The sequence below is a fragment of the Anolis sagrei genome, chromosome 12, assembly GCF_037176765.1.
Source record: "Anolis sagrei isolate rAnoSag1 chromosome 12, rAnoSag1.mat, whole genome shotgun sequence".
NCBI classification, from domain to species: domain Eukaryota; kingdom Metazoa; phylum Chordata; class Lepidosauria; order Squamata; family Dactyloidae; genus Anolis; species Anolis sagrei.
Window position 1 is genome coordinate 2586427 of NC_090032.1, and position 72089 is coordinate 2658515.

Consider the following 72089-nt stretch of genomic DNA (forward strand, 5'->3'; position numbering starts at 1 on the left):
TTGAAGCCATTGTTCCATGTCCTAGTCTCCAAGGAAGCAGAAAACAAGCTTGCTCCCTCCTCCCCCCTGTGGCTTCCTCTCACCTATTTATACATGGCTATCATATCTCCTCTCAGCCTTCTCTTCTTCAGGCTAAACATGCCCAGCTCCTTAAGCCACTCCTCATAGGGCTTGTTCTCCAGACCCTTGATCATTTTAGTCACCTTCCTCTGGACACATTCCAGCTTGTCAATATCTCTCTTGAATTGTGGTGCCCAGAACTGGACACAATATTCCAGGTGTGGTCTAACCAGAGCAGAATAGAGGGGTAGCATTACTTCCCTAGATCTAGACACTATGCTCCTATTGATGCAGGCCAAAATCCCATTGGCTTTTTTTGCCGCCACATCACATTGTTGGCTGATGTTTAACTTGTTGTCCATGAGAACTCCAAGATCTTTTTCATACGTACTGCTCTCGAGCCAGGCCTCATTGTTCCCCATTCTGTATCTTTGCATTTCGTTTTTCCTGCCTAAGTGGAGTATCTTGCATTTGTCGCCATTGAACTTCATTTTGTTAGTTTTGGCCAATCACCTCTCTAATCTGTCAAGATCATTTTGAATCCTGCTCCTGTCCTTTGGAGTATTGTCTATCCCTCCCAATTTGGTGTCGTCTGCAAACTTGACGATCCTGCCTTCTAACCCTTCATCCAAGTCATTAATAAAGATGTGGAACAGGACCGGGCCTAGGACGGAACCCTGTGGCACTCCACTTGTCACTTCTTTCCAAGATGAAGAGGAAGCATTAGTGAGCACCCTCTGGGTTCGTCCATATCTAGTATATATAAAACAATTGTAAGTCCCCTAAGTTGCAAGATACTCCACTTTGCAAGATACTCCACTTTGGCAGAAAAAATGAAATGCAAAGATACAGAATGGGGGACAACGCCTGGCTCGAGAGCAGTATGTGTGAAAAAGATCTTGGAGTCCTCGTGGACAAGAAGTTAAACATGAGCCAACAATGTGATGTGGCGGCAAAAAAAGCCAATGGGATTTTGGCCTGCATCAATAGGAGCCTAGTGTCTAGGTCCAGGGAAGTAATGCTCCCCATGCTCTATTCTGCTTTGGTTAGACCACACCTGGAATATTGTGTCCAATTCTGGGCACCACAATTCAAGAGAGATATTGACAAGCTGGAATGTGTCCAGAGGAGGGCGACTAAATTGATCAAGGGTCTGGAGAACAAGCCCTATGAGGAGCGGCTTAAGGAGCTGGGCATGTTTAGCCTGAAGAAGAGAAGGCTGAGAGGGGATATGATAGCCATGTATAAATATGTGAGAGGAAGCCACAGGGAGGAGGAGGGAGCAAGCTTGTTTTCTGCTTCCTTAGAGACTAGGACGCGGAACAATGGCTTCAAACTACAAGAGAGGAGATTCCATCTGAACATTAGGAAGAACTTCCTGACTGTGAGAGCCGTTCAGCTGTGGAACTCTCTGCCCCAGAGTGTGGTGGAGGCTCCTTCTTTGGAAGCTTTTAAGCAGAGGCTGGATGGCCATCTGTCAGGGGTGATTTGAATGCAATATTCCTGCTTCTTGGCAGAATGGGGTTGGACTGGATGGCCCATGAGGTCTCTTCCAACTCTTTGATTCTATGATTCTAAGTTGACTCTTATGACATGACTTCAAAGGAGTCATGACTGTAGATTTTGGACCAGTTTCAGTTGACTTCTATTGCGTTAACTGATGAGGTTGGACATTTAAACTGGGATGTATAAAATACAAACCATGTTCTCCACCATCAAAATGTAATCAATTTCTTGATCTATAACTGCCTGATGCCTCAAGGTGGAGCCAAATGAATGAGAACAGAGGTAGTCCTAGTAGCTTCACGAGGAGACCACTTGTAAGAGACAGAGAAGATAATGACAGTGAGGAAGATAAGTATACATAAATTCTCTTTCAAGGGAAAATCTATTTCTTCTCTCCTCGGACTTTGAAACCAGCTCATTGTGTGTTTTCCGGGTTGAACATATTAAGCTATTTCAATCTTGCATAAAAGTACTTGTTTTCCAGACTTTCTCATCGAATAAGCATTCCAAAATATCTATTAGGCTTGGTTGATCCTGCTCATTAATTTCTTATCTCGTTAAGAAATCGTAAACGAAATAACTTTAGAAGCGATATCGACACGTTTTGGCAACCCGGAAGTGTTTTTACCATATCGAAGCCGCGTCCGCCATCTTCCTTACGACTTCCGCCAGTGAATCGTAAATGCTGGGGGCGTGACCTGCAGGAACAGCTGTTCTTAGCCACGCCCACCTCCTTCCTCTTTGCATCGTCAGCTTTGCGAGGTGGGCTTTGCGAGGTGGGCAACAAGCGGCGATGCGGAAGAGCTGGCCGTAGCCACACCCACCTCGCAAAGCCCACCTCGCAAAGCTGACGATGCAAAGAGGAAGGAGGTGGGCGTGGCTAAGAACAGCTGTTCCTGAAGGCCACGCCCCAGCGACCTCCAAGGAGAGCTGTGCTTGGCCACGGCCACCTCTCTCATCTTTTCTTCCCTTCCCTGGCAAGCTGTAAGTCATGCAGAAGGGAGAGGTGGGCATGGCCAAGCACAGCGATCCTTGGAGGTCGCTGGGGGCGAGGCCTCCAAGGAGGGCTGTGCTTGGCTACACCCACCTCTCCCTTCTGCATAGAAGCTCGCGGCAAGGGAAGGAAGGGAAACTGTGAGATTTTAATGGTTCCGGAGGGAGCGAGGGGCACCTTCCATTAACGAAACAAAGGAAGTGATTCGTATTTCTTGGTACTTCCAATTAGGCTTGGGTAACCATGGAAAAATTTGGTTCTAAACTCGTTTTGTTTTTAGGGGGCCCTTGCGTTTCGTTTTTTTAAATAATTCCGAAATTTTCTTTTAAAAATTTCGAAATATAAAAAATTTCATAAAATTACAAATCGATTCGTTAATGGCGGACGCGATTGCACAATATGCTAATAAAACCTCCAAATAGGACAGGAGGAACTTCTGAAGCTTCCCTCTCCCTCTGTTGTTGACTGTTGGTGTGGTAAAACAAACAACAACTATAAAACTTGCACCAGACATGCGAAAATAATTACGCAATAATTACGAAATAATTACAAAATAATTACAAAATAATTACGAAATAAATTGAAAAAATTGTTTCGAATCTAATTGAGTCGCCTGTTAAGGGCTGAAAAATGCGGTATAGAAATAAAGCAAATAATAATAATAATAATAATAATAATAATAATAATAATAATAATTTACTCCTCACACTATTCCTGCATGGCTCAATATTGGATTGTAAGCTAATTTAAATACGAATTAATAACAAATTACGAAATTAACGAACGAAACCGCCCAAGCCTACTTCCGATCTGTTTTTAAAGAAAATTTTGGAAATAATTTCAAAATCGAACCACCAGCGAAACGAGTTTAGAACCATTTTTTTTCTTGATCAACCAAGCCTAATATCTATGTATTCATTCTAAACAAGTTTTATTTCTGGATAAACTTGCAATTTTAAAAGAGCATTTTTTTAATTAAAAAAAATCACACACATGCACATTGTTTATTTTAAATTTTATTTAAATTGTGATAAACATTGTTCTTAAATATCTAAAATGTTAATACTGTACAGTTGTCGGGTGTCACTTTCCCAATTTCCCCTTCCGTCCCCTTCGAAGAATGACGAAATCATTGAAATTCTTTTGTAGGAAAGATGCACAGAAAGAAACGCTGTTTTCTGTGCAGAAAACATGTCTATATTTGTTTTTCTGCACAGTGTTTTTTGTGCAGAAAACTCTTTTTTTTCATGCGGAATCATTTTGTCGCAAACCCTTAAGATGTTTGAACACGCAGAGAAAGTCTTCCAAAATGCTCACAGGTCCGTTGTGTTTCCCAACCATTGAGGAACCTGCTGTTCAACCTTGAAATAAACCAATACGAATATTTTTCCCAGCATTAATTATAAATGCTCCTTTTCATTTCACAGTAGACTATGCGAGCATTTAGCATAACAGAAGATTAAACTAGGACCAGGCCATAACTGGAGTTGTTTGGCCTAATTTCTGATCCTTTTCCAATTATATTTACCTGTATGTTTACTTCCCATTTAACCATTTATTGAATGGATCTACTCTAGTTGGATCTAGTCACCAGAATTCCATAAATTCTATTTATTAAGAAATCTTTCTTTCAGTTCAAGAGTAGTTATCCACCACCATCAGAGACCTTCTATGGCATTCCCTCAATATATTTCTACCCCATTCCCTCTCTTGTTTACACATTTAAACACACACACAGACACACAAACATCACAAACTCTTCCTACCAAATTGATTTAACTTGGTCCAAATTTTCAGGGTTGATCAGAATAAATATCTCACTCACAGACCTGTAGAACAAGGTCATCTGGTCAACCCTCTGCCAGATGGTTGGCTTAGACTCAACCAAGTCTTGGTGATCTTGTAGTTGATACAACAAATATGAAAATAGTTGTCTTAACACACTCACGCTATGGGCTTAGAAAGATCCAAGTAAACCTTCTTTAGGTTCACAACCTAGGCTGTTGAAAATGGAATTATATTTTTGGTCAGCTCCTAATACAGTTTGAGAGAAGCAATGGTGGACAAAGTACAGTCATCCCTCCACATTTTCAGCTTTGACTTTTGCTGATTTAATTAAGTGGATTAGAAATTTCTAAGTCCTTCTCTGTGAATCTAAGATCAGCTTTTGCTGATTCTGGAGGACCTGGAAATTTCTAGAGATATCACTTCTCTAGGAATCTTTAAGTCCTCCAATACTAAACTATGGTTGACTTGTGGTGGAAGTTGAACACAAAATCATGATGTAGATATCATTTCTCTAGGAATTTTTAGGTCCTCCAATACTAAACTATGGTGGACTTCTGGTGGACATTGAACACAGAATCATAATGGAGATATCACTTCTCTAGGAATCTCTAGGTCTTCCAGTACTAAACTATGGTTGACTTGTGGTGGACATTGAACACAGAATCCTGATGGAGACATCACTTCTCTAGGAATCTCTAGGTTCTCCAATACTAAACTATGGTTGACTTCTGGTGGACATTGAACACAGAACCATGATGGAGATATCACTTCTCTAGGAATCTCTAGGTCCTCCAGTACTAAACTATGGTTGACTTGTGGTGGACATTGAACACAGAGTCATGATGGAGATATCACTTCTCTAAGAAACTATAAGTCCTCCAGTACTAAACTGTGGTTGACTTGTGGTGGACATTGAACACAGAATCATGATGGAGATATCGCTTCTCTAGGAATCTTTAGGTCCTCCAATACTAAACTATGGTGGACTTCTGGTGGACATTGAACACAAAATCATGATGGAGAAATCACTTCTCTAGGAATCTTTAGGCCCTCCAATACTAAACCATGGTGGACTTCTGGTGGACATTGAACAGAACCATGATGGAGATATCACTTCTTTAGGAAACTTTAAGTCCTCCAGTACTAAACTGTGGTTGACTTGTGGTGGATATTGAACACAGAATCATGATGGAGATATCACTCCTCTAGGAATCTTTAGATCCTCCAATACTAAACTATGGTGGACTTCTGGTGGACATTGAACAGAATCATGATGGAGATATCACTTCTCTAGGAATCCTTAGGTTCTCCAACACTAAACTATGGTTGACTTGTGATGGGAATTGAACACAGAATCATGGTGGAGATATCACTTCTCTAGGAATCTTTAGGTCCTCCAATACTAAACTATGGTTGACTTATGATGGAAATTGAAAACAAAATCATGATGGAGATATCACTTCTCTAGGAATCTTTAGGTCCCCCGATAGTAAACTATGGTTGACTTGTGGTAGACATTGAACACAGAATCATAATGGAGAGATTCCTTGAGAAGTATTCTCCTAGATTTTTCATTTTCACAGAGACCCAGTGCCCAAAGACTAGGAAATATGGAGAGCGAATTGCCCTTTCAAGCTAGTGTTAGTGACCAAAGGTGACTTTCTACCAGTTGCCTCCTGGATTTGTGTATCTTCAATATGCCTTACTAAGTAAAGCAAAAGACAATAGATGCGGTTAAAGATAATGTAAATGTGTATATAAATTGTTGATATATCTAAAATAGGAGTGGGAATTGTCCAGATCTCCAGATGATATTGGACTTCCCTAAGTAGCATAGACAACAATGGGGGATACTGGGAATTGCACTTCAAATCATCTGGAACAATGGGAGATACTGGGAATTGCACTTCAAAACATCTGGAGGGCCAAAAGGTCTATAGTTGGTCCCAACCAGGGATGTCTAGTATTCGACAATGTAGAGGTGCTGCATCTATTTTTGATTTCATTGATGTTCCTCCCATAGCTATTCTGAGTTGTACCGGAGTTCTGTAAGTGCGTACCTGTCTTGTAAATCTATTTTCAACCTCATTTAAATTAATAAGGCAACCTTGTGCTCTATAAACTCTTTGGACTATTAGTTTAAATATAATCTTACAATGTGTCACGTTGATTGGTCTTCAGAGCTCAAAAAGGAAACAAGCTTGTAAACGTTAATTCGCGTGGCTTCTCTCTGAGCTGTGTTAGGAAGGATTTACTACATTCCTGAATTAGACTGATGGGACACGACGTCTGGGTTTCCACCAGGCTGTTCCTGGGACCAACAACAATAAACCTACTGAAGCAATGATATTTACATGGACGTTGAATCACCATTCCGCGATTAATTAAATAGGTCTATGCTAGTTAGTACTAGTGATTGGATTGGGACTAGGTTCTTAACCAGTTGAGCTTTTATCACAATTCAACCCAAGTATTACAGAAAACACACATTTTGGCATTGAGTCCCACCACACTGACAAATAGTTCTGGTTTCTTTAATGTCCAAGTCTTTAGAAGGATTTAAATTAAGGTTCGTGCATATCAATTCACCCATCCTTGCCATGTTCTTCTTCTGACCATCCCTGGTGACACCATCTCCTCGAGCAGTTTAGTATGATGGCCGGTAACTCATAGAGCTCGTATTGCTCGTTGAGCTGAAGCCATTGTGATATTTTGAGTAACGCGATAACTGATTTATGGTGCTCCTGGACAAGACGGACCTACCATAAATCTCACCCCAGGGGCGAGAAGGCCTTCTGAGGTCTGGCAGAGGCTGTTTCGTGGCACACAGAGAGCTCCTTCTGGTGGCCAGGGCTCTTGATGGTGTCATCTCATTGTTGCACAGCGCATAAGGCTTACTGCTGTCCAAGGCCGGGGTCTCAGATCCGCCTGGATTCAGGACTTCCACTTTGCATGTTTCAGGGAAAACTTGAAGGATTGGCCCAGGCATGTCGACTTCTAATGGAGGTGGCTTGACGACAATCCTCAGCTCTGGTCCCTCCGAGATGCATGAAGAAGCACCCAATAGTGCACAGATTGTAGCAGAGTCCTTTACACGTGTGGCCAGGGCTTTGGTTTCACCCGTGTCTTCATCCCCATTGGTGATGGCGCATTGTTCCTCGCCTGTGATCGCTGCATTTCCATCACACGGGTTGTAGACTTCCACTGCACACTCCGCGGCCATAATTTCGACGATAGGACCAGGTAAGCAGATTTCAATCTCCGGAGGGTGTATTATCACTTTGGAGCCTGGACCTTGTGTTACGCATGGGTTGTCACTCGGAAGCCCACATGGGACCGAGGTGGAGCGAGTTGTGCGTTGTGGGAGAACAGAGCAGTCAGAATTGGAAGCCGATCGGGTTAAGGCGAGTGGGTGGGTCTCACTGGGAACGCAGGGGATTGAGCTTTCGATGAGGCATTCATTGGGATTGCTGCTGAGCATTGCCCCAGGTAACATAATGCAGACCGGTGGGGGATAGATCACCAGCTGCGAGTCTGAACATGCGGTGGTGCAACATGGAGTGTCTCCCCCGGAAATGGCACGGAGACCAGAGGATTTCGTGACGACAGCCTTGCAGGATCCTTCCTCTCCATTGATGGGACATGACGTCTGGGTTTCCACCAGGCACTTACCAGGATTTGTGGTGAGACGGAGACCCGGTAAAGTGATGGCCAGCGGTGGCGGGTGGATCACCATTTTTGCATCCGGGCATTTGGTAACGCATGGCTCCGTCAAACACTTTACAGGCGTGCCAGACATTCTGCTGGGAGGGTGGTCAGCCTGGGAGGAAAAAGAAGGTACATCAAAGAAAAGCTGAATTACATTGATGTTCAGTCAGTGAAGATAAAGTCTCATCCCTCTGATGGTTGCCTACAAGATAAAATCTCAGTAGTTGAGTAACATTTGTGAAAATTCCCTCTTCTATGCCATCATTAATGCAGTGGTTATCAACGTGTGTCTCTCCAGATATTTTGACCTTCAACTTCTAGGTCTATCACTCTATCATCTAGCTATCTATCAGGACCTGAAGGTAGGCCTCTCTTAGGTCATCCATCCATCTATCTATTGCAGTGGTTCTCAACCTGTGGGTCTCCAGATGTTTTGGCCTTCAACTCCTAGGTCTATCACTCTATCACTCTATCATCTACCTATATCTATCAGGACCTGAAGGTAGGCCTCTCTTAGGTCATCCATCCATCTATCTATTGCAGTGGTTCTCAACCTGTGGGTCTCCAGATGTTTTGGCCTTCAACTCCTAGGTCTATCACTCTATCGTCTATCTATCAGGACCTGAAGGTAGGCCTCTCTTAGGTCTATCACTCTATTATCCATCTATCTATCTATTGGTTTTCAACCTGTAGGTCTCCAAATGTTTTGGCCTTCAACTCCTAGGTCTATCACTCTATCATCTATCTATCAGGACCTGAAGGTAGGCTTCTCTTAGGTCTATTTATCATCCATCTATCTATCTATTGCAGTGGTTCTCTCCAGATGTTTTGGCCTTCAACTCCTAAGTCTATCACTATCTATCTATCTATCTATCTATCTATCTATCTATCTATCTGGACCTGAAGGTAGGCCTCTCTTAGGTCTATCACTCTATCATCCATCCATCTATTTATTGCAGTGGTTCTCAACCTATGGGTCCCCAGATGTTTTGGTCTTCAACTCCTAGGTCTATCACTCTACCATCTATCTATATCTATCTATTGCAGTGGTTCTCAACCTGTGGGTCCCCAGATGTTTTAGCCTTCAATTCCCAGAAATCCTAACAGCTGGTAAACTGGCTGGGATTTCTGGAAGTCGTAGGCCAAAACACGTGGAGGCCCAGAAGTTGAGAACCACTGCATTAAAGCATCAGGAGTCTTGTATCTTGTTTCACGTAGAAACTGTGTGACCCACTACTAAAATATTTGCAAATATTTAAATCTGTGATGAACAAGGAGTTTCTCAAGAACCAGGAAACCCAACTGATTGGGAGACACCTGGACCAAACCAGAATTGTTGCAGTTGAAGTCTTCTTCTGGGCCAACTGCAAAACTAAACCAAAAACACAGTGTGGGGTCTTTTTGTTTCCTTGTTTGGGGGTGACAGGCATAACACGTGATAATCTGCACATGTGATAATCTGCTAATCTGCACAAGGAGGATGATTCACACAACGCAAACGTTCATGAGATGATTCCTTCTGGACAATGAAATGAATAAACATGTGCATTTTTAATTACTCCTATAAAGTAGACGTTCACCTTCTGATAGATTTCACTTATTCTATAATGATGTTTCAGGTTTCCTCTCATCCCATTGGAATTTTTGTGCTCAAGTAACCAACATACTAAAAAAAAACCCACACACTAGATACCCCCCCTCAAATGTGGTAAATGAGATTGAGATTGTAACCTGATCAAAACTCATCCTTTTCACCTCTTTATCTTTTCGTTAGACCAGTGTTTCTCAACCTTCCTAATGCCGCGACCCCTTAATATAGTTCCTCATATTGTCGGGACCTCCAACCATAACATTATTTTCATTGCTACTTCATAACTGTAATGTTGCTACTGTTATGAATCTGATATCCATGATGTATTTTCATTCTATGGACCAAATTTGGCACAAATACCCGATACACCCAAATTTGAATACTGGTGGGGGTCTGTAGGGATTGATTTTGTCATTTGGGAGTTGTAGTTGCTGGGATTGATAGTTCATCTACAATCAAAGAGTTGGTTCCATTCCACCAATGATGGAATGGAACCAAACGTGATATATAGAACTCTGATGAACAACAGAACATACTGGGAGGATTTGGTGGGCATTGACCTTGAGTTTTTGGAGTTTGTAGTTCACCTACACCAGAGAGCACTGTGGATCAAACTTAGCACAAATACTCAATATGCCCAAATGTGAGCACTGGTGGAGTTTGGGGAAGATAGACCTTGACATTTGGGAGTTGGAGTTGCTGGGATTTATCGTCCATCTACAATCAAAGAGTGTTCTGAACTCCACCAACGATGGAATTGAACCACACATGACATGCAGAACTCCCATGACCAACAGAAAATACTGGAAGAGTTTGGTGGACATTGACCTTGAGTTTTGGAGTTGTAGTTCACCCAGAAGCGGCCCTAGATAATTTTCAACGGTAAGCAAACAGTATTTTGGCACCCCTCCCCCAATCAATCACTGATATATATATTCTGTTCGTCGTGGGAGTTCTGTGTGCCATATTTGGTTCAATTCCATCATTGGTGGAGTTCAGAACACTCTTTGATTGTAGGTGAACTATACATCCCAGTAACTACAACTCACATATGTCAAGATCTATTTTCCCCCAAAAGTGCCTCAAGAGCACTCCTGGGCAAAACCAACTATACTGTGAATGCTTACTTTGCGTAATGGCTTGAGCCGCCTCTGAGTTCACCTATATCCAGAGAGCACTGTGGACTCAAATAATGATGGATCCGGACCAAACTTGACACAAATACTCAATATGCCCAAATGTGAACACTGGTGGAGTTTGGGGAAAATAGGCCTTTACATTTGGGGGTTGTAGTTACTGGGAGTTATAGTTCACCTACAATTAAAGAGCATTCTGAACCACACCAATGATAGAATTGGGCTGAACTTCCCACACAGAACCCCCATGAAAAACAGAAAATACTGTGTTGTATGATGGTCTTTGGTGACCCTTCTCACACCCACTCATGATCCCCTCAGGGGTCCTGCCCCCAGGTTGAGAAACACTGCTTTAGAATGTATCCAGGGGCGGCTCATCCATTACGCAAAGTAAGCGGTCGCAGTACCCTTTCTTTTGCCAGGGGTGCGGAGGCGCCTGTGTAAATGCTAGGCCTGGGTAACAACGGAAAAATTTGTTTCTAAAATCAATTTGTATTTGGGGGGTTTTTTTGTTTCGATATTTAAAATAATTACAAAATTTTCCTTTTAAAAAGTTCGATATTTATGAAATTTCGTAAATGGTAAAAAATTAACAAATCGATTTCCGAAACAATAACGAATCGATTCGTTAATGGCGGACGCGACCGCGAAATACGCTAAAAAACCTCCAAAAACTTCTGAAGCTTCCCTCTCCCTCTGTTGTTGACTGTTGGTGTGATATTATAATTTTTTTTCACTAATTAAACCATAAAACTTGCCCCAGACATGCGGAAATAATAACGAAACGACCTCAGAACAATAACGAAACGAATACAATAACGAAATATGAAGCATTTACAAAACGTTTTTGAAAAATCGTTTTTTTAATAATTGCTCCAGAATGATTCGTTATCGTTTTGTAATTGAAAAAATTAACAAATTATTAACAAATTACGAATTAACAAAACGAAACCGCCCAGCCCTAGTATCCAGGGGCGGCTCATCCATTACGCAAAGTAAGTGGTCGCAGTACCCTTTCTTTTGCCAGGGGAGCGGAGGCGCCTGTGTAAATGCCCCTCGACCACCACTTGAGGAGCGCCCCTCGGCTCACAACAGCCTTAGCAGTCCGAGGGAAGCCTCTGCAACCTATTACGCAAAGTAAGCATTTGCAGTATAGTTGATTGTGCCCAGGGGCACTCTTGAGGCGCCCATTTCTTGGGGGGAAATATGCAAGTTGTAGTTACTCGGATGTATAGTTCACCTACAATCAAAGAGCATTCTGAACTCCACCAATGATGGAATTGAACCAAATATGGCACACAGTACTCCCACGACAAACAGAAAACATATATCAATTAGGGCTGGGCGGTTTCGTTTCGTTAATTCGTAATTCGTTAATAATTCGTTATTTTTTAAATTACAAAACGATAACGAACCATTCTGGAGCAATTTTTTTTAAAAACGAATTTTTAAACACGTTTTGTAAATGCTTCGTATTTCATTATTGTATTCGTTTCGTTATTGGTCTGAGGTCGTTTCGTTATTATTTCCGCATGTCTGGGGCAAGTTTTTTGTTTAATTAGTGAAAAAAAATTATAATATCACACCAACAGTCAACAACAGAGGGAGAGGGAAGCTTCAGAAGTTTTTGGAGGTTTTTTAGCGTATTTCGCGGTCGCGTCCGCCATTAACGAATCGATTCGTTATTGTTTCGGAAATCGATTCGTTAATGTTTTGTAATTTTTTTCACATTTACGAAATTTCGTAAATATCGAACTTTTTAAAAGGAAAATTTTGTAATTATTTTAAATAACGAAACGCAAAAACCCCCCAAAAATGAATCGATTTTAGAAACAAATTTTTCCGTTGTTACCCAGGCCTAATATCAATAATTGGTTGGGGGGGGGGGCACCAAAATACTGTTTGCTTACAATTGAAAATTACCTAGGGCTGCCTCTGAATGTATCCCATATATGGATGCAGACTTTCCAAATTCACTGGTATGGATTTGCATTTATTCAAACTACCAACCTAACCCCATAATTTGTGCTCATGGAAGAAACCAGAAAAGGCGTAACAAACGCTCTTTGACTCACTTCATCCAAACATATATTTACTCCAAGTGCCAATGGGATTGAGTCACAAATGCCCTGCTTGCCGTGGATGTTCCAAACTGGCCCTTCGTTACATTCTTTGTGCCCTTCCTAATGATTTAATGGCCGCTCTGTGTGGCCTACTTCTTGCATAGCACAGCCTACAGACGTTCTGCAACTTCCGAGCCCTTCCGAGTTCCATTCCTGTCCATCCCTTCTTTCAGAAAAGAGCACCACCCATCCCATGGCTCTCTTCCCGGTCATATATTCCCCTCCCTTCTCCAAGTCGGTTCCACTTCCCTTCTTTTTCCCAATCTAGCTTAGCCAGAATCTTTATGTTTTCGGAAACACAAACTCAGTTACATACCTGCTTTGCTCTGCCTTGTCACTCAGAAATCTCACACCACCCATGTGGAGTATACGGCTATTTCCACAGCTTTATAGCTTGCAAGACTCTGGCACTCCCTTTTTTTTTTCAATTCCTTCCTCTCGGCATTGCTAATTGGGAACTCTAGCAACTCCAGAAAGCTTGGGATTTGCTCTGAGACATCCGCTTCGGGAAGGAAGGCCATACTCATCCCATAAATTGATGTTTTTTTACAAGGAGAAATTAAGGAAAGCAATGAAAATAAGCATTTGCAGTTTCCAGATTAGCATCTGAGTAGGGAACACGGGGGACCCCGGTGGCGCTGCGGGTTAAACCGCTGAGCTGCAAAACTTGCTGACTAAAAGGTCAACAGTTTGAGTTTGGGGAGCAAGCTAAGCTCTTGCTGTTAACCCCAGCTTCTGGTAAGCTAGGAGGTCGAAAACATGCAAGTGTGAGTAGATCATTTCCAGATTAGCATCTGAGTAGGGAAAATGGGGACCCCAGTGGCGCTGTAAGTTAAACCGCTGAGCTGCGAAACTTGCTGACCAAAAGGTCAACAGTTTGAGTCCGGGGAGCAAGCTAAGCTCTTGCTATTAACCCCAGCTTCTGGTAAGCTAGCAGGTTGAAAACATGCAAGTGTGAGTAGATCATTTCCAGATTAGCATCTGAGTAGGGAAGATGGGGGCACCGGGGGCGCAGTAAGTTAAACCGCTGAGCTGCGAAACTTGCTGACCAAAAGGTCAACAGTTTGAGTCCGGGGAGCAAGCTAAGCTCTTGCTGTTAACCCCAGCTTCTGGTAAGCTAGCAGGTTGAAAACATGCAAGTGTGAGTAGATCATTTCCAGATTAGCATCTGAGTAGGGAAGATGGGGGGCCCAGTGGCGCTGCGGGTTAAACCGCTGAGCTGCGAAACTTGCTGACCAAAAGGTCAACAGTTTGAGTCCAGGGAGCAAGCTAAGCTCTTGCTGTTAACCCCAGCTTCTGGTAAGCTAGGAGGTCGAAAACATGCAAGTGTGAGTAGATCATTTCCAGATTAGCATCTGAGTAGGGAAGATGGGGGCCCCGGTGGCGCAGTGAGTTAAACCGCTGAACTGTGAACCTTGCTGACCAAAAGGTCAACAGATTGAGTCCAGGGAGCAAGCTACGCTCTTGCTGTTAACCCCAGCTTCTGGTAAGCTAACAGGTCGAAAACATGCAAGTGTGAGTAGATCATTTCCAGATTAGCATCTGAGTAGGGAAGACGGGGGCCCCAGTGGCGCTGCGGGTTAAACCGCTGAGCTGCGAAACTTGCCGACCAAAAGGTCAACAGTTTGAGTCCAGGGATCAAGCTAAGCTCTTGCTCTTAACCCCAGCTTCTGGTAAACTAGCAGGCTGAAAACATGCAAGTGTGAGTAGATCAATAGGTACTGCTCCCGCGGAAATGTAACAGCACTCATTTTGGCCACATGACCTTGGAGGTGTCTACTAGGCTTGGGTAACAACGGAAAAATTTGGTTCTAAACTCGTTTTGTTTTTAGGGGGCCCTTGCGTTTCGTTTTTTTAAAAAATTCCAAAATTTTCCTTTTAAAAATTTTGAAATTTACGAAATTTCATATAATTACGAATCGATTTGTTAATGGCGGACACGATTGCGCAATATGCTAAAAAAACCTCCAAATGGGACAGGGGGAACTTCTGAAGTTTCCCTCTCCCTCTGTTGTTGACTGTTGGTGTGATAAAACTAACAACAACTATAAAACTTGCAACAGACATGCGAAAATAATTACGAAATAATTACAAAATAATTACGAAATAATTACAAAATAATTACGAAATAAATTGAAAAAATTGTTTCGAATCTAATTTACTCCTCACACTATTCCTGCATGGCTCAATATTGGATCGTAAGCTAATTTAAATACGAATTAATAACGAATTACAAATTTAACAAACGAAACCGCCCAAGCCTAGTGTCTACAGACAATGCTGGCTTAGAAATGGAGATGGGCACCACCCCCTAGAGTTGACTTAATGTCGAAGGGAGACCTTTAGCTTTCATAGAATCATAGAATCAAAGAGTTGGAAGAGACCTCATGGACCATCCAGTCCAACCCCATTCTGCCAAGAAGCAGGAATATTGCATTCAAATCACCCCTGACAGATGGCCATCCAGCCTCTTTACTAGGAAAGATGGGCAAAGAGCAAGGCAGTAGGTTTGTTTGATAAAAAATGGTTCAAAACTCATTTTGGATGTTTGATTCTAAATTCAATTCGCATTTTCACAGAAAAAAAAAGTTCGAAACTTTTCGAAACTTGCGAGACTTCCGAATCTTTCCTTAATGGTTTGAAAGTATTATTTCCTGTTTCATTGGGTGGTCTTTACTTTGAAAGTAGTTGTTTTTCTCCAGAAGGAGCGGGGAAGCAAAGGGAGGAAAGTCATTCCTTGGTTTTAAAACACTTCCCAGGCTCACGAGGGGAGAGGAGAGGAGAGGAGAGGAGAGGAGAGGAGAGGAGAGGAGAGGAGAGGAGAGGAGGAAAGTCAGCCACTCGGAAGGGCTTGCTTCCCAGGCTTGCGCCAAGGCCAGGAATAGGGCTGGGCGGTTTCGTTCGTTAATTTCGTAATTCGTTATTTTTTTTATAACGAAGCGATATTGAACCATTCAGGAGCAACTAAAAATCGAAACGAATTTTTCAATTCGTTTCGTAATCGTTTCGTAATCGTTTCGAAATCGTTTCGTTATTATTTCCGCATGTTTTATAGTTGTTGTTTGTTTTATCAGTGAAAAAAAAATAATTATCACACCAACAGTCAACAACAGAGGGAGAGGGAAGCTTCAGAAGTTCCCCCTGTCCCATTTGGAGGGTTTTTTAGCGTATTGCGCGGTCGCGTCCGCCATTAACGAATCGATTCGTAATTGTTTCGTAATTGTTTCCTAATTTCCGAAATTTTGTATATTTCGAACTTTTTTAAAGAAAAATTTCGGAATTCTTTTAAAAAACGAAACGCAAAAACCCCCTAAAAACGAATCGAGTTTAGAAACAAATTTTTCCGTGGTTGCCCAGCCCTAGCCAGGAATAATTTCCGACTCACTTACTACTTCGTAACAGAAATGGCGGAAAAAACGTTGAAATCACTTCAAAAAGCAAATCTTTCCGAATTTATTCCGAATTACGAAGATTCCAACCGAACCTAACCATGCCTACAAGGCAGGAGTGGGGAACCTGTGGTCTCCAAGTACTTTGGGGCTCCAACTTGGGGCTCCCAAGTCCCAATCCAACTATTCTAAGGCATTCTCCACATCCTCTTGGAAGCAGTTGAAAAATTATGGGAGAGTTAAAAGGGGGTCCCAAAGGGTCCAAGAGAAAAACAGGAAGAGACTCCATCAATGGTGGCCATGGAGATGTGGTGGTCCGGCCAAAAGGTAATTGTGGCTCTTTCTGGGGTTCCATTAATCTCATGTAAGGGTCCAAGTCTTCTAGAGAAAAACAGGAAGAGACTCCATCACTGGTGGCCATGGAGATGTGGTGGTCCGGCCAAATGGTAATTGTGGCTCTTCCTGGGGTTCCATTAATCTCATGTAAACATAGGATTGTTGTTTGAGCTTCTCCCAAACCATTTGTCATGCTCTCCCACTTCTCAGTTTGCCAATGTCACACTCTCAATCACAAACAATTTACATTAAACCCCTGGTCGGTATCACACTAGGACCTAAAGAGTAGGTGAAGAGGGTGCATCCCATCTGAAATCATGTGGTTGCCTCCTACAGAATTCTGGACCTTGTAGTTTAGTGAGATCCAGGACCTCTCTGGTTGAGCTTTGTAAAGGCTCCTCCCCTAAACTACAAGTCCCAGAATTCTGCAGGAGGTAGCCATGGGATTTTAGATGGGATGCATCCTCTTTGCCTCATCTTTGAGCACTACTGTGATAATATACAACACTCATGTATCAGAAAGAATAGAACAGAATAGGGACCTCAGACTCCAAAGTCAAAACCTAACATTCTAATTAATGGATAATACAGCCTTCCAGGTTGTGCCTTCATGCAAACTCTGGTTTAAGGTGCTCCTAACACACAAACTCAATTGAGGTTTTGCCATTGCCTTTCTTTTAGAGCGAGAGCATGACTTGCCCAAGGTTAACCAGTGGGTTTCCATGGCTAAGTAGAGTCCTAGTCAAATGGTCAAACCAACAAACCACACTGGGTCTCATCCTCCCAGGTTGCTGTTTGATGTTTTCAAGCCATGTTTGGGTTATGGCAGCTCTGAGAAGGCTCTCCCATGAGATTTTCTTGACAAGATGAGCTTAGAGATAGTTTGCCATTGACTTCCTCTGAAGCTGAGGGGGACCACCCATTGGGTCTCCATGCCCAAGTGAGGAATCAAACTCTGGTCCCTCCAAGATCTAATCCAACAAGCAAACACTGCAAGAATACTGGCATAAAATCACAATCACAAGAAAATCAGGATGGATTATGCTGAGAGCTTCTCCACAAGTCAAGAGAAAGCTCAAGATGAGGAATAACCAACTTCTGAAGATCTCCCATTCTTTCTTTTCTGAAGTTCTCCATACTTCAAGAGAAATCTCATGAGAAGAAAGATCCAGAGTCTGAACAATGTCTATTTTCTCTCTTTTGAGCAGTGATTCTCAACATGTGTAGAATTGTGAAGGACCTCAAGAGAGAGAAATTCTCCAGAGTCTGGATCTTTCTCCTCTTGAATTGTGGAGAACCTCAAAAGCAGTGGTTCTCAACCTGTGGGTCCCCAGGTGTTTTGACCTACAACTCCCAGAACTCCCAGCCAGTTTACCAGCTGTTAGGATTTCTGAGAGTTGAAGGCCAAAACATCTGGGGACCCACAGGTTTTGAGATTCTCCACAATTCAAGAGGAGAAAGATCCAGACTCTGGAGAATTTCTCTCTTGAGGTCCTTCACAATACTAGTGAAATCACATGAGGAGAAAGAACCAAATTCTGGAGAATTTCCATTCTCTCTTTCTTGACCGAGAACACCACTGACAACCAGAACCTACCGTCTGAAACTTACCAGATCCTAACTGTCTTCCACTAAAAGAAAACGAGAAAGAACAAACATTACCAAGGAATATTCATTAAAAAAAGAGAGAGAGGTGGCTTGAGAACCTGCTTCCTGGGTGCAGCTCATGCACCTTAGTCATCTTACGCTTCAGGGGAAGGTGGAAATCCAAACTGAAGATGCCCACACAGGCTCTGAAGAAGCCAAAAAATAAATCTCCATATTCTGCCAGCATGAACATTGGAATATGACCTTGGAGTCTAAGGTTCAAAACCCTAACAGACCATGGAAACCCACTGGATGACCTCCAGCAGGTCACAATCTCTCATCCTTGGAGGAAGGCTAAGGCAAAACCACATTGAACAAATCCTACCAAGCAAAGCCCATAATAGGTTCACCTTATGGTCATTGTTAAGTCAGAAATGACTTGTAGGTCCACAATACTATCAACAACAACACTCTTTTGATAGAATCAAGAATGCAAAACTGGGGACATATTTTAGAGAAGTGGCATGGACCACCAGTGGTCCACAAGAACTAAGATATGGTCTGTGGCCTCAACATTACTACACCATTGGATTGAGAGTGACTGGTCTCACAAAACCCTCTTATAGTGCCAAAGCTGATTAAATATGATTTTCTGTGGATGAGCAGATGGCAACTACTGGATGGGATATGTTCTAGATCAGAAACTAAAGCTGATGGGGCCTATCCAATGCAATTTTCTGAATCAACACCCCAAATAACCAAACTGAATCTAAAGTTGACCAAAACCTGATTCATAACCCTTTTGGTAATAATGTTGGAGAGTGGTCCCTGGTCAAAGTGGTCCCTGGTCAAAGTGGTCCCTAGTCAAAGTGGTCCCTGGTCAAGGTGTTCCCTGGTCAAAGTGGTCCCTGGTCAAAGTGGACCCTGGTCAAAGTAGTTCCTGGTCAAAGTGGTGCCTGGTCAAAGTGGTCCCTGGTCATAGCGGTCCTTGGTCAAAGTGGTCCTGGTCAAGGTGTTCCCTGGTCAAAGTGGTCACTGGTCAAGGTGTTCCCTGGTCAAGGTGTTCCCTGGTCAAAGTGGTCTCTGGTCAAAGTAGTCCCTGGTCAAAGTGGTCCCTGGTCAAAGTGGTCCCTGGTCAAAGTGGTCCCTGGTCAAAGTAGTCCCTGGTCAAAGTTGTCCCTGGTCAAAGTGGTCCCTGATCAAAGTGGTCCCTGGTCAAAGTGGTCCCTGATCAAAGTGGTCCCTGGTCAAGGTGTTCGCTAGTCAAAGTGGTCCCTGGTCAAAGTGGTCCCTGGTCAAGGTGTTCGCTAGTCAAAGTAGTCCCTAGACAAAGTGGTCCCTGGTCAAAGTAGTCCCTGGTCAAGGTGTTCCCTGGTCAAAGTGGTCCCTGGTCAAAGTGGTCCCTGGTCAAAGTGGTCCCTGGTCAAAGTGGTCCCTGGTCAAGGTGTTCCCTGGTCAAAGTGGTCCCTGGTCAAAGTGGTCCCTGGTCAAGGTGTTCCCTGGTCAAAGTGGTCCCTGGTCAAGGTGTTCCCTGGTCAAAGTGGTCCCTGGTCAAAGTGGTCCCTGGTCAAGGTGTTCCCTGGTCAAAGTGGTCCCTGGTCAAGGTGTTCCCTGGTCAAAGTGGTCCCTGGTCAAAGTGGTCCCTGGTCAAAGTGGTCCCTGGTCAAAGTGGTCCCTGGTCAAAGTGGTCCCTGGTCAAAGTAGTCCCTGGTCAAAGTTGTCCCTGGTCAAAGTGGTCCCTGATCAAAGTGGTCCCTGGTCAAAGTGGTCCCTGATCAAAGTGGTCCCTGGTCAAGGTGTTCGCTAGTCAAAGTGGTCCCTGGTCAAAGTGGTCCCTGGTCAAGGTGTTCGCTAGTCAAAGTAGTCCCTAGACAAAGTGGTCCCTGGTCAAAGTAGTCCCTGGTCAAGGTGTTCCCTGGTCAAAGTGGTCCCTGGTCAAAGTGGTCCCTGGTCAAAGTGGTTCCTGGTCAAAGTAGTCCCTGGTCAAAGTGGTCCCTGGTCAAAGTGGTCCCTGGTCAAGGTGTTCCCTGGTCAAAGTGGTACCTGGTCAAGGTAGTCCCTGGTCATAGTGGTCCTTGGTCAAAGTGGTCCCTGGTCAAAAACAGATTGGGAACCACTATTTAAGAATAAGTTGAAATATTTATTCAACTCACCCTTGGTTTATTTATCTAACAAACCAAGATCCACACTGCTGGATAATCCCAAGATCTGTGGATTATCTGTGGATTTATATTATCCAGTTTAAATAAAATAATCTGGGATCTGATCCTGGAATATACTTCAGCGTAGATCCAACCTAAGAGTGCATCTACACTGTGAAATTAATGCATTCTGACTACACTAGAACTGCCTTGGTTAAATGCTATGGAATTTTGACGAAGCACCGAACCTTTTTGGCAAAGAATGCAAAACACTTTGTCAAAAGTGGAAACAAAACAAGTGTGCAAGAAAGAGGAAAAGGGGAAAAACATCTCTGACTCACGCCAGAATGATTGCGCTGTTGAAAAGCATGCTACTTTGTCAGAGATGCAGGGCATTTTGCAAAGCATTTTGTGAAATTATAGCACATAAAACAGGGCGGGGTGGCATTCCAAGCTTGTTCTCATTTTTTGATGCCAACATTTAAACAAAACCGGTTGGGGGAGCTTGTGGGGAAACGGTGCTTTGGTTTCTACTGCCCATATGGCGACATTAGTGGGGAAACTGGTTAGTCTGGAAGAGTCATGGATGGAATGAATCCTGAATTCAGGATGCAGCTGTTGTATGTGTTGGCCTTGATGGGCATAATGCAACCCCAAGACCACATGTGTCACCCCATAAGTTTGTTCTTGTGATTCTTGACTGCTCCAGATCCGACCTTTGGTTGGCCTTCTGGAGTTTGGATCTGATTTGTAAATAGATTGTAGGTTGAACCAGCTGTTGGGGCATTGATGTCCATCTATATCAGTGGTTCTCCACCTGGGATCCCCAGATGTTTTTGGCCTTCAACTCCCAGAAATCCCAACAGCTGGGATTTTTGGGAATCGTAGGCCAAAAACATCTGGGGACTCCAGGTTGAGAACCACTGATCTATATACTAGAATGTCTGGTTGGAGGAATATTGATGTCCATCTATATCAGTAGTTCTCAACCTGGGGTCCCCAGATGTTTTGGCCTTCAACTCCCAGAAATCCCAACAGCTGGGATTTTTGGGAATCGTAGGCCAAAAACATCTGGAGACCCCAGGTTGAGAACCACTGATCTATATACTAGAATGTCTGGTTGGAGGAATATTGACCCCCTAGACCAGGGGGTCCTAAACTTTTTTTTTTAACCAGGGACCACTTTGACCAAGGACCACTCTCCAACATTAGTACCAAAAGGTTACGAATCTGTTTTTGGTCAACTTTCGATTCAGTTTGGTTATTTGGGGTTCTGATTCAGAAAATTGCATTGGCTAGACCACATCAGCTCAGTTGTTCACCGGAGATGGGTACAACAAAGAGCTCTGGTGTGGGCTGGTTCATGAGGTCACAATGAGTTGGAACGAATAAACAACAGACCACATCAGCTCCAGGTTATGGTTTTCTGTGGGCAAGCAGATGGTGACTACTGGATGGCATATGTTCTGTAGTCACCATCTGCTTGCCCACAGAAAACCATAACCTGGAGCTGATGTGGTCTGTTGTTTATTCGTTCGGACTCATCGTGACCTCATGAAGCAGCCCACACCAGAGCTCTTTGTTGGCCATCACCACCCCCAGCTCCTTCAAGGTCAAGCCAGTCACTTCAAGGATACCATCCATCCACCTTGCCCTTGGTAGGCCCCTCTTCCTTTTTCCTTCCATTTTCCCCAGCATCATTGTCTTCTCCAAGCTTCTTCTTCTTCTTCTTCTTCTTCTTCTTCTTATTATTATTATTATTATTATTTGGTCTATCCAATGCAATTTTCTGAATCAGCACCCCAAATAACCAAACCGAATCTAAAGTTGACCAAAAATGGATTCGTAACCTTTTGGTATGAATGTGAGAGGGTGGGCCCGGGTCAAGGTGGTTCCTGGTTAAGAAAAAGGTTGGGAACCACTGGTCTAGGGGGTCAATATTCCTCCAACCAGCCATTCTAGTATATTGATGGTCATCAATGCCCCAACAGCTGGTTTAACCTACAATCTATTTACAAATCGGATCCATACTCCAGAAGGCCAACCAAAGGCCAGATCTGGAGCAGTCAAGAATCAGAAGAACAAACTTATGGGGTGACACATGAGGTTGGACTATGTTATTATCTGCAATAGTAACGGTGAGGCCGTAGACCATGTTTTAGTTCTTGTGGACCACTGGTGGTCCATGAACCACTGCCTTAGACTTATTGCAGATGCCCACCCCAGATACATAGCATCTTCCCCGAATCTTGTCTCATGTAGATACGTTGGATGGCAGCACCCGTTGTCCACAACCAACACACTCCTGTCCGTGGAGTGTCAACCAACACACAACTGTGTTGGCAGTGGTTGATGGGAGCTGCTTTCCAAGACAATGTTCATCTACAACAATGAACACCTCTATCTTGATAAATATTATTCCTTAGGACTCCTTCAAAACGCCCTACGTGCTTAATTACAACCTTCTTGTGAGTTCTAGACTAATAAAAGCAAAGTACACATTTTGTGTAATTAAAAAAAGCCACCACACAACAGGATCAAAGAAACGTGGTCATATTTAAGTGTTGATCTTGGGATTCCTTATATCACGAGATTGGCTCCAAAAATACATTAAGCTATTTTTCCAAATACGGAGACATTTCAAGACAAGGCAGAATTATTGTTGACCCATTTCGGTATTCTAAGGTTTTCAAGACAGACATAATTTGTACTATAATTGCATTTTATGAACAGAAAACAGCACTTTCCACACCCAAACACATCCAAAAATAATAATTTCATGCAGAAAATGCAGTTTTTCAACACAAAACAACCCCACGCAAATTTTGCGCAGAATAAAGCCCAAATTGCGGAAAAATTCATCAGCTCAGAAATCCTCTCATTGGAGAAGCTCGAACTCAAATAACGCATTTTTCTTATTTTATTCCCAACTACTCCCCGACATTGAAACATCAAAATCTCCACCCCAAAATATCTCCCTTATTTCCTATGCTCTCCACTCCTTTAAGAAGAATGGGGCCAGAAGAATGGCAAAATGATGATGTCCCATCCAGTAGAATAGATTCATGAGTTTGAGCAACACAGGTTCTCCAGATCTTGGAAATTTCAAGCACTGCTCCTCAGATCTTGGAAACTTCAAGCACTGCTCCTCAGATCTTGGAGACTTCAAAAACTCCATATCTTGGAGATTTCAAATCCCAGAATTGCTCTGTTAGTTGAGGCTCCTGGGAGTTGAGAAGGCAAACATCTGGAGAACCTCAACTTTGAGATGATTTTCTTATTTTATTCCCAACTACTCCCCAACATTGAAACATAAAAATCTCCACCCCAAAATATCTCCCTTATTTCCTATGTTCTCCACTCCTTTAAAAAGAATGGGGCCAGAAGAATGGCAAAATGATGATGTCCCATCCAGTAGAAAAGACTCATGAGGTTCTCCAGATCTTTGAAACTTCATGCACTGCTCCTCAGTTCTTGGAGACTTCAAAAACTGCTTTTCCATATCTTGGAGATTTCAAATCCCAGAATTGCTCTGTTAGTTGAGGCTCCTGGGAGTTGAGAAGGCAAACATCTGGAGAACCTCAACTTTGAGATGATTTTCTTATATTATTCCCAACTACTCCCCAACATTGAAACATCAAAATCTCCACCCCAAAGTATCTCCCTTATTTACTATATTCTCTACTCCTTTAAGAAGAATGGGGCCAGAAGAATGGCAAAATGATGATGTTCCATCCAGTAGAAAGGACTCATGAGTTTGAGCAACAGAGGTTCTCCAGATCTTGGAAACTTCAAGCACTGCTTCTCAGATCTTGGAGACTTCAAAAACCGCTTCTCCATATCTTTGAGATTCCAAATCCCAGAATTGCTCTGTTAGTTGAGTCTCCTGGGAGTTGAGAAGGCAAACATCTGGAGAACCCCAACTTTGAGATCATTTTAATCCAGGTTGGTCCCAATAAAAGTTAATGGAACATCTCACAAATTTGTTTTGCTGTGGATTTTCTTATTTTTGTTGGGATGGGTGTGTGGCTAAAGAGAACGCACTGGAAGAAACAAATCCCAAAGTTTCCTACCCCGTCGTTGGTGACTTACCTGCCTCTCTCAGCAGCTGAATTCAAAGAAGTTGGTTCAGAGAGTCTCATGAGCTTTTATAAAGATTCCTCAGCCTTGAGGGGATGAGACAGCCTTTGAAGGCCAAGGACGTAATTAGATCCTGACCAAAATTTGCTACACGCGCTCCATTTGTTCTAATTGCCAAGGCTTGCATCGTTTGCTTTATTTTCTGGCCCAGTCTGGGACATGTGTTTGGAGTGCACATATGTGGCTTTTCGAGGAACAATACCTTCAAACCAACTCTTGGGCTGCCTTGCGTTGGGTCTTACGGAAGAACGGTGGAGGGGGAAATTTCTGCTGATGAGAGCTTTCCCTGTTTTGCTTAATTCAGAACAAACCCATGCATGGAGTTGGTTCCCAGCACCACCCCGGGGTAGCCTAATATTCTGCTAGCCACATCAGAGAGACTATTGTTGCCATGTCATTACTTGAGATCCATGTACAGCTTGTTATCATTCATGACGTGCCTCAGGATGCTGCTTTGGGTTGAACAGGTGCAGGATTTCATAAAGATTGCATGTGGCCAACCTGTAAATTGGAATTATAGTCTTATAACTGCTGGAGGAATCATCTTTCTAGTCTTGAACAACTGAACTTTAACCTCCCAAAACGTACCTACCTCGATCATCTGGAGAGGCCCTTCTCTCGCTCCCGCCCCCTTCGCAGGTGCAACTGGTGGGGACGAGGGAGAAGGCCCTTTCTGTGGTGGAACTCTGGAACTCGCTCCCTAAGCATATTATCCTAGAAACCTTTAAAAAGAACCTCAAAACCTGGCTCTTCCGCTGTGCCTTTGGCAAGTAGGTATACAATCCCACACACTCTTGTTTAGCCTCAACGTTCTGTCATTGGAGTACACGTCCCCGTCCCCCCCACTTTGTGGGAAAGTTTGAATCCACAAACCCCGCTATAATGAGTCCTCCTCCGCAAATAATCCATTTCTCTTTATCTCACCATAGAATCATAGAATCATTGAATCAAAGAGGTGGAAGAGACCTCATGGGCCATCTAGTCCAACCCCCTGCCAAGAAGCATGAATATTGCATTCAATTCACCCCTGACAGATGGCCATCCAGCCTCTGTTTAAAAGCTTCCAAAGAAGGAGCCTCCACCACACTCCGGGGCAGAGAGTTCCACTGCTGAACGGCTCTCACAGTCAGGAAGTTCTTCCTCATGTTCAGATGGAATCTCCTCTCTTGTAGTTTGACGCCATTGTTCCGTGTTCTAGTCTCCAGGGAAGCGGAAAACAAGCTTGCTCCCTCCTCCCTGTGGCTTCCTCTCACATATTTATACATGGTTATCATGTCTCCTCTCAGCCTTCTTTTCTTCAGGCTAAACATGCCCAGCTCCTTAAGCCGTTCCTCATAGGGCTTGTTCTCCAGACCCTTGATCATTTTAGTTGCCCTCCTCTGGACACATTCCAGCTTGTCAATATCTCTCTTCAATTGTGGTGCCCAGAATTGGACACAATATTCCAGGTGTGGTCTAACCAAAGCGGAATAGAGCATGGGGAGCATGACTTCACTAGATCTAGACACTAGGCTCCTCTTGATGCAGGCCAAAATCCCATTGGCTTCTTTTGCCGCCACATCACATTGTTGGCTCATGTTTAACTTGTTGTCCACGAGGACTCCAAGATCTTTTTCACACGTACTGCTCTCGAGCCAGGCATTGTCCCCCATTCTGTATCATTGCATTTCGTTTTTCCTGCCAAAGTGGAGTATCTTGCATTTGTCCCTGTTGAACTTCATTTTAATAGTTTTGGCCCATCATCTCTCTAATCTGTCACGATCCCTTTGAGTCCTGCTCCTGTCCTCTGGAGTCTTGGCTCTCCCTCCCAATTTGGTGTCGTCTGCAAACTTGATGATCCTGCCTTCTAGCCCTTCATCTAAGTCATGAATGAAGATCCTGACCAGGACCGGGCCCAGGACGGAACCCTGCGGATGGCACTCCACTTCTCACTTATTTCCAGGATGAAGAGGAAGCCTTGGGGAGAATCACCCTCTGGGTTCGTCCGCTTAACCAATTCCTGATCCATCTCAAAGTAGTTTTACCTAGCCCACATTGGTCTAGTTTCCTTGCCAGAAGGTCATGGGGGACCTTGTCGAAGAAGGCCTTCCTGAAATCCAGGTATGCTACATCCATGGCATTCCCTGCACCTAGAGGGGAATGAGAGGGCCTTTTCTGTGGTGGCCCCCCAACTCTGGAACTTGCTCCCTAAGGATATTAGGCAAGCCCCCACATTGACAGTCTTTAGGAGGAGCTTGAAAACTTGGTTGTTCCAATGTGCCTTCCCTGAATGAAAGACCAATAATTCCCTGATCTGACCAATTCTCTGCAAAATGTCCTCTGAAGCACTTTATTCTACCTGTTGGGGCAATCAACCCTACCTCAACCTCTAAAACCTCTATTCAGACTCATTTTATTGTTGTCACACCCAGTGCTTTCATTTTTTTTAATCTATTAGAATAGGCCCTGCCCACAGTGTTGGATCCTTGTGTTTTTTAAATGTTGTGTTTTATTGCTGATATGTTATTTATTACGGTTTTGTATTGTATTTTGTTTTTTGTGTATTTTATTGCTGTGTTGGTTGATATTGATGTATCGTATTGTCGGGCTTGGCCTCATGTAAGCCACCCCAAGTCCCCGTGGGGAGATCGTGGAGGGGTATAAATAAAGTTTATTATTATTATTATTATTATTATTATTATTATTATTATTATTATCTAGCCGTCCTCAGGAGAGAGACAAGGACGGCTAGTAAATAATAATAATAATAATAATAATAATAATAATAATAATAAATAATAGTCACCTACGGATGTGAGAGCTGGACCTTAGGAAAGGCTGAGCGAAGGAAGAGAGATGCTTTTGAGCTGTGGTGTTGGAGGAAAGCGCTGAGAGTGCCTTGGACTGCGAGAAGATCCAACCAGTCCATCCTCCAGGAAATAAAGCCCGGCTGCTCACTGGAGGGAAGGATACTAGAGACAAAGCGGAAGTCCTTTGGCCACATCATGAGGAGACAGCAAAGCCTAGAGAAGGGAATGATGCTGGGGAAAGTGGAAGGCAAAAGGAAGAGGGGCCGACCAAGGGCAAGGTGGGTGGATGGCATCCTTGAAGTGACTGGACTGACCTTGAAGGAGCTGGGGGTGGTGACGGCCGACAGGGAGCTCTGGCGTGGGCTGGTCCATGAGGTCACGAAGAGTCGGAGACGACTGAACGAATGAACAACAACAACTAGCCGTCCCCGGCCACGTGTTGCTGTGGCCCAAACGGGGGTTCTGTTTGGGAGGTTTGGACGAATTCTATCATTGGTGGGGTTCAGAATGCTCTGTGATTGTAGGTGAACTATAAATCCCAGCAACTACTACTCCCAAATGTTGAGATTCTATTTCCCCCAAACTCCACCAGTGTTCACATTTGGGCATATTGAGTATTCATGTAGAGTTTGGTCCAGATCCATCATTGTTTGAGTCCACAGTGATCTCTGGATATAAGTGAACTACAACTCCAAAACCAAAGGACACTGCCCACCAAACCCTTCCAGTATTTTCTGTTGGCCATAGGAGTTCTGTGTGACAAGATTGGTTCAATTCCATCGTTGGTGGGGCTCCGAATGCTCTTTGATTTGTAGGTGAACTACAAATCCCAGCAACTACAACTCCCAAACGACAAAATCAATTGGGTTGTTGTAGGTTTTCCGGGCTATATGGCTATGTTCTAGAGGCATTTTCTCCTCTAGATCCATACTTTGTTTTTTAACGCAATTGTATTACACTCCAGAACTCTGTCTGTCTGAATCCTGAAGTCCAAGAGGAGTTTGGCATGTTCATTCTCTGTAACTCTTTCCAGCTTGTGATCCCACCATTTGTCACAGGAAGATGGTATTTGTGGCACAAGTTCCAATGAATCATCAACAGTGTTGTGCTTCTGCTTGTAGTCTGTCTGCGGTCTTCTTGCAGCATCTGAGGATGTGATCTATTGTTCCATCTGCTTCCTTGCAGAGTCTACACTTGGGATCTGTTGTCGACTTTTCAATTCTGGCTTTGATGGCCTTGGTTCGAATGGCTTGTTCTTGGGCTGCCAGAATCAGGCCCTCCTTTGTCTCCTTTTTCAGAGTTCCATTTGTGAGCCACAGCCATGTTTTTTTTTATATTATTATTATTATTATTATTATTATTATTATTATTATTACCTCACCTGGCAGCACCTAGACAGGAATATTTCTGAGGCACTGGAAATTCAGATGCAGAGCAATGATGTCTGAGATGTTCTCCTGGCCCTGAAGTGCACGAAGGCACTTATAGTTGGCCCCTAAGGGATCTTTCTAGATGCCTGTTGAGATACCTCATAACTAGAACTTATCTACACTAGTAAAAAAAACAACACCATGCTTCCCTAAGTCTGGTGATGCAGTCTTCATAACCTCTGGTATGTATCTGGAGTTTGTAGGCCATAACCTAACTTTGCTTCACAGAAATACTCTGCAGTTGGCAGGAAATTTTGGAGTATCTACTAGACAGCCTGTACCATTCCTGGATGACTTACACCCAATAGTATTGAAGGAACTAGCGGAAGTCATTTCGGAACCATTGGCAATCATCTTTGAGAGTTCTTGGAGAACGGGAGAAGTTCCAGCAGACTGGAGGAGGGCCAATGTGGTCCCAATCTTCAAGAAGGGAAAAAAAGGATGACCCAAACAACTACCAATGTCCGGCCAGCCTCACGTCGATACCAGGCAAGATTCTGGAAAAGTTTGTCAAGGAAGTGGTCTGCAAACACTTAGAAACAAATGCGGTCATCACTAAGATTCAACATGGATTTATCAAAAACAAGTCATGCCAGACTCATCTGATCTCTTTTTTCGATAGAGCTACAAGCTGGGTAGATGCGGGGAATGCCATGGATGGAGCGTATCTGGATTTCAGGAAGGCCTTCTTCAACAAGGTCCCCCATGACCTTCTGGCAAGCAAACTAGTCCAATGAGGGCGAGGCAAAACTATGGTGAGGTGGTTCTGGAATTGGTTAAATGGACGAACCCAGAGGGAGATTCTCACCAAGGCTTCCTCCTCTTCATCCTGGAAAGAAGTGACGAGCGGAGTGCCATCAGCAGGGTTCCGTCCTGGGCCCGGTCCTGATCAGGATCTTCATTCATGACTTGGATGAAGGGCTAGAAGGCAGGATCATCAAGCTTGCAGACGACACTAAATTGGGAGGGATAGCCAATACTCCAAAGGACAGGAGCAGGATTCAAAATGATCTTCACAGATGAGAGAGATGAATGGCCAAAACTAACAAAATGAAGTTCAACAGGGACAAATGCAAGAGACTCCACTTAGGCAGGAAAAAAACAAAATGCGAAGAGACAGAATGGGGGACAATGAGGCCTGGCTCGAGAGCAGGATGTGTGAAAAAGATCTTGGAGTCCTCGTGGACAACAAGTTGAACATGAGCCAGGAATGTGATGTGGTGGCAAAAAAAGCCAATGGGATTTTGGCCTGCATCAAGAGGAGCATAGTGTCTAGATCTAGGGAAGTCACGCTCCCCATGCTCTATTCTGCTTTGGTTAGACCACACCTGGAATACTGTGTCCAATTCTGGGCACCACAACTCAAGAGAGATATTGACAAGCTGGAATGTGTCCAGAGGAGGGTGGCTAAAATGATCAAGGGTCTGGAGAACAAGCCCTATGAGGAGCGGCTTAAGGAGCTGGGCATGTTTAGCCTGAAGAAGAGAAGGATGAGAGATGATAGCCATATATAAATATGTGAGAGAAATATGTGTGGGCCTACCTGCACGCCCCACCATACACACACTTTCTGGTGGGGTGTGCAGGCAGACCTGAAGCGCACTTGAAGCTGAGCACCTCTTACTCTGGAGACCAAAATTCACAAATGATTATGTCATACAGGGTTCTTGGTATCAAGTGTCAAAATCAAAGTTTGCTCTTGGGGACTATTTTCAAGCTGTGGATGGTGGCCTCTGTAGATGCCAAACTTGTAGGTATAGAGGACAGACTGTACAAAGGATGTTAATCTCTGTATTACTTACTTCGTTTGAACATCAACGTATGTTTTATTTTAATTTAGCGAGTGGGTGGATCATAACCGAGGCAAGTGTAGTAAGACGACTCTTTGAGGCGAGTTGCACTTGCTAATAGCTGAAGATAATTACAGGCCGCTTCCCGCTTTGTGGGTAGTCATCCATGAAAGCCCCTCCAGAGTCATCGGACGCACCTTGGAAGGGCATGGAAGGGCAAAATGTATGATCCCAAGCAAGCAATGCTCACAACAACATTGAATATTTTGCTTGTACGTATTTTTATTTATTTCCATCACTTTTACCCCGCCCTTCTCACCCCCCGAAGGGGGGGGGACGACGACTCAGGGCGGCTTACAGAGAAAGGCACAATTCGATGCCTTGTCACATATACATACATATATAAAAGCAATTAAACAATTACAAATTAAAAATTAAATCATCAATACAAAACAATACAATAAACACAGTAGTAGGCTAATCCTGAGCTCAGCATTCGGAGTTCCGTAGATCCATTCCGTCTCGTCAAGTTCCAGCTCGTCATCAAGTCTTTCTTTAGCTGCCAGAATGTCCAAATGCCTGGTCCCACATCCAGGTTTTCAACTTTTTCCTAAATGAAAGAAGGGACGTTGCCGATCTAATCTCCTCGGGGAGTGAGTTCCACAGGTGGGGGGCCACCACCGAGAAGGCCCTGCTCCTCGTCCCCACCAGTCTCACTTGTGATAGAGGCGGGGTCAAGAGCAGGGCCTCCCCAGAGGATCTTAGGTTCCGAGGTGGGACGTAGAGGGAGATCCGTTCGGACAGATACACTGGGCCGGAACCATATAGGGTTTTGTAGGTCAAAACCAGCACTTTGAATTGTGCTCGGAATTGGATCGGCAGCCAGTGGAGCTGGCGCAACAGGGGGGTGGTATGCTCCCTGTATGATGCTCCAGTGAGCAATCTGGCTGCCGCTCGCTGGACCAGCTGGAGTTTCCGAGCAGTCTTCAAAGGCAACCCCACGTAGAGTGCGTTGCAGTAATCCAATCGGGATGTAACAAGAGCGTGGACCACCGTGGCCAAGTCCGACTTCCCAAGGTACGGGTGCAACTGGCACACAAGTTTTAGTTGTGCAAAAGCTCTCCCAGCCACCGCCGAGACCTGGGGTTCCAGGCTCAGCGCTGAGTCCAGGATCACTCCCAAGCTGCGAACCTGTGTCTTCAGGGGGAGTGTAACCCCGTCTAACACAGGCTGTAACCCTATGCCCTGTTCGGCCTTACGACTGACCAGTAGGACCTCTGTCTTGTCTGGATTCAATTTCAATTTGTTAGCTCTCATCCAGTCCAACAAGGCAGCCAAGCACCGGTTCAAGGTCTGGACAGCCTCCTTGGTGACAGGTGAGAAGGAGTGACAGATTTGGACATCATCTGCAGAGAGATAACACCTCATTCTGAAACTCCGAATGATCTCCCCCAGCGACTTCATGTAGATGTTAAATAACATCGGGGACAGAATTGAGCCCTGTGGGACTCCACACAACAACAGTTGTGGGGCCGAACAGGTGTCACCCAGCAATACCTTCTGGGATCGTCCCTCAAGGAAGGACCGGAACCACCGCAGAGCAGTGCCGCCGAGCCCCATGTCCATGAGGCGCCCCAGAAGGATACCATGATCGATGGTATCGAAGGCCGCTGAGAGGTCCAGCAAAACTAACAGGGACACACTCCCCCTGTCAAGCTCCCTGCAAAGATCATCTACCAAGGCGACCAAGGCTGTCTCAGTTCCATGTCCCGGCCTAAAGCCAGACTGTGCTGGATCTAGACAATCAGTGTCTACCAGAAACCCCTGGAGTTGTGCTGCCACCACACGTTCCATGACTTTGCCCAAGTAGGGGAGATTGGAAACTGGCCGATAGTTGTCAAATTGAGTGGGATCCAGTGATGGTTTCTTCAACTATGGGAATAAAGGAAAATTTGACTAGCCTGTTACCACAGGTTGGACATTCTTCATCCAAAAAACCAAACTTTTCCATTTGGTTGTCTATGAAAATGACATCTTTAATTTCTGGGTGATCAATGTATACAAATTTTGCTTAGTTATTAAAATTGTGTACATAACTCTTCCTTCAGGTGAGGTGTATAAGGCGTATCTAAAATACAAAGGGATTTGTATCCCACCCTCAAGATATCATAATTTTCATGGAAGTTTTTTTCTGAATATGGAAAAATCCAAAATACAGAATAGTTCAGCTCCTAAACACTTTGGAGAAAGGGTCTTTTTGGGAAGTCTGGCCACGGTGGTCCATGCTCTGGTTACATCCCGTATAGACGACAGCAACAATCTCTATGTAGGTTGCCTCTGAAGACTGAAAGCTTCAGGTAGTCCAATGCTCGGCAGTCAGGTTGCTCACAGGAGCGGGGTACAGGGAGTGTGCTGGTACGGCTGTACCAGGAGCTCCAATAAATTTTCTGTTATCTGTTTGCAGGCAGGCCTCCTGTCCATCATAATTAAGCTTTGGTTCCACCCCCTATTCAGGGCTCTGGGAGGGAAAGGAGCCATTTTTTTGGGGCAGTCTCTCATAAGGAAGCTAAACTATAGGACGTAGACCAGGTCGTCCCGTAGAAAAGCTTCTTTTCTCAAGAACGTCCATGGAGATTCCAGGGAAAAGGTCCCAAGGCTCTGGCTGAGAGTTCACAGCCTCTCAACCTCACAGCAATCAGAGGAAAAACAGCCCTTGAATTGTTTCAAAGAATTCTCTGAGGGAGGACAGCATTACAGATCCACGGAATTCCAGCTGAAATATCTTCAAGCCTCGGCTGGTAGGTCTACTAGATACCCAGACGCATTTGGAATCGGTAGTAGGAACCACACCAATGAGGCATAGATAGTAAACAGCCTGGGAGAGGTTAAAAAGGGTTTTTCCTATAGAGAAAGTTCAGTTAATCAAAGTCAGGTGCCAGTCTATTGAGGACTAGACTAAGAAAGCCTTGAAGTGTTGTTTGAACCATGGAAGATTTGTTGTTTGTTCCATAATAAAGACTTTGTTGTATCATTAAAGACTCTAAAGACCATCGCTTCAGAAGAATCCCTGAGAACCTCTCTTTGAGGTGCCCCTGGCTTCCTGCTGGGCTTAAAGTATACGTCCTATAGAAAAGTACTGCTATTACAGGTTCAGCGCGCGACAGAACAGGGAGTGCACAACTCCCTTGTTGTGTCAGCTCCACTTGCTTCAAATTAGCTTCTGAGCACAATTCAAAGTGCTGGTTTTAACCTACAAAACCCTTCACAGTTCTGGCCCTATCTGAACGTATTCTCCCTTACGAACCATCAAGGGTGTTAAGATCTTCCGGAGAGGCCCTGCTCTCAGTCCTGCCACCTTCGCAGTCACGTTTGGTGGGGACGAAAGACAGAGCCTTTTCTGTGGTGGCTCCCCAGGTATGGAACTCTCTCCTGAATGAAATTAGATCTGCCCCCTCCCTCCTGACCTTTAAGAAGCATGTGAAGTCTTGTTTGTGGAACAAGACATTTGCAGAATGATGGCTGAGACCGGTAATTGACTAAAGTATTGACCACAAGTTGGACATTGGTTTTTATCCTGGCAAATGTTGTGTGCAGAACCATTTTCCTTCCTTTCATTTGTTCTTTCGTTACTTTTGTTACCTTCGGGAGCATGTAATTGAAAGGCCCCTCCCAGTACGAAAATCAGCTTGAAAAGAAAGTAAGTGGGAGTGCATGTGTGTGTTGTGCTGCCTGCAGCTAACTGCCTCCTCTAGAGTAAGCATGAGAAGTTGCCTCCTTGCCATGGAAAGAGACTGCATGTCTGTGTGGCACGCAGGCCCAGAAAGGGTGCCCACTTGCTCTAGAGTAGAAACAGGTAATAATAATAATAATAATAATAATAATAATAATAATAATAAACCTTTATTTGTACCTCACTACCATCTCCCGAAGGACTCGGTGCGGCTTACAAGAGGCCGAGCCCAAATTCAACGGTAAAAACAACAATACAGCAAAATAACTCAAAAAACAAGGCAATAACATTAACAGCACACAATGACGCAATTAAAATCTATGGCAGGGCCAAATGTAATAATTAAAATTAAAAAGTGCTGGGCATAACCAGGTGAAAAGGGTAGGTGTTTGGAGGGGGATGGGCATGCAGTTATCCTGGATCTCTGATAAAGCGCGTTGGAGGACATAATGCTTGGAATTTCCTTATTCTGGGAAGGCACAATGGAACAACCACGTTTTCAAGCTCCTCCTAAAAATTGCTAGCGATGGGGCTTGCCTGATGTCCTTAGGGAGAAGTTCCAGAGTCGAGGGGCCACCACTGAGAAAGCCCTATCCTTCGTCCCCACCAAACGCGCTTCCGATGCAGGTGGGATCGTCAGCAGGGCCTCTCCAGATGAACGAAGAGATTGTGTGGGTTCGTACACAGAGATGCGGTCACGCAGGTAGGCGGGTCCCAAACCATCTAGGGCTTTGTAGGTAAGTGCCTGCACCTTGAATTGGGACCGGAAAATGAATGGCAGCCAATGGAGCTCCTTAAACAGGAGGGTAGACCACTCCCTGTAAGGAGCACCAGTAAACAACCTGGCCGCTGCCCGTTGGATCAGTTGAAATTTCCGGGCTGTTTCCAAGGGCAGCCCCACGTAGAGTGCATTAAAGTAATCCAATCTGGAGGTGACTAAGGCATGGACCACCCTGGCCAGATCCGCCTTCACGAGGTACGGTCGCAGTTGGCGCACGAGTTTTAGTTGTGCAAAGGCCCTCCCGGCCACTGCCGACGCCTGAGCTTCAAGCGTCAGTGATGAGTCCAGGAGGACACCCAAACTGCACACTTGTGTCTTCAGGGGGAGTGTAACCCCGTCCAATAGAGGTTGCTACCCTATACCCCGATCCAGTTTACGATCAACCAGGAGGACCTCTGTCTTGTTGGGATTGATCTTCAGCTTGTTCTTCCTCATCCAGACAGCCACAGTGGCCAGACACTCGTCCAGCACCCGAGGGGCCTCCTTGGAGTTAGTAAGAAGCCTCCTTGAAGTGTGTGCCTGCTTGCAGCTGAGTGTCTCTCTCCTTTAAAGTAAAACAGCTTCAATGCCTAAAGCCTGCGAAGCCTCCCCCCATAATAGGCCAATGCTCTTTCTGCACCTCAGAGCGAAAACAGATACCTGTCCTTCTGATTTCAGGGGGGTTCCCAAAAATGGATCGGGGCCCCCACCAAAAACTGGAACATGAAACAGGTCAAGGTTTACCCTGCATACTCAACTCTAGTCACCAAAGAAGGTCAATGGCATATTTCTGTTCCTATTTGTATACAGCACGGGGTGGTAATAGTGTGGTCATCCAAGTTGCGTGTGCATGGGCGATACACCTCCCGCAGCCCTCCCAATAAAACACACACAACGTTTTGGGGTAAAAAGGGCCACAACTCATTTATTGATAACAGGAACAAAGGTTGGCAGCCATGCATGGGTCCTGGATCCGGATCGGGCAGCCCGCTGCTGACCAATACCACAAAACACGCTAGGGTGCTGCTGGCATAATACCGGGCCCACATAAACTAGGCACCCCCTGAGACCACCAGCCGTTCCCCCCTTCCAGTAAGGAGGGATACCAAGCCAGATCCAGGGCCCATGCCAACCGCCAACACGGAGTTGTGACGAGAAGCACAAAATAAACATATGAACAAGTTAACCCAGACAAGTTAACAAAATCAAGCTAACCACAAACCGCAACACAATAAACGTGCAGGGAGGGTGGGATGGGTCAGCTGCTCAGCTGCTCAGAGGCTCGGGACAGCCTTAAATAGGCTGCCCAAGAGGAGGAAAAAGGCCAGCACTGACCTCACCAGTGGCGAGGTGTGGCCAGCTGGCCATTGGGCGCTTGGCTGGCCGGCGGGAAACTTTCCTGCCAGCCCATGGGACTTCTGGGAAGGAGAAGCCCCCTGAGGTGAGAATGGCGGTGGATGACACCCCACACCACAACGTCCCTGGCCCGGTAAGTCGGGCCATGCCTTTTATTGTTGAACATCACTTCCACCACCCAAGATGGCGAGGAACACTGGGGAATGAAATCCAAGAACATCAGGAGAACCATGCTATTGAAGTCAATACAGACTTTAGGAGGGTCTCCCCAGTAAGAGAGACCCCTAGGACCGCACCAAAGAGGGCCCATGACCTTGGCGAGCCGTCAGAGAAGCCTGATTCCAGCCATTTTATTAATATTAATAATTGAAATGAGACTCTTGCCAAGGCGAAGAAGAGGCATCGAGGTTTAATGAGTGATTCAGCTGAAGCGGATGCAATTGCAGTGATCATTCACATGCAAGCATACCAGTACATTGATCAGAAGCATATTTATAGCAAAACACAGGTTTGAAAGTTTCAAAACTCCCTCCCTCTTCCCTCCAATGGGAGAGCTTTCCCTGCTTCAGCGCCTTGAGAGAGGCGGGATGAAAACAGAAACAATGAGCCGGCAAATGAATCAATGGATACGATGCCCAGTCTATTGTCCTTGAGTGGAGTTGCGATGATCCTTGATTACTCTCATCCTGGCCTTCCTGCCACAATCAGATAAGGCACAAAAGGGGAGGCCGGGGAAATGTCCGGTTTTGAATGAAGTAAACAACATTGGGAAGGCGGCCCCCTGAAGGGCGTCTCGCTCCTGTTGTGAAATGGCCAAAAGTCTGCAGAAGGAAATCCCCAGCCCGATGGCCTTTATCCTGGAGCTTCATAGAGTTTCCAGGTTCTATTGTCCTTGCCAGAGTTCTGGGATATGAGTTTCTTTTGTTCCCCTGATTGCCCTTTTAACAACTGGCCGCTTCCTGGATTGATTTACCCAAGGGGAAAGAGAAGGAGTGATAGGTTTTGGGTGTCAGGGCAAGAATAAGGAGAATACATGGGGGAATACAGAAATCCACAGAAATTCATATCAAATATCTCCTTCCCCATCCCACTCGCCAAGGAAATTTAATAAAGAAATTATTTTCAAGCAATATGAGTCCATAGTTCATTTTGAGGGGAAGTTCATGAGCGGGAAAGATGTCCTTGTGAGTCCAAAACATTTAGGCAGAGGAAAGTCTGTTGATTTCCCACTGAGCCATTGGGTGGAATTCTGCCATGCTGGGGTCGAAGCTGGTCCTTGGGAAAGCCTTGTGGGGTCCTTGTTGTTGTCAGTACCTTGGCAATGTGACCAAGACTTAAACCCCCTACTGTGTGGCCTTTGCAGAACTATAAGTTACTATCCCTTATTTTTTTTTGGGGGGGGGGGGGGTGCTTGACATCACTATTATCACCCATGTGGTCAATCTTAATTTAATGGGTCAATGGAGTTTTCTTCCCCACCTGTAATGGTTCCAGAAGTAAAATTACTGCCTCATATAACAAAGTAGGAATACTTCCAGGAAGCCTCATAATGTTCCTACTTTGGGATCCGGAAAGCTTTGGCAATGGATGAACTAAACATATGGTTTGCAAAAAACATTAAACTCATTTTTCCCTCTTCCTCATTCCCTATTTCTTGTGTCTCCAACAGCTTGGATGAGCAGCCAGAGGTGACCCTAGGTAATTTTCAACGGTAAGCAAACAGTATTTTGGCGCACCCCCCCCCCCCAACCAATCACTGATATATATTTTCTGTTCGTCGTGGGAGTTCTGTGTGCCATATTTGGTTCAATTCCATCCTTGGTGGAGTTCAGAATGCTCTTTGATTGTAGGTGAACTATACATCCCAGTAACTACAATTCCCAAATGACAAAATCAAAATGCCTTGAGAGCATCTTCACTGTGTTATTAGATCTTCCAAGAACATTGTAGCATCAGGAAAGGCATTTTTTTCAAACAACAGGAAATGAGTTCAAGCCGCCATTTGTTAATTTCCTGTTTTTAAAGATTGCCTTGGGGAGACAAAAATGTCGTGGTGGAATGTCCAAATGCTCTCCTAGAGGGCATTTTGGGACATTCGAGGGAGGGATCTACTTGAGTTTGGTTCCAGGACTGTCTGTGGATACCAAAATCTATGGATACTCATCCAGCGTAATTAAATGGCACCCCTTGTCTAAAATGGCAAAATCAATCTTCACATTTGGATGGTTGAATCCACATAAGGAATCCATTGTGTAATGGTGATATTAGTAACATTGGAAAATATTGACCATTTCTGCCACCTTGGCAACCACCTCTCCACAAAAAGTCAACATTGACACTGAAATACACCACCTGAGCTCTGCGAGTGCAGCATTCTTCCAAATGAAGCACAGAGTATTTGAGGACCGGGACATCCGTAGGGATACCAAGGGGTTTGTTTCTAAAGCTATTGTCCTCCCAACCCTGCTATATGCCTGTGAGACATGGACTGTCTACAGACGTCAACATTGAGACTGAAATACAACACCGCCTGAGCTCTACGAGTGCAGCATTTTTCCAAATGAAGAACAGAGTGTTTGAGGACCAGGACATCCGTAGGGATACCAAAGTGCTTGTTTATAAAGCAATTGTCCTCCCAACCCTGCTTTAAGCCTGTGAAACGTGGACTGTCTACAGTAGATCCAGTTCGTGAATTTCTTATCTCATTATTAATTCGTTAAATAATTACCTTTAGAAGCGATATTGACACGTTTTGGAAACCTGGAAGTGTTTTTACCATATGGAAGCCACGTCCGCCATCTTCCTTACGACTTCCGCCAATGAATCGTAAATGCTGGGGGCGTGGCCTTCAGGAACAGCTATTCTTACCCATGCCCACCTTCTTCTTCTTGGCATTGGCGGCTTTGCGACGTGGGTGTGACGACCTCCCTAGTGACAAGTGGCGATGTGGAAGAGCTGGGAGTAGCCATGCCCACCTCGCAAAGCCCATCTCGCAAAGCCGCTGATGCAAAGAGGAAGGAGATGGGCGTGGCCAAGCACAGCCCTCCTTGGAGGCCTCGCCCCCAGTGACCTCCGAGGAGTGCTGTGCTTGGCCCCGCCCACCTCTCCCTTCGACAGCTTGCCTGGGAAGAGAAAGAAAGGTGAGAGATTTCAAAAGTGTTAGTTTTAAAATCTCCAAGGAGCGCTGTGCTTGGTCGCTGGGGGTGAGGCCTCCAAGGAGGACTGCGCTTGGCCACGCCCACCTCTTCCTTCTGCATGGAAGCTCGACGCACGGAAAGGAAGGGAAACTGCGAGATTTTAATGGTTCTGGAGGGAGGGAAGAGCACCTTCCATTAACGAAATAAAGGAAACAAATTGTATTTCCTGGTATTTCCAATCTTTTTTTAAAGAAAATTTCGGAAATAATTTAAAAATCGAACCTCCAGCGCCCCCTACATACAAAACGGGTTTAGAACTATTTTTTTTTCTTGATCAACCAAGCCTAGTCTACAGACGTCACATGCAACTCCTGGAATGATTTCATTAGCGTTGCCTCTGGAAAATCTTGGAAATCTCTTGGGAAGACAAGTGGATAAAAGTCAGCATGCTGGAAGAAGCAAAGACCACCAGCATTGAAGCGATGGTCCTCCGTCATGAACTCCACGTTATCCGGATGCCCGATCACCATCTCACAAAGCAGTTACTCTGCTCTGAACTCAAGAACGGAAAATGGAAGGTTGGACGACAGGAAAAGAGATTGAAAGATGGGTTCATAGCCAGCCTCAAAAACTGTGGCATAGAAATTGAGAACTGGGAAGCCTTGGCCATTGAGCGGTCTAGCGGGAGGTCAGCTTTGACCAGCAGAATTTGAAGAGGCACAAATGGAGGGCGAAAGAGAGAAATGTGCCATGAGGAAGGCATGTCAAGACAACCTCGACCGAGACCGCCTTCCACCTGGAAACCCTCACTGCGGGAGAACATGCAGGTCAAGAATAGGTCTCCAGAGTCACCTACATACCTACAGCCAGAACACCGCACTTGGAGGACAACTTCACTTGGACAATGAGGGATCACCTAAGTAAGTAAAGTGGACCATGGCCCAACAAGAAATGGGCACCAATATTGAGATATCAACTCAGAATGCCAGAATATGATGAAAGCACTTAATGTGCATCAGAAGTACAGAAGAAGTCCACATCTTCATGATTAGTTAACAGGATTTCTTTACATTTCCACAATAGAATCACAAAAGGACCAAATGTAGACCTTCATGTTGGTGCTCAGCCAACCATTTCTAGTGCATATGTTATATTCCTGTACATTTTACAATGTGTACCTTGGACCACATTTTGCTCCTCAGAAGCATATAGATCATTGAGGACAGTATTTCTTCTCCCAACAAGTTCTGAGCTATTTTTGTTGAAACGAGTCCTCCAACTAAATCATTTCCCATCCCTAACTCCTTCCATGAAGCTTACGGGAAGATCATAGGTCGATCCCCATGTTTCACGCAAGACTACCTCACATGATTGAAATGAATGCTTCTTCAGTAAAGACAACGTGTTTGTAAGGAAAGCTATTGTCCTCCCAACCCTACTATACACCTCCCAACCCTACTATATGAGGACAAAGTGATGAGAGACCTTCATGTCTTTGAGAAAGAGCGGGATTGAAATTTAATTAAATATGATAACTTAGATGGCTTCTGATTCACTGCCGAGTTCTGATGTTGAAAGCACAACTTTCTCATTAGATCACTTTCCGGAGGTTTTGTTTACTAAAGGAAACAACGTAGAAAAGTTGTCTGGTTTCTGACCACAATGTAGGAGTTGCCCTTGTGAAGAAGCCATACCGGTTAGTCGAGGACTGGAGAATGAAAGATGTTCACAGCAAGGGATGGCTGGAGTCTCCATCCAAAGGAAATTATAGGACATGGAGAGCTAGAAAGTGATGACAGCTTCTGATTTTTTTTGCTCTCCTCAGATGTCTTCTAAACCATGGCTCCGGAGAAATGAAGGGTTGAAGGTATCTCAGTCAGTAAGGTGTTATATGGACAAGGAGTCATACCATAAACACATGTGCATTTATCTCCCTCAACCCATCTCTTATGGAGACTTGAGCTGCACTGTAGGGTGATCAATGGAGTGAAAACTGAAAAAAGGTCTTTGTTGTAGAAGGAATGCCATCATGTGTTTCTGCAAGGTAGGACTAAGCTAAGAGCTCAATAGTATCCTCTAGAGTTGTGCACAGAATTCGTTTCTCCCGTTTCTTTGGGAGCAAGAAACGGGAAGCCCCCTTCCTACATGAAAATCAGCTCAACACGAAAGCAAGCTGGAGACGATACTGGCTCCAAGCTTGCTTTCGTCTGCAGCTGAGTACCAGAACTTGTCTCCTTGCAAGTGCATGTGTGGCGTGCAGGCCCAGAAAGCATGCAGACCTGCTAGTACCTGCAGATGAATGCCTCTTACTCTAGAGTAAGAGGTGGTTGGTGGCAGGCACTAGCTGGCGCATGTGATTTCTGGGTCTGCACGCCACACACACATTCTCTTTCCAAGGAGAGTGAGTGTGTGACATGGTGTACAGGCTCAGAAAGCATGTGCATCTGCAGTCGAGTGTCCCTTACTCTAGAATAAGAGGTTCTCAGCTGTAGACACTGGCAGGTGCACATGCTTTCTGAGCCTGCACGCCATGCTGCACACTCACTCTCCTTGGAAAGAGAGTGCCTCTTACTCTAGAGAAAGAGGCCCTCAACTGCAGACACTGGTAAGTGCACACGCTTTCTGGGCATACACACCATGCTGCACACTCGCTCTCCTTGGAAAGAGAGTGCCTCTTACTCTTACTCTAGAGTAAGAGGCACTCGGCTGCAGACACTGGTAAGTGCACGCACTTTCTGGGTCTGCATGCCACACTGCACACTCACTCTCCTTGGAAAGAGAGTGCCTCTTACTGTAGAGTAAGAGACGCTCGGCTGCAGACACTGGTAAGTGCACGCACTTTCTGGGTCTGCATGCCACACTGCACACTCACTCTCCTTGGAAAGAGAGTGCCTCTTACTCTAGAGTAAGAGGCACTCGGATGCAGACACTGGTAAGTGCACACACTTTCTGGGCTTGCACGTCATGCTGCACACTCGCTCTCCTTGGAAAGAGAGTGCCTCTTACTCTAGAGTAAGAAGCGCTCGGATGCAGACACTGGTAAGTGCACACACTTTCTGGGCCTGCACGTCATGCTGCACACTCCCTCTCCTTGGAAAGAGAGTGCCTCTTACTATAGAGTAAGAGGCCCTCAACTGCAGACACTAGTAAGTGCACACGTTTTCTGGGCCTGCACACCACACTGCACATTCACTCTCCTTGGAAAGAGAGTGCCTCTTACTCTAGAGTAAGAGGTGCTCGGCTGTAGACACTGGCAGGTGCACACACTTTCTGGGCCTGCACGGCATGCTGCACATTCGCTCTCCTTGGAAAGGGAGTGCTTCTTACTCTAGAGTAAGAGGCGCTCAGATGCAGACACTGGTAAGTGCACACACTTTCTGGGCCTGCACATCATGCTGCACACTTGCTCTCCTTGGAAAGAGAGTGCCTCTTACTCTAGAGTAAGAGGCGCTCGGATGCAGACACTGGTAAGTGCACACGCTTTCTGGGCCTGCACACCACACTGCACATTCACTCTCCTTGGAAAGAGAGTGCCTCTTACTCTAGAGTAAAAGGCTCTCAGCTGTAGTGACAGGTGCACATGCTTTCTGGGCCTGCATGCCATGCTACACACTCATTCTCCTTGGAAAGAGAGTGCCTCTAGAGTATGAAATCAGCCCTTCTGTTTTGGGGCCCTCACCGAAAGCTGAGACATGAAACGGGTCTAAGTTGACCCCAAATGCACAACCCTAGTATCCTCCAAGTGGGACATGGAGGAGACATGTGCCCTGAAACTGAACAGGAAGACGGACAAGAAATAATAACTTTTGCCAAAGGAGACATCAAGCCGGGCACATATTTCAGTCCAACCTACTCACAGTACTGGTCAGGATAAAGAACAGGCCAGTAGGACGGGTATTTTAATCCTACTCAACTGGAAGACCTGAGGATATTCCCTCTCCTACCCAACAACAAAAGATATAATACCTCTAATCCATTGGAGACATCAAGCTAGGCACATATTTCAGTCCAACCTACTCATAGTACTGGTCAGGATAAAGAACAGCTCAGTAGGACCGGTATTTCAATCCTACTCAACTGGAAGACCTGAGGATATTCCCTCTCCTACCCAACAACAAAGACCTCTAATCCGTTGTCACTCCATTGACCACATTTTCCGTGATTGTACCTAACAGCAGTATGTGCAGAAAATCCCTATTCTACACATACTTACCAGTCCTTCTCAGAGGTGACCCTAGGTAATTTTCAATGGTAAGCAAAGAGTATTTTGCCCCCCACCCCAACCAATCACTAATATATATTTTCTGTTCGTCGTGGGAGTTCTGTGTGCCATATTTGGTTCAATTCCATCATTGGTGGAGTTCAGAACGCTCTTTGATTTTAGGTGAACTATACATCCCAGTAACTACAACTCACATATGTCAAGATCTATTTTCCTTCAAGAGCACCTCAAGAGCACCCCTGGGCAAAATCAACTCTACTGCGAATGCTTACTTTGCGTAATGGTTGAGCCGCCCCTGGTCCTTCTGAAGACTGCCAGTGTAGGTTTCAAGGTGAATGCAGGTTGTTTTACGAGTGTAGACAAGCCCACAGACTAACAGATACTTTTCTTCGTTGCAGTCCCTCTCATTGAGGTTATGCATTGCCTTTCAATCTTCCTCCCACACCTTTGAAGCCATTTTTCGTTGTGCTCAGCAGGTTTGCCATTACGGTAATTATTTCTCAGCCTCCAGCGGATGTGGATGCAAACAAAAGATATTCTCAAAGATAATGAGGTATTATTAAAAATTAATCATACTCTCTTTCCATGGTATGTTTGGTTCCTCCTGAGCATATAGCACCCTCTAAAGGGAATAGTGCAAAGGACACCCTAAATCAAAGAGCGTAAGGTTATTGTTTGGTTGACTTTAGCAAATATATGACTTGCTTGTTGGATGTACTTCAGCTCTGTTGATAAACCACAAGGTAGAGAAGGAGAGGACTTCAGGAATGGATAACTCTGGTGTATCTAAACCAGGGATCCTCGAACTTTTTAAACAGAGGGCCAGGTCACAGTCCCTCAAACTGTTGGAGGGCCGGATTATAATTTGAAAAAAAAATGAATTCCTGTACACACTGCACATATCTTATTTGTAGTGCAAAAAACAAAAACAATACAATAATTAAAATGAGCAATTTAAACAAATATAAACTTATTAGTATTTCAATAGGAAGTGTGAGCCTGTTTTTGGCTGATGAGATAAGATTGTTGTTGTGTGCTTTCAAGTCATTTCAGACTTAGGTTGACCCTAAGGGCTGGGTAAATGACTGTATTTGGCCCTCGGGCCTTAGTTTGAGGACCCCTGGTAGGCTTGGGCGATCAAGAAAAAATTTGGTTCTAAACTCGTTTCGTTTCCAGGGGGTGCTAGCGTTTCGATTTTGATAGGACTTCCGAAATTTCCATTTTCAAAATTTCGAAATTTACGAAATTTTGTTAATAACAAATCGATTTGTTAATGGCGGACGCGATTGCGCAATACGCTAAAAAAACCCTCCAAACGAGACAGGGGGAACTTCTTAATATAATATAATATAATATAATATAGTTGTTGTTAGTTTTATCACACTAACAGTCAACAACAGAGGGAGAGGGAAGCTTCAGAAGTTCCCCTGTCCCATTTGGAGGTTTTTTTAGCATATTGCGCAATCGCGTCCGCCATTAACGAATCGATTCATAATTTTACGAAATTTCGTATATTTCGAAATTTTTTAAAGTAAAATTTTGGAATTCTTTAAAAAAACGAAATGCAAGGGCCTCCTAAAAACGAAATGAGTTTAGAACCAAATTTTTCCGTGGTTACCCAAGCCTATTTTCTAACCTTGTGATTCTGAAGCAGAATCCTCAGCCATTGGGACCGAGAGAGAGAGAGAGAGAGAGAGAGAGAGGTGGAGATGCCCACCTTTCCTGAAGGAAGGCGCATAAACAAAGGAGGGAGCGGAGGTGGGAGATACCTCCAGCCGGAGGGGCTCTCTCTCTCTCTCTCTCTCTCTCTCTCTCTCTCTCGGTCCCAATGGCTGAAGAGAAAGTCAGGAGAAGATGCGACTTTTGGTGCACACGCTGGGGTCTTCAGACACACCTCCGAACCCGAAGCGGGCCAGGCGCAGTGGCTCCGCCCCTTGGCCCACCCGCAGATTGGGGAGAGGAGAGGAGGCGGGTGGAGCGCCAGGGGATCAGGAAAGGGAGCCGGTCATGGGGAAGGGATCGAACGCAGAGAACGATTGAGCGCCGGCTCTGCTTGCGCACCGGTGGCCGGGTGGAGCAGGAACGAGAGGGGCTAGGCGAGGCTCAAGGGCCCGGCCCCTTTGGGAAGAGGATCTCCTCGCAGCGAGGCAAGAATGCCAAGGCTCCCCTCGGACTGCTAGGGCTGTTGTGAGCTGAGGGGACGCTCCTCAAGTGGCAGTCGAGGGGCATTTACAGAGGCACCTCTGCGCCCCTGGCAAAAAAAGTGTTCTGCGACCGCTTACTTTGCGTAATGGATGAGCCGCCCCTGTCCCGACCCCCAGGTTGAGAAACACTGGTCTATAACTTGAAAGGATCTTCAGCTTCTGGCATGACTGAATGTCTGAAGGATGGACATTGACTTTAGAATCATCCTTGATGTTCCAAGAGGTTCTGGAATGGAATCTTTGAGGTTCTGAAGGATGGAGATTGACTTTAGAATCATCCTTGATGTTCCAGAAGGTTCTGGAATATAGCCTTTGAGATATCCAAGATAACCAGCATTACAGTATATAGTGTGAAAGGGGATACTATTATATTGTGTTTTCAGGTAGCCATGCTTCTGGGTCTTTCATATTATTCACATTTTCCTTATGAGCATCCAACGGGATGACTTAGGAGCAGAGCGTCAGCCATGCGATGGGCCGCTAAGGCGAGGCTCGACAGGAAGGCACCCAGAGGACGAGCCAAGATTTGAACGTCCTGCAGGCTCAGAACTCAGAACTTTGGGCCCCAATAGCATTGGCTAGATACCTCGGCTCTTCGTGCTCGGGTGTCCGGGAATCAGGTGTTTTTATTGGTTGCAGGCAACCAGGGTTGGCAGCAAGGAGCATGGTGGCCCACCCCCCCCCTTTTGTGGCATGTGGCATGGGCCCTGGATCTGGTTCTGCCCCTCCCCTACTGGTCAGGGAGGGAGCATCCGGCGGTTTCCAGGGGTGCTGTGTCTTGTGCCGGTGGGCCCACTGTTGGACTCATCAGGTATCAGTCAGCAGCGGGCTGATCGATCTTGATCCAGAACCCATGCCTAGCAGCCAACCCTGTGTTCCTGTAATTAATAAATTAAGTTGTGACCATTTTTACTCCATCTATGTGTCCGTGTCATCTCTGGTTCTGCGGGCGGGAGGAGTGTCACCCATCCACATGCAAATTCATTGCCCAACTTACCGGGCAAGGCCTGTTGCGGTGGGGGGTGCCCTTCCCTCTGGCCATGTTGGTAGCAGGGGCTTCTCCTTCCCAGAAGCCCCTGTGTGGTGGGAAGTTTCCCGCCACTGGGTTAGCTGGCCAACCAGCGGCCAGCCCCACCCAGCTCCTGGCATTGGCCAGGGGCTGGTTGCACCCTGTGCCCAGCAGCCTTAAATAGGCTGCACAGGGCCTAGCAGGTACCAGGACCCTCAGGAGCATATGCACTTCGCATTACGAGGTTAAGTTGTTTCGGGCAGCTTTCACCACTTCTTTCTTTGGGGCCCTTCGTCTGGGGGAGGTTGTAGCCAATGCCAAGACAGACACATCGGGTAGGGCTCTGCAACTAGGGGATGTTGCGATCCAGGGCACCTCCATGTCTATTAGAATTCGGAGGTCCAAGACAGACCGGGGGGGGAGGGGGAGGGGTCTCCCTCGCCACCAAGGGATCTAAGGTAGGGCAACTATGCCCAGTTCGAACCCTCGCCAATTTCCTGGCCGTACGTGGCACCGCCCCAGGCCTGCTGTTTGTACACCAAGACGGGAGCCCCCTCACGAGGTATCAGTTTACGGCTATTTTCCATGGGTCACTCAAGCAGCTGGGCCTTCCACAGGGCGAGTTTGGGGGACATTCCTTCAGGATAGGAGCAGCTACAGCAGCTGCCGAGAGTGGCATCCCTGTGGACAGCATCAAGGCCATGGGGCGCTGGAGATCTCTGCAGTGTAGATGTATCCTACGTATACTTAGCATCACAAGTTGGGTTCCATAACCATTGACATTACACAACAGAAACAACGGGAGGCATACGATGAATTGCAAGATTTAATATAGAGTGAAGTTGAAAGGAGAACATTGCATGGGCCTTCAAAACAGTGCTGAGAACAGATCAAGTGGGATGAAAGAACAACAGTATAATCGTAGTGGAGCAAAGATACAACATTATGTCAACAACAACAAATGGACTTCTACTACTTCTTCATCTTCCTTCCATTTGTCCTCTTTACTTCTCCTCCTGCTTATCACATAGTTACAGATTACAAAAGTGTTCAACAAATCTTTGAGCTCCAAAATGAGAAATCTATAATGTTCATGATGAAAGACAAGATATACCAGAAGGAAAGACCCTTCATTCCAAGACCTGACTTTTCCAAAAGTGACTTTCAGAACTTCTCTCCAGTCACAGTTCTTCATGGCGAAAGTCAGGGATTGGGGAGAATTGGTGAAAATTTACTTGAAAGAGGTTGTCCGTCTTCTCTTCATTTCCTTATGACTTTGCTGTTGGTCAGTTATAAGAGCGGGTAGTTGTTAGGCAGGTTCAACCTGGAACGGTACAGGGTTGCGATGCCCGAACCATATCCTGGTTCTGATTCTGGTTCTTCATAGAAGTATTCCAGAGGTGCGGGGTTGTCACAGCAAGAGGAGGCATCATCGTCATAGAGCAAGAATGTAGATTTGCCTTTTCCTCCTCCTCCTCCTCCTCTTCCACCACCACTACCACCACCACCACTACCACCACCACAAATACCACCTCCTCTTCCTCCTCTTCCTCCTTTTCCTCCTCCTCCCATTCCACCTCCCATTCCGCCTCCCATTCCTCCTCCCATTCCTCCTCCCATTCCACCTCCCATTCCTCCTCCCATTCCACCTCCCATTCCGCCTCCCATTCCACCTCCCATTCCGCCTCCCATTCCTCCACCACCAAGCATACGGTGGCTTTGTTGTGTTATGCAAAACGGCTTAGTGGGGCAGTAAAGAGAGGGTCCTGGAATGGTCAGAACGAATGGCGGTGGTTGTATCATCACTGTGGATGAGGGACATGTTGCGTAGCAGCCTCGGCCTTGGCCAGACATCCTTTGTGGTGGTTTACGTTGGCACTGGAATGAGAAATCAAGGAAACGAGTCAAACACGAACCACATACTGGACTGGGGCAATTGAATGCATTTGCAATTGCGCCATTCAAATGTCTTTGAGCAGAGAATTCATGCTCAATCCTGCATAGAATACAACGTTCTTGCCCTGGAAGCTGATGAACATAAAGATTAGAGTCTGGAGAAGTTATTACTGGGAAAACATTCCCAGAATACCCCAGTATGGCCAGTGGTTATGGCAACTAAAGGATTCTGGGAGTTGCAGTCCAAAGAATTAAGCTTCCTAGCTAGGGTATGTGTATAAATACTAGGCCTGGGTAACCACGGAAAAAATTGGTTCTAAACTCGTTTCGTTTTTAGGGTGCCCTTGCGTTTTGTTTTTTTTAATAATTCCGAAATTTTTCTTTTAAAAATTTTGAAATATACGAAATTTTGTATAATTACGAATCGATTCGTTAATGGCGGATGAGATTGCGCAATATGCTAAAACAACCTCCAAATGGGACGGGGGAACTTCTGAAGCTTCCCTCTCCCTCTGTTGTTGACTGTTGGTGTGATAAAACAAACAACAACTATAAAACTTGCACCAGACATGCCAAAATATTACGAAATAATTACGAAATAATTACAAAATAATTACAAAATAAATTGAAAAAATTGTTTCGAATCTAATTTACTCCTCACACTATTCCTGCATGGCTCAATATTGGATCATAAGCTAATTTAAATACGAATTAATAACAAATTACGAAATTAACGAACGAAACCGCCCAGGCCTAATAAATACGACATACAAAAATCTTAAGGTAGCTTTTCATATGGACACGTTGATATATCTCTAGGACATTTGTCAATACAATATATAAAAGTGCTCTATTATTAAAAAAAATAATGAAATGCTTTGATTCCCCTTTGGGAGAGATAAAGCAGGGTATAAACAACAACAACAAATAACAACAACTGCAAGAAATAGAGGAAAACTGTGGCAAATGGTGTTCACTCAAGAAATCAAATTCTTCAAACAACTATTGATACAAATACAGGGTTAGTCAAAATGCATAGGCCAATAAGCCATTCAATTGAATGGCAGATTGGCCTATGCATTTTGACTAACCCTGTATATCAATATGACTTTATCAATGTGTACATTAGTGGTTCCCAACTTTTTTTTTTTTGAACAGGGACCACTTGACCGGGGACTACTTTGACCAGGGAACTCTCTCCAACTTCAGGTCCTGATAGACAGATAGATGATTGAGTGATAGACCTAGGAGTTGAAGGCCTAAACATCTAGGGACCCACAGGATGAGAACCACTGTTCTAGATTCAATACATAATTCACACAACAATCATCTACAAAATAACACATAGTATATCTCTGGCTATCTTCCTTCTTTTGGGTGAAACACAAGTTAGGAATGAATCCTCTACTGAAATAAAAGAGTGCTACCCAAATATCGTTTCAGAAACTGGTCTCACCTGCATCCTGTGGTGCATCTCAGACAACCTCCAAGTTGGCAAGGCAAGAAGATACTGTTGCCTTGGGTTGTTCACCTTTTTATAAGACTTTGGGGGCAGGATCTGGGAGATGAGCCACTTCTCTTCCCCCCACACAAGGAGGACACAAATTCATGCTCAACCACAATTTAATGTCACATTTGCTCTACCGGTTAGATTTTAATTGTTTGGTTCCCGGTTTGTGAGGGTGAGTTCTGTTGCAATAAATGATAAGAATGCCATCCTTCGTGTTTCTTCAATGTTAAAAAGGTGGTAATTGAACCCTTCTCCAGCTGGTTGGAGAAGGCTGGAGCATAATGTCATATTTTTGACAATAATCAGGATAATAATAACCAGACCAGGAATCCTGTTGCTGCATCACATTGGCATAACCAACCCTTAAGTTGGCGTAGTTGGCGTTCTTTGGAGATGGCGCAGCAGTGGAAGGAAGGAGGCATATGGTCTCATCAACATCTGAAGGTCAAATGGTCTCTTCTGAAGAATTTGGTTCCTAATTGAGTTCTCCAACCTAAAGGCATTCTGGGAAGGTTGCATTTACACTTCTCTATTTCTAGCCAACTTTCTAAGTCAATTTTCCAGAACACCTTTAGCTCTGATGGCCCACCTGGGAACCAAGCAACTTATAGAGAGGCTATTGCAGAGGTTCTCAACCTGTGGGTCTCCAGGTGTTTTGGCCCACAACTCCCAGAAATCACAGCCAGATTTTCTGAGAGTTGTAGGTCAAAACATCTGGGGACCCAAAGTTTGAGAACCACTGCAATAGATAGATGGATGGATGATAGAGTGATAGACCTAAGAGAGGCCTACCTTCAGGTCCTGATAGATAGATAGATGATAGAGTGATAGACCTAGGAGATGAAGACCAAAACATCTGGGGACCCACAGGTTGAGAAACGCTGCAATAGATAGATGATAGATAGATAGTAGGGCTGGGCGGTTTCGTTTCGTTAATTCGTAATTCGTTAAAAATTCGTTATTTTTTCTTAATGAAGCGATAACGAACCATTCTGGAGCAACTTAAAAACGAAACGAATTTTTCAATTCGTTTCGCAAATGCTTAGTATTTCGTTATGTATTCGTTTCGTTATTGGTTTGAGGTCATTTTGTTCTTATTTCTGCATGTCTGGGGCAAGTTTTATAGTTGTTTTTTGTTTAATTAGTGAAAAAAAATTATAATATCACACCAACAGTCAACAACAGAGGGAGAGGGAAACTTCAGAAGTTCCCCCTGTCCCATTTGGAGGATTTTTAGCGTATTGCGCAGTTGCGTCCGCCATTAATGAATCGATTCATTATTGTTTCGTTATTGTTTCGTTATTGTTTTGTAATTTTTTTACCATTTACAAAATTTCGTAAATATCGAACTTTTTTTTTTAAAAAATTCGGAATTCTTTTAAATATCGAAACGCAAAAAAACCCCAAAAACGAATCGATTTTAGAAACAATTTTTTCCGTTGTTACCCAGGCCTAATAGATAGATAGTAGGGCTGGGCGGTTTCATTTTGTAATTTCGTAATTCATTAAAAATTCGTTATTTTTTTTGGTTACGAAGCGATAACAAACCATTCAGGAGCATCTAAAAAATGAAACGAATTTTTCAATTCGTTTCGTAATTGCTTCGTATTCGTTTTGTATTCATTTCGAAATTGTTTCGAAATTGTTTTGTTATTATTTCCGCATGTCTGGGGCAAGTTTTATAGCTGTTGTTTGTTTAATCAGTGAAAAAAAATTATAAATATCACACCAACAGTCAACAACAGAGGGAGAGGGAAGCTTCAGAAGTTCCCCCTGTCCCATATGGAGGTTTTTTAGCATATTGCGCGGTCGCGTCCGCCATTAACGAATCGATTCGTATTCATTTCGTATTCATTTCGTATTGTTTCGTAATTTTACGAAATTTCGTAAATATCGAACTTTTTTAAAGAAAAAAATCGGAATTCTTTTAAATATCGAAACGCAAAAAACCCCAAAAAACGAATCGAGTTTAGAAACAAATTTTTCCGTGGTTGCCCAGCCCAGATAGATAGATAGATGATAGATAGATAGATAGATAGATAGATAATAGAGTGATAGACCTAAGAGAGGCCTACTTTCAGGTCCTGATAAATAGCTAGATGATAGACTGATAGACTTAGGAGTTGAAGGTCAAAACATCTGGGGACCCACAGGTTGAGAATCACTGCAATAGATAGATAGATAGAAGATAGAGTGATAGACCTAAGAGAGGCCTACCTTCAGGTTCTGATAGAGATAGATAGATGATAGAGTGGTAGACCTAGGAGTTGAAGCCAAAACATCTGAGGACCCACAGGTTGAAAACCACTGCAATAGATAGGTAGATAAATAGATAGATAGATAGATAGATAGATAGATAGACAGACAGATAGATGATGGAGTGATAGACCTAAGAGAGGCCTACCTTCAGGTCCTGATAGAGATAGATAGATGATAGAGTGATAGACCTAGGAGTTGAAAGCCAAAACATCTGGGGACCCACAGGTTGCGAACCACTGGGCTATTGGGAACCTGCAGGTGATTAAGATGATGGTGATGGTAATGATGATTTTATATCACAACCTTTTTACAGGCCTGAGCTTCCAGTCATTAGAACAGATTGTTTTCAAAATTTACAGCACTTAAACAAAACAAAGAAAGAAAGCAAAACTGAATTATATTTACAAAGTTCTTTGATGTCACAGCTGTTTGTGCATTATTTTTGAATGCTGAATTTGGAAAACACAATGAAAATGTCATACTACACTTAGGCCTTTCAGAAACTTCATTAATATTTCCAATCCACTGCATTTACAACAAAGGAATGTCAGCATCACTGTATTCTAGATCCTCGACCTTCCTGGCTGATCAAACAGGCCAGAGGGGGACTGGCACAGTAGGAGAAGGTGATGGTCAATGCCTCCTTAGAACAAGGTAAATTTCCACATTGCCTAAAGGATACAGTTGTGAGACCTATATTTAAAAAGCCATCCCTGAACCCCTTTGGACAACTCTTGGCCAGTATCCAACCTTCCCTTTCTGAGAAAGGTTTTGGAGTGTGTGGTGGTCTCTCAACTTCAGGGGTTTCTGGATGAAATGGATTATCTAGATCCATCCCAGTCGGGTTTCAGGCCCGGAGGAGGTGCATCAAGCCAACTCTGACAGGGACCGCCTTCCACCTGGAAACCAATGCCCTCACTGCTGGAGAAGATGCAGATCAAGAATAGGGCTCCACAGTCACCTACAGACCCACCCCCAGTACACTGACCCTGGAAGACTATCCTACTCAGACAACAAGGGATCACCTAAGTAAGTAAGGGTTCAGGCCTGGCTATGGGACTGAGACAGCTTTGGTTGCCTTGGTAGATGATCTACACAGAGAACTAGACAGCGGGTGTGTGTCCCTACTGGTTCTCTTGGACCTCTCAGCGACTTTCGATACTATCAACCATGGTATCCTCCTAGATCATCTCATGGGAATGGGACTAGGAATCACAGTTTTGCAATGGCTCTGGTCCTTCCTGGAGGGTCAAGTCCAGAAGATGGTGCTGGGGGACTCCTGCTTGACCCCATGGCCTTTACCCTGTGGAGTCCCACAGGGTTCAGCATTGTCCTCCTTGTTATTTTACATCTACATGAATCCGCTGGGAGATAGCATCCAGAGTTTTGGAGTTCAGATGACACTCAACTCTACTGCTCTTTTCCACCAAATACCAAGGATGCTGTCTGGATGCTAAACCAGTGTCTGTCACAGTGATGGGCTGAAATGTTTTTTTGTCATGTCAGGAGTGACTTGAGAAACTACAAGTCACTTCTGGTGTGAGAGAATTGGCTGTCTGCAAGGACGTTGCCCAGGGGATGCCCAGATATTTTGATGTTTTATCATCATTGTGGGAGGCTTCTCTCATGTCCCCGCATGAGGAGCTGGAGCTGATAGAGGGAGCTCATCCGCCTCCCCCTGGATTTGAACCTGTGACATGTCGGTCTTCAGTCCTTCCGGCACTGCACCACTGGGGGTTCCGATGGTCTGAATGAGGATAAAAAAACTGAAGTTGAATCCTGACAATACAGAGGTCCTCCTGGACAGTCATAGGGCTGTTGAAGGTTTTCACGGCTGGAATCACAGGGTTGTTGTAGGGTTTTTTGGGCTGTATGGACATGTTCTAGAGGCATTCTCTCCTGACGTTTCACCTGTATCTATTAGGCTTGGGCGGTTTCGTTCGTTAATTTCGTAATTCGTTATTAATTCGTATTTAAATTAGCTTACGATCCAATATTGAGCCATGCAGGAATAGTGTGAGGAGTAAATTAGATTCGAAACATTTTTTTCAATTTATTTCGTAATTGTTTCGTAATTGTTTCGTTATTATTTCGTAATTATTTCGTAATTATTTCTGCATGTCTGGTGCAAGTTTTATAGTTGTTGTTTGTTTTATCACACCAACAGTCAACAACAGAGGGAGAGGGAAGCTTCAGAAGTTCCTCCTGTCCCATTTGGAGGTTTTTTTTAGCATATTGCGCAATCGCGTCCGCCATTAACGAATCGATTCGTAATTATACGAAATTTCGTATATTTCAAAAATTTTAAAAGGAAAATTTCGGAATTATAAAAAAAAACGAAACAAAATGAGTTTAGAATCAATTTTTTCCGTGGTTACCCAAGCCTAGTATCTATGGCAAGCATCCTCAGAGGTTGTGAGGTCTGAGACCTCACAACCTCTGAGGATGCTTTCCATAGATGCAGGCAAAATGTCAGGAGAGAATGCCTCTAAAACATGGCCATATAACCCGAAAAAAACCTACAACAACCCAGACATAGGGCTGATCAGGGTATAGGGGTGCAACCTGTGCTGGATGGAGTCACACTCCCCCTGAAGTCACAGGTCTGTGGCTTGGGGTCCTCCTCAATTCAGCGCTGACCCTGGAGACCCAGGTGTTGGTGGTAGCTGGGAGGACCTTTAATCTATTGAATGTTTAATTGTGTTCTTTGTTTGGCCACTAATTGTGTTGATGTGGGTTGTGTATATTTTTTTATTAGATGCTGGTGCTGTTTATTTTTTATTGTATGTCATGTTTTTGCTTTTTATCTGGTGTTTGCCACTTTGAGTCCTGACGTGGGAGAAAAGTGGGATAGATATATATCTATATAAATAAAAATGTAATGTTCGTTTGTGGGATTTGTGCTTGTTGTTCATTTGTTCAGTCATCTCTGATTCTTCGTGACCTCATGATGAAGGCTACTCCATTTCTTCGATGTTTCTCTTGTCCACAGTGGTAGATCTGGTGGTCATCTGATGTGAAGTGGCCCATTCCAGTCCATTTCAGTTCGCTGACCCCCAGAATGTCTATCTTTAGTCTTGACATCTCACCAATAACAACATCCAATTTGCCCTGGCTCATAGATCTTACATTCAGATCAGATTCGTCGTTCGTCATCAGATTCGTCGTTCACCTCCAGTACCGTCGGCCGCTAGCCTTCCTTTCGGCTTTGAGCTAGCTGCGTCATCACATCTGGGGCTAGTTGAACTTATCCTCTGCTCCTCCCCAGTAGCATTTTGGCCATCTTCCGACCTGGGAGTCCCATCTTCCAATGGCATACCGACATATCTCTGGTTGTACTGGTCCATTTAGTTTTCATCTAGTTTTCATTGTGGGATTAACATAACTCAAAAACCACTGGACGAATTGACACCAAATTTAGACACAACACACCTATCAGGCCAATGAGTGACCATCACTCATAAAAACCCATTTGAAGCTGCCCAGAGATTATAAAATATGGGACAGGGTAGCAATATTTTAAATACATACCATAAATGAATACACATGCCCCTTAGTGAAGGGCAGTATAAGGTTAGCCAATGTGAGTAAGTATGTGAGAAGTAGGGTTGCCATTGGTTAATGCTCAACAAGGAATTGAGCAGAGTCCTCAACTTTGAAGATTATTCATTTTTGAGATATGTATACTTTATAGAAATATGGCAAACATCCACAAAACCTTGTGTTTCACTTCTTTGGGGAGAGTTATGGGCGTTCTATGGGACTATTGAAGAAGAAACCAGTGTTCAACACAGAGATCTAAATATTATGCTGCTTCTGGCATGGTTGAAGGTCTATCTAAAGAAGTAGTCCCAACCTTATTTTTTTGACCAGGGACCACTTGACCAGGGACCATGTGACCAGGGATCACTTTGACCAAGGACCACTTGACCAGGGACCACTTTGACTAGGGACCACATGACCAGGGACCACTTTGACCAGGGACCATTTGACCAAGGATCACTTTGACCAGGGACCATGTGACCAGGGACCACTTTCACCAGGGTCCACTTTGACCAGGGACCAGGTGACCAGGGTGCACTTTGACCAGGGCCTACTTGACCAGGGACCACTTTGACCAGGGACCACATGACCAGGGACCACTTTGACCAGGGACCATTTGACCAAGGATCACTTTGACCAGGGACCATGTGACCAGGGACCACTTTGACCAGGGTCCACTTTGACCAGGGACCAGGTGACCAGGGACCACTTTGACCAGGGACCACATGACCAGGGACCACTTTGACCAGGGACCATTTGACCAAGGATCACTTTGACCAGGGACCATGTGACCAGGGACCACTTTCACCAGGGTCCACTTTGACCAGGGACCAGGTGACCAGGGTGCACTTTGACCAGGGCCTACTTGACCAGGGACCACTTTGACCACAGACCACTATCCAACATTAGTACCAAAAGAATTGCAAATCAGTTTTTGGTCAATTTTAGATTCCATTGGGTTATTTGGGTGATCGGCGTGGTCTAGTCCATTGGGTTATTTGGGGTGCTGATTCAGAAAATTACATTGAATAGACCACATCAGCTCTAGTTTCTCATCCAGAATGTATTCCACCCAGTAGTTGCCATCTGCTCACCCACAGAAAACCCATTTAATCATCTAGATCTGATGTGGTCTATCCAATGCAATTTTCTGAATCAGCACCCAAATAACCCCAGAACCAGGCCTACAAGGGAAGACACCAAGGTGCCTCCAGGCACCACTAGGAATGGCTCTGCTCAGTGGAGGAAGGAGGAGGAGAAGCAACAGTTAGGAGGCTTGTTGTTGCACCATTCATGGGTAGGCACTGGCAGCCTCTTCCCTCCCAAATCCCAATTGACTTGGCACTATTAGACAGTTTTGTGAAACCAGTCACTCTCATTGCAATGGTGTAGTAACAATGAGGAGACGGACCATATATTACTTCTCACGGACCACTGGTGGTCCACGGACCACAGGTTGGGAACCACTGATCTAAAGGAAGAATAAATTTTAGAGCCATCTTTGATGTTGCAGAAGGGTCCAGGTTATAGTCTTTGAGATATCTGAGATACTCGATATTAGAGTTATTTGGGGATATGTATGAATTCTGTGAAAGGAGACAATAGTATTTTGTGTCTGTACCATGGTTCTGGATCTTTCACATTATTGTCTTTTCCCTTATGAGCAGTCAGTGGGTCTATTGCAGTGGTTCTCAACCTGTGTGTCTCCAGAGGTTTTGGCCTTCAACTCCTAGGTCTATCACTCTATCATCTAGTTATATCTATCAGGAACTGAAGGTAGGCCCCTCTTAGGTCTATCACTTTAGCATCCAATCTATTTATCTATTGTAGTGGTTCTCAACCTGTGGGTCTCCAGATGTTTTGGCCTTCAACTCCTATGTCTATCGCTCCATCATCTAGCTATGTGTCAGGGCCTGAAGGTAGCCTCTCTTAGGTCTACCACTCTAGCATCTATCTATCTATTGCAGTGGTTCTCAACCTGTGGGTGGCCAGATGTTTTGGCCTTCAACTCCTAGGTCTATCACTCTATCATCTAGCTATCTATCAGGACCTGAAGGTTGGCATCTCCTAGGTCTATCGCTTTATCATCCATCTATTTATCTATTGCAGTGGCTCTCAACCTGTGAGTCCCAAGATGTTTTGGCCTTCAACTCCTAGGTCTATCACTCTATCATCCATCTATTTATCTACTGCAGTGGTTCTCAACCTGTGGGTGACCAGATGTTTTGGCCTTCAACTCCTAGGTCTATCACTCTATCATCCATCTATTTATCTACTGCAGTGGTTCTCTACCTGTGGGTGGCCAGATATTTTGGCCTTCAACTCCTAGGTCTATCACTCTATCATCTAGCTATCTATCAGGACCTGAAGGTTGGCATCTCCTAGGTCTATCGCTTTATCATCCATCTATTTATCTATTGCAGTGGCTCTCAACCTGTGAGTCCCCAGATGTTTTGGCCTTCAACTCCCAGAAATCCTAACAGTTGGTAAACTAGCTAGGGTTTCTGGGAGTTGTAAGCCCACAGGTTGAGAACCACTGGTCTATTCATTATACTTAACATTGCAACTTCAATGTTGCACTACACATTGAAAACAACATGAGACATGTGATGGATTGCAAGATTTAATAGAGAGTGAAATTTAAAGTACAACATTGCATAGACTTTCAAAACAATGCTGAGAAAAGAGCAACAGTTTACAACTTTAGCAGCCAAGATTTATAATATACTGTGAATAAACAATAGCAGAGGAGAAATACTGCACTATGGTAATGACTATAAGAACAAGTGGGCTTCTTCTCTTCTTCTTCTTCTCTTCTGTATTTCTTAGATATTAGACTACAACAATGGCTACTACTTTCCTCCATGCGTATTGTTGCCTATCACGTTGTTACACATTATAGCAATATTCTATAAATTTTCTGGCTCTGAAGTTCAAAACATATAAGGCGCAGGAAGAAAGAGAAGAAAGATCAGGAGGAAAGCACCTTCATTCCAAAATAGAGTAGCAAGAAGACTTCTGTAAGAGTGACTCTCAAAACTTCTAACCATGCTGTAAGTCAGGGAGTATGGGAAAATGTCTGACAATTTGCTTGGAAGAGGTTGTCCACCCATCCTTCTGTCTTCTCTTAGTCGTCTTTTGTCTTCACCGGTGATTGGTTAGATCCATGAGTAAGGCAGAACTATCCTGGAATGGTACAGGGTTGCAATGCCTGAGCCATATCCTGATTCCGGTTACCATTCTGGGTAGCAAGGTTCTTCGCAGAAATATTCCAGAGGCAATACTTCATCATAGAAATATTCCAAAGAGTCATCACAGCAAGACGGACCATTATCATACAGAAAGAATTTTCCTTGACCTTGTCTTTGACCTTTTCCTCCACCTCCACCACCACTACCTCCTCCCATTCCACCTCCCATTCCTCCTCCCATTCCTCCTCCCATTCCACCTCCCATTCCTCCTCCCATTCCACCTCCCATTCCGCCTCCCATTCCACCTCCCATTCCACCTCCCATTCCTCCTCCAATCATTCCTCTGCCCATAGAAGACATGGTTTGCTTGATGCGAAGAGGATTAGTTGGGCAGTAAAGGGAGGGTCCTGGGATGACCATCATGAATGGTGGTGGTTGTATCATCACTGTGGATGAAGGACATGTTGCATAGCAGCCTCGTCCTTGGCCGGACATCCCCCGTGATGGACTGCGCTGGCGCTGGAATGAGAGATATCAAGAAAATGAATGAAATAGGAACGGGGAACATAACAATCTTAGCAAATGCAACATTCAAGCATTTTGGAAGCTGATCAACATCAAAATATGAGCTTCGTGAAATTACTGGGTGAACATTCTCAGAATCCAGCCAGTATGACCAGCAGTTGATGTTCTCTGATGTCTAGTCCAAAGAACTAAACATCTAAGACTCTGATTAAGAATTATGGGCCATACTTGATGTAATCTCATAGTGGTAGAAGAGGAAGAATAAGGCATATGGTGCCATCACATCTGCAATTTTCATCTTGAAAATTCCGTTGAGGAGTATTTGCCTCTGAAGCTTTAGTTATATATACTACTACTACTACTAATAATAATAATAATAATAATAATAATAATAATAATAATAATAGAGTAAATAGTAGGCATGGTTAGGTTCGGTCGGAATCTTCGTAATTCGGAATAAATTTGGAAATATTTGCTTTCTGAAGCGATTTTGAAGTTTTTAAGGAAACCGGAAGTCCCTTTGCTCTTCCGAAGCTTTTTCCGCCATTTCTGTTACGAAGCAGTAAGTGAGTCGGAAATGATCCAGCTTTTCCCCACTTCTGGGCTGGAGCCTGGGAAGTGTTTTAAACCAGACTGGATGAATTTCCTGTCTTTCCTCCCTTTTTCTGGAGTACTTTCAAAGTAAAAACCACCCAATGAAACAGGAAATAACACTTTCAAACCATTAAGGAAGGATTTGGAAGTCTTGGAAGTTTTGAAAAGTTTTGAACATTTTTTTCTGTGAAAATTGGAATTGACTTCGGAACCGAACCACCAGTTTTGAACTTTTTTAAAAATCAAACAAGCCTAGTAAATACTCTAAAATAAGCAATATGCTTTGTATCACATTTGTCGATATCTCTCTTTAGAGGCCTTAGATAGATTACTTTAGTTCACAACTGGTTTTATCCAATCTTCATAGAATCATACTCATCGAATCCTAGAGTTGGAAGAGACCTCGTGGGCCATCAACTCCAACCCCTTTCTACCCAGAAGCAGGAAAATCACATTCAACGCACTCTTGACAGATGGCCATCCAGCCTATGTTTAAAAGCCTCCCAAGAAGGAGCTTCCACCACACCCTGGGATAGAGAGTTCCACTGCTGAACAGATCTCGCACTTAGGCTAAACATGCCCAGCTCTTTCACCTGCTTCTCACAGGGCTTGTTCTCCAGACCCTTGATCCTTTGAGTCACCCTTTTCTGGACACTTAGACATCCAGCTTAGACATCAACATCTCTCTGAAATTGTGTGGTGCCCAGAAGTCAGTGTGATTCCAGGTGTGGTCTGACCAAGGCAGAATTCTGCTCTTGTCTTCTTGAGTATTAGCTTGCTATGATCTATTATGATCATACTCAATTGAAGGTAATGATAATTTAGATTCCCATCAGTCCCAGGAAACAGAGTGATCAGGAATTATAGAAACCATTACACCTGAAAGACCATGGGTTCTCCATTTTTGCTCTTGAACAATAAGGAAAAGTATCTGGGAAATTCTATTTAATCTTAAGCAAGATCTACGGAACGTTCCCCCCTATAGTATTATAGCACCATGGATCTGCTCTATGTCATATGGCTGTATCCTTTAGAATCATAGGACTGTAGTTTGAGAAGACATTTCTAAAGACCTTCTCCTGACTGCAGATCCCATGGTTCCTTGAGATGTTGCCCTAACCTATTGTGGTGACAAGTCTTCGTGTAGAGAAGAAGAAAAGAGTAATAGCTTCAAAGCTTGACCAATAGAATACAACTTACGTGCCAACTTCTAAAGTCAACCTATAGGTCATTGACAGAACAAAACCCACACAGTCATCTACAAACAATCATAGTATCAACCTGGTCTGTGATCTTTCTTCCCTTGGTTGCAACACATGTTGGGAACGAATCCCCAAATGCAACAAAAGAACATTAAATTTCAGAAGTTGGTCTCTCACCTGCATTCTTTGACGCATCTTAGACAACCTTCAAGTTGGCAAGGCAAGAAGATGTTGGAGCCTTGGATTCTTCACCCTTTTTATAGGACTTTGGGGGCAGGATCTGGGAGATGAGCCATTTCTCTTCCCCCCACACAAGGAGGACACAAATTCATGCTCAACCACAATTTAATGTCACATTTGCTCTACCGGTTAGATTTTAATTGTTTGGTTCCCGGTTTGTGAGGGTGAGTTCTGTTGCAATAAATGATAAGAATGCCATCCTTCATGTTTCTTTAATGCAAAAAACAGGTGTTAATTGAACCCTTCTCCAGATGGCTTGAGAAGGTTGAAGCATGAGCCCATATTTTGGTTAATAATCAGAATATGGCTTGGAATTCTGTTGGTGTACCACATTGGCATAAGCTATCACTTGACTGGTATAGTTGATTTTCTTATGAGTTGGCGTAGTGATGGAAGGAAGAAGGTCTACTGTCTTACTACCATCTAAAAAGCGAGTTGTCCCCTCTATTAGCATCCTTGGCATGGGCCTCCATTGCAATATCCTTCATTATAGAGAACATGCCTGAGTGAGGTCTTGAGTGAGGTAGGGAGAAGTTCTTCATTGTCTTGAGTGAGGTATGGAGAAGTTCTTAATTGTCTTGAGTGAGGTTTGGAGAAGTTCATTGTCTTGAGTGAGGTATGGAGAAGTTCTTCATTGTCTTGAGTGAGATATGGGGAAGTTCTTCATTGTCTTGAGTGAGGTATGGAGAAGTTCTTCATTGTCTTGAGTGAGGTATGGAGAAGTTCTTCATTGTCTTGAGTGAGGTATTGAGAAGTTCTTCACTGTCTTGGGTGAGGTATGGAGAAGTTCTTCATTGTCTTGAGTGAGGTATTGAGAAGTTCTTCGCTGTCTTGAGTGAGGTATGGAGAAGTTCTTCATTGTCTTGAGTGAGATATGGGGAAGTTCTTCATTGTCTTGAGTGAGGTATGGAGAAGTTCTTCATTGTCGTGAGTGAGGTATGGAGAAGTTCTTCATTGTCTTGAGTGAGGTATTGAGAAGTTCTTCACTGTCTTGGGTGAGGTATGGAGAAGTTCTTCATTGTCTTGAGTGAGGTATTGAGAAGTTCTTCGCTGTCTTGAGTGAGGTATGGAGAAGTTCTTCATTGTCTTGTGTCAGGTATGGAGAAGTTCTTCATTCCAGGATCCAAACTCAGCTCCAATGGTGCATTAGGTTGAAGATGAGAATATGACACGAAAGAGTAGCATTGTGTTTGGGCTTATATGCCTTCAAATACTTGGATGACAAGGTGGCCCCATGGATTCCATAGGTTTTTCTTAGGTGGGAAAACCCCTCAGAGTTTGGAAGGTTCCTTCTTTGAAGGAACCTGTTATTAGCTGGCCATCTCCAATTCAAATACCAAGCAAGCTTGATAGGATATGGTGCTTTATATTGTAATACGATATCATACTACTAATAATACAATATAATAATCTATATAAATAAAAATGTAATGTTCGTTTGTGGGATTAACAGCACTCAAAAGCCACTGGACGAATTGACACCAAATTTGGCAGCAAAACACATTCTAATCCGATCTATGTCTTTCAAACAAAAAAAAAAAACCCATAAAAGTTGAAGGGGAAATAACTTAAAACTCCCTGAAAAGAAAAATGCCTTACAGAGCATGCACAAAAGTCCCTCTCCTCATCATGTGAGAAGAATGAAGCACCAACCGTTGTGAGGGAAGAGAAGCCTTGCCATGGAGTCCCTTTCCATGCAGGAAGGCAGAGTCCTTTTTCTTTTGGGGAGGGGAAGGATTGAGGAAAGGAAAGAGGGAAAGAAGGAGAAGGCCTGGCCCAACAGAGGGGTGGATTCTTGGTGAGGCAAGCCCCAGCAGCAGCTGGAGCCACCGCAGTGATTCCATGAGGCCCATGTGGCTACCAGGCAACTCTTCCCCCAAGACCAGAGGATCGCAGGGCAAGCCTGACTGCAGGAGCGGCTGCACACTGCCCTGCCCTGCCCCCCTCCCGTTGGGTGAAGGGAGGATGCGAACCATGAGAAGGCCAGCAACTCTCCCACTTGGGCTCCAAATCCCCCTTTCACACACACACCCCTAAACCCTTAAAAAAAACCTTACAAACTGTCCTGGAGGAAGGAGAGGAAAGAAAGGGAAAGGAGAGAAGAAAGGAAGAAAAGGATTGGTGAAAAGAAGGGAAGATTATGAATGGAAGGAAAGGTAGAAGGAAAGAAAGAGGAAGGAAGGGAAAGGAGGCAGGGATGGGAGAGGAAAGGAAGGGAAAAGGCAGAGAAGGAAGGGAGGGAGGGAGGGAGGGGAAACTGGTGAAGGGAAGATAAGAATATCGAGTCAGAGAGTCCTAGAGTTGGGAGAGACCTGGTGGGCCATCCAGGCAAACCCCATTCTGTGAAGAAGCAGGAAAATCACATTCAAAGCACCCACAACAGATGGCCACCCAGCCTCTGTTTCAAAGAGGCTTTTTTGAGTGTTTTGGCCAGCATGAATATAACTGAAAAGCCTTGCAACTTCAGTGGCTACTTCTCATTATTTTACCACCTTGCACCTTAACAGCCAGGTTTCTACTAGCCAGCAGGAAGCCTTTGGTGGGAGGAGTTCCCTAGCCCAGATTGCTTCATGTCTGCAAATCCTTTTCTGAGGGCCATAGCAACGTGTGGCCGGGTACAGCTAGTCTATATAAATAAAAATGTAATGTTTGTTTGTGGGATTAACATAAGTCAAAAACCACTGGACGAATTGACACCAAATTTGGACACAATACACGTATCAGGCCAACAAGTGACCATCACTCATAAAAACACTGAAAAATACAGCAGAAGAGACTTAAAAGCTATATATATATATATATATATATATATATATATATATATATATATATATATTATAACGCATGTGCATAACCACATATATACGCAAACAAACATATATACACATATACACAAATATATAGACACACAAAGCACATATGCACATTCTGTTTTCCATTATTGGGTTGGGAGTAGAGTAACTGATTTGGGAGACGGTGATTGGCATATCTGACTTATCTGACCCTGAAATTCTTACTGTCTCTTACAAAACCTTTTTATCTTTTAAAAATGGAACAAAACATGCAAAATATAGGAAGATGCCAAGTGATGCTGCCACATGGAAAGGGAAATAGCCCTTTGGGGAAGGAAGGACCGTGAAGTGAGACCCAAGGTGGGTCAAATTCAGCCTCTGTGTTGTTCCTTAATCAGGGAAAGGTTGCCTAATGCCATTGTCTTGCATAAGTTGGACCAAGATGTGGATGCGTGACCCAGCAAATGATTTAATGACTCTATTACAAGTGTGTTTAACAAGAGGTTCCAGGCCAATATTTGAAGGCAAACAAGTCTGTTGCTTTAGTGAAGCATTTCTCAACCTGGGGGTCAGGACCCCTGGGGGGATCGCAAGGTGGTGTCAGAGGGGTCACCAAAGACCATCAGAAAACACAGTATTTTCTGTTGGTCGTGAAGGTTCTGTGTGGGATGTTATAGTGCTGGTCTTGACCTATAAAATCCTATACAGTTCCAGCCCAGTATACCTGTCTGAATGTATCTCCTTCTACGTTTCACCTTGAAATTTAAGATCTTCTGGGGAGACCTTGCTCTTGGCCCCACCTCTGTCACAAACATGCTTGGTGGGAACGAGGGATAGGGCCTTCTCGGTGGTGGCTCCTGTGGAAAATAGGTCATCGTTATCCCTCCTCTCCTTCCAAAAAAAGTTGAAAACATGGATGTGGAACCAGGCCTTTGGGTGACTATGCTGACAAGGATAATGACAATGATGACAATTTGCTATGGTAATGGACTATGGACAAGCTTGATGGAGTCTCCGATCTCAGAACTCGACTAGATAAGGCCATAAGGCTGATATATTTAAGCATATTTTAATTGAATTGATTTAATGTTTTAATTGCATGCAATTATTGGTTTTATTATGTATTATTATGTAGGCATCGAATCGTGATGGCTGGAAGACGCCCTAAGTCCCCCCCCCCAGGGGGTTGAGAAGGGAGGGGTACAAATATTTGAAATAAATAAATAAATAAATATCTGGGTTATTGTAGGCTTTTTCTGGCTGTATGTCTCACTACCTCTGAGGATGCTTGACATAGATGCAAGCAAAATGTCAGGAGAGAATGCCTCTAGAACATGGCCATGGCCATACAGCCCGAAAAAACCTACAACAACCTAGTGATTCCAGCCACGAAAGCCTTCGACATTAAATAAATATCATTAGTGGGGTTCTGAATGCTCTTTGATTGTTGGGGAACTATAAATCCCAGCAACTATAACCCCCAAATGTCAAGGTCTAGTTTCCCCAAACTCCATTAGTGTTCACATTTGGGCATCAGTGCCTCGAGGCCGTGACTGGATGGCTGCGTACCAGCAGGTTGAGGGTGAATCCAGCAAAGACGGAGATCCTATGGCTGGGTCGACTGGGCAATGGGGACATCCAGCTGCCTACCCTGGATGGTGAGGCTCTACGCCCGTCCTCGTTGGTCAAGAGTCTGGGAGTCCTTTTGGACCCTCTGCTGACGATGGAGGCCCAGGTCTCTCTCCGCCGTGAGCAGAACCGCCTTCTTTCACCTGCGGCAGGCTAGACGGCTGGCCCCCTCCCTGTCCAGGGATGACCTGGCTTCGGTGATCCAGGCCACTGTCATCTCAAGACTGGACTACTGTAACACCCTCTACATTGGCCTTCCTCTGTTGGTGATCCGGAAGCTCAAGCTGGTACAAAATGCAGCTGCTCGGCTTCTTGCGGGAATTCCGATGAGATGCCACATCACCCCAATCTTCCTGCAGCTGCATTGGTTACCCATTGAGCACCGGATCACTTTCAAAGGGATGGTACTCACCTTGAAGGCCTTGCATGGTCTGGGGCTGATGTACCTGAGGGACCGCCTCACCCCCTACCAACCCCAGAGATCCCTCCGTTCTGAGGACCAAGATCTATTGGAAATCCCCAGTGTCAAGACCTTGCGTCTAACAGCAACCAGGCGCAGAGCCTTCACAGCAGTGGCACCATCACTCTGGAACACTCTGCCACCTGAAGTCCATGCCTTGCAGGACTTATCAGCTTTCCGCAGGGCATGGAAGACATATCTGTTTCAACAGGCCTTTGATCTTTGATATTGCTGTTTTTAAATTGTTTTACATTGTTTTAGATTTTAGCCATTCTTGTAAGGTGCTCCGAGCCCCAGGGGAGTGGCGGCATAGAAGTTCAAATAATAAATAAATTAATAAATAAAAAATAAATATTGAGTATCTATGCCAAATTTGGTCGAGATCCATCATTGTTTGAGTCCACAGTGCTCTCTAGATGTAGGTGAACTTCAACTCCAAAACTCAAGGTCAATGCCCACCAAAGCCTTCCAGTATTTTTTTTTTGTTGGTCATGAGAGTTCTGTGTTCCAAGTTTGGTTCAATTCTATCCTTGGTGGGGTTCAGAATGCTCTTTGATTATAGGTGAACGATAAATCCCAGCAACTACAACTCCCAAATGACCAGATCAATCCCCAACAACCCTTCCAGTATTCTAATTTGGGCATATTGGGTATTTGTGCCAAATGTGGTCCAGTGAATGAAAATACATCCTGTATATCAGATATTTACATTATGCTTCATAACAGTAGCAAAATGACAGCTATGAAGTAGCAAAGAAAATAACGTTGTGGTTGAGGGTCACCACAACATGAGGAACTGTATTAAGGGGTCGCGGCATTAGGAAGGTTGAGAAACACCACTTTAGTGTTTAGTGTTGAACCTGACTCAGCACATAGAAGATGGCTTTGAAAGGCAGCAGATCCTAGGAGCTGTCTTCATAGACCTGTCAGCGGCTTATGATACTGTCAACCACTGCTGCCTCCTCCTGAGAAAAATGTATAATATCACAAAGGACAACCACCTCACCCGCCTCATAGGAAACCTGCTACCAAACAGGAGCTTTTTTGTTGAGTTCCAGGGCCAGAGAAGCAGATGGCGGAAACAGAAGAACGGCCGGCCTCAGGGGAGCGTGCTTGCTCCATCCATGTTCAACATCTACACAAATGACCAGCCACTGCCAGAAGGGACAGAGAGCTTCATCTATGCTGATGATCGTGCCATCACTGCTCCAGCAGGGAGCTTTGAGGTGGTTGAACAGAAGCTCTCCAAAGCTCTAGGCGCTCTCACTGCCTATTACAGGGGAAACCAGCTGATCCCTAATCCATCTAAAACACAGACATGTTCTTTTCATCTCAAGAACAGACAAGCATCCCGAGCTCTGAGGATTATGACCTGGGAAGGAATCCCACTGGAGCATTGCAGCACACCCAAATACCTGGAAGTCACTCTGGACCGTGTTCTGACCTACAAGAAGCACTGCCTGAACATCAAGCAAAAAGTGGGTGCTAGAAACAATATCATACGAAAGCTGACTGGCACAACCTGGGGATCACAACCAGGCACAGTGAAGACATCTGCCCTTGCGCTATGCTACTCCGCTGCTGAGTATGCATGCCCAGTGTGGAACACATCTCAGTGGATGTGGCTCTTAATGAGACATGCTGCATTATCACGGGGTGTCTGCGCCCTACACCACTGGAGAATTTACATGGTCTAGCCAGTATTGCACCACCTGACATCCGCCAGGAAGTGGCAGCCAATAGTGAAAGGACCAAGGCAGAGACATCTCCAGCTCATCCCTTGTTTGGATATCAGCCAGCACATCAACGACGTAAATCTAGAAATAGTTTTCTAAGATCTAGAGAGACACTTGCTGGAACACCCCAGCAAGCGAGAGTCCAAAAGTGGCAGGCTCAAACCCAGAATACTAAATGAGAGACTCCCCCCTGGGCACACAGAAGACGGGGCAACTTGGAAGGTGCTGAACAGACTGCGCTCGGGCACGACGAGATGCAGAGCCAACCTCAAGAAATGGGGCCACAAAGTGGAATCCATGACATGTGAGTGCGGAGAAGAGCCAACCACTGACCACCTGCTGCCATGCACCCTGAGCCCTGCCACATGATGCACAAGGGAGGACTTCCTTGTGGCAACATCAGAGGCACTCCAAGGGGCCAGATACTAGTCAAAGGACATTTAATCAACTACCAAACTTGCAAATTTTGTGTTTTGTCTGTTTGTTATGTTCTGTTAGAAATGTAATACAATTGTCTGGTTGCCCTGACACGACAAATAAAATAGTGAAACCAGAGATATCTGTCTCCACTCATTAGTCTGGGTCAGGTCACAAAGAGAAGGGTGTCTCTCCAGAGATACGGGAGCCACATATATTTCACATATTTATCTGCCTGGTGTACCGTTGGGATGACTACAAGAACGGCAAGAAAGACAAGTCTTAGCAGACTTCTGATATGTAGAAGGTGAAGACGCTGAATGAAACTTTCAGGCTGAAGATTCAGGATGACACATCAGAAATGGTTTTGCTCAACGTATTGTTGACCCGCAGAAATCCCTCAAAAAGGATGTGTAGGCGGTCATTAGCGTGTGGAGCATTCAAAGGAGATGAGACATGGAGGCGGAGATGAGATGCATCAGGGTTATCAGGAGCTTAAATGGAACTTCCCAACATTGTTTCGGCCTTTGATGTGTGTCCCTCCTTTCCTCATTAGCGCTCTGGGCCACTGGGAATTTACATAGAAGCACATATAACAATTAGAGAGATAATTTTTAGATTAATTCCCCACAAACACCCTCTCGGAGGGAGCAACCCATAATTTTAGCAACGTTCTACCCACTGCGAGAAAACCTTTAAAAACTGAAGACAAGTCGCAGTCTGAGACATATTGTACAGAAAAATTCATGGGATGTGTTTGCAAAGAAGGTGGATTTTTTCTGGGTGGGAAACAGCGTTTTCTATGTAGAACATAATATTTCTGTGCATGTTTTATGCAGAAAATAATGTTTCTGTACATGTTCTTTACAGAAAATAATATTTCTGTACACGTTCTATGCAGAAAATGATATTTCTGTGCATGTTCTTTACATAACAATATTTCTTTGCATGTTCTTTACAGAAAATATTATTTCTGTGCTTGTTCTATGCAGAAAATAATATTTCTGTACATGTTCTCTACAGAAAATAATATTTCTTTGCATGTTCTTTACAGAAAATATTTTGTACATGTTCTTTACATAAAAGAATATTTTTGTACATGTTCTATACAGAAAATAATATTTTTGTACACGTTCTTTACAGAAAATGATATTTCTGTGCACGTTCTATACAGAAAATATTTCTGTGCACTTTCTATACAGAAAATAATATTTCTGTACATGTTCTTTACATAACATAATATTTCTGGACTTGTTCTTTACAGAAAATAATATTTCTGTACATGTTCTATACAGAAAATAATATTTCTGTGCACGTTCTATGCAGAAAATATTTCTGTGCATGTTCTATACAGAAAATATTTCTGTATATGTTCTTTACAGAAAATAATATTTTTGTGCATGTCCTATACAGAAAATAATATTTCTGTACATGTTCTTTACAGAAAATAATATTTCTGTACATGTTCTATGCAGAAAATAATATTTCTGTGCTTGTTCGATACAGAAAATAATATTTCTGTGCATGTTCTATTTAGAATATAACATTTCTATGCATATTCTATGCAGAAAATAATATTTCTGTGCATGTTCTTTACAGAAAATAATCCTTCTGTACAGTTCCCTTCTCTGCTCTTCTTCTTTCTCATCTTCCTCTTCTTTCTCCTCCTCCTTTTTTGATAGAGACCACTGTGTCCTTGAGGTGACATAGAAAACCTCATGGACACTCCTCTTTGTGTTCCTAATTTGGATGAAATAGGGTATCGCTAGAAGGGAGCAGAACACTCATTTGTCACGCAGGATTTCCAAATGGATGGTTTTGCTGCTCATGGCTTACCGTCAGGTGTCATTTTCCTAGTTGGTTAACCGTAATCAGGAAACACTTAGGAGGTGATCAACATTTTAATGAGAGCTCATGTGTATCTCTCATCTCAATCTCATCTCTTTGGGAGTTAGTCAAACCACTAAGTGAAGAGAGTCTCATTCTCTTGGTGGATAAACAATGGCGCTACATCTGGGTTCAAGCTTAAAGGATGGGGAAATCTGCCAGTTTTGCCTTTTCCCCAAATCTTTCCTAGCCTCATTTTTTTTTTTTTTTTTGAATTATGAAAATTCATAAATGTTCATGCATTGTTCAAAAATGGAATTTTCACTTACTGGGATCAACCATGATCAAGTTACAGGAATCATCCCATGTCTACTTGACGCAGAAGGAGGATATTTTACTGACTTCATTCAAAAGGGGGAAGAGGTGGAAAACCAATCCAGCCCTAAGACAGTGGAATAGCTATGGGTGCAAGTCCTGACTTGTTTTGTATAGCATAGAAGAAGAAGAAGAAGAAGAAGAAGAAGAAGAAGAAGAAAAAGAAGAAGAAGAAGAAGCTTATTTTTCTACCCCGCCTGCATCTCCCCAAGGGGACTCGGGGCAGCTTACATGGGGTCCCAAATAGTCCCACTTTGGGGAGGATTCCCATGAGTACAGGATGGTTCAGATTCACAGACAGAATTATGTTGGTCTACTTGAGTAGGTAGACATTGATCATAGATAAAGATATATTTTTTTTATTTCACTGATTTGGTGAATACCAACCTGAGGGTCCATAACCCTCAGGTTGGTATACGTTTTTGGCTCTTAGAAGGATAAAATGAGGAAGCCCACATATGTGTCATTCTTTGGATGAAGGAGGAGTAGAAACATGTTAAATGGGAAGCCTGGAGACATCAAATTCAGTCTGATGATCAAAGCTAAGTGGAGCCAGACCAGAAGAAACTCCATCATATGTAGGTAATATATCAGAGGAAGGCAATATTACCTACATACGCTGAAGTTTCTTCTGGTCTACACGAAGCTTGGCCTGTCACTGAACATTGAGAAAACCAAAGTGCTGTTCCAGCACTCACCAGCCATCCCCTCCCCAATGCCAGAGATATAGCTTAATGGTGTAGCATTAGAAAATGTTGACCATTTCCACTCCCTTGGCAGCCACCTCTCCACCAAAGTCAACATCGACGCCGAAATACAACACCGCCTGAGCTCTGCAAGTGCAGCATTTTCCCAAATGAAGCAGAAAGTGTTTGAGGACCGGGACATCCGTAGGGATACCAAGGTGCTTGTCTATAAGGCTGTTGTCCTCCCAACCCTGCTCTATGCCTGTGAAACGTGGACTGTC

The 72089-nt window shown here is 44.2% G+C and overlaps 1 protein-coding gene across 3 annotated transcripts; it reads right to left on the minus strand.

Moving 5' to 3' along the window:
• Positions 1-5837: 5837 nt before the first annotated feature.
• Positions 5838-44099, minus strand: LOC132764218 (uncharacterized). 3 transcript variants are annotated; one of them, XM_060758113.2, is made up of 2 exons: positions 43986-44099; positions 5838-8168 (listed from the first exon to the last, which is right to left on the minus strand). In XM_060758113.2, the coding sequence occupies exon 2, from the start codon at positions 8145-8147 to the stop codon at positions 6996-6998; it is 1152 nt and encodes a 383-aa protein (XP_060614096.2). In that variant the 5' UTR covers positions 8148-8168; positions 43986-44099; the 3' UTR covers positions 5838-6995. The 3 variants fall into 3 exon arrangements, with proteins under 3 accessions (XP_060614096.2, XP_060614097.2, XP_060614095.2); XM_060758114.2 differs by lacking the exon at positions 43986-44099 and adding an exon at positions 18243-18328; XM_060758112.2 differs by lacking the exon at positions 43986-44099 and adding an exon at positions 13223-13321.
• Between the last annotated feature and the right edge of the window lie 27990 nt (positions 44100-72089).

Excerpts from the sequence above, each read along its gene's own strand:
- LOC132764218 (XM_060758113.2), bottom strand. The coding sequence starts at position 8,147 with ATGTCTGGCACGCCTGTAAAGTGTTTGACGGAGCCATGCGTTACCAAA.